The sequence below is a fragment of the Lactuca virosa genome, chromosome 3 (assembly GCF_052849685.1).
Source record: "Lactuca virosa cultivar CGN04683 chromosome 3, Lactuca_virosa_CGN04683_v6, whole genome shotgun sequence".
In the NCBI taxonomy this organism is placed as follows: Eukaryota; Viridiplantae; Streptophyta; class Magnoliopsida; order Asterales; family Asteraceae; genus Lactuca; species Lactuca virosa.
Genome location: NC_136428.1, coordinates 96,479,328 through 96,551,416, shown reverse-complemented (window position 1 = coordinate 96,551,416; position 72,089 = coordinate 96,479,328). Strand labels below are relative to the sequence as shown.

At 39.7% G+C, this 72,089-nt stretch overlaps 3 protein-coding genes and 1 long non-coding RNA gene across 4 annotated transcripts; 2 read left to right on the top strand and 2 right to left on the bottom strand.

The window, feature by feature from the left end:
* Positions 1–45,068: 45,068 nt before the first annotated feature.
* Positions 45,069–45,923, top strand: LOC145166234 (uncharacterized). Its single transcript, XR_013740461.1, has 2 exons — positions 45,069–45,366; positions 45,447–45,923. It is a non-coding gene; the product is annotated as an uncharacterized LOC145166234 (long non-coding RNA).
* Positions 45,924–45,949: 26 nt separating this feature from the next.
* LOC145166233 (putative amidase At4g34880) lies at positions 45,950–48,280 on the bottom strand. Its single transcript, XM_079085176.1, has 5 exons — positions 47,651–48,280; positions 47,248–47,462; positions 46,908–47,153; positions 46,627–46,822; positions 45,950–46,536 (listed from the first exon to the last, which is right to left on the bottom strand). Exons 1-5 carry the CDS (start codon positions 48,158–48,160, stop codon positions 46,189–46,191), a joined length of 1,515 nt encoding a protein of 504 aa, XP_078941302.1. The 5' UTR covers positions 48,161–48,280; the 3' UTR covers positions 45,950–46,188.
* A 661-nt stretch (positions 48,281–48,941) lies between these two features.
* LOC145162498 (dirigent protein 4-like) lies at positions 48,942–49,640 on the bottom strand. The gene has a single exon (XM_079081622.1). The coding sequence runs from the start codon at positions 49,591–49,593 to the stop codon at positions 49,027–49,029; it is 567 nt and encodes a 188-aa protein (XP_078937748.1). The 5' UTR covers positions 49,594–49,640; the 3' UTR covers positions 48,942–49,026.
* Positions 49,641–50,483: 843 nt separating this feature from the next.
* LOC145166232 (putative amidase At4g34880) lies at positions 50,484–52,860 on the top strand. Its single transcript, XM_079085175.1, has 5 exons — positions 50,484–51,214; positions 51,392–51,606; positions 51,693–51,938; positions 52,031–52,226; positions 52,314–52,860. The coding sequence occupies exons 1-5, from the start codon at positions 50,546–50,548 to the stop codon at positions 52,668–52,670; spliced, it is 1,683 nt and encodes a 560-aa protein (XP_078941301.1). The 5' UTR covers positions 50,484–50,545; the 3' UTR covers positions 52,671–52,860.
* Positions 52,861–72,089: the final 19,229 nt, after the last annotated feature.

Genomic DNA, 72,089 nt, shown 5'->3' with positions numbered 1-72,089 from the left:
AGTAACTTATAAAACAGTTTACTGAAAAACATCATCAATATCATATCAACTCCATAAACCCATAAGTCAAATGTCATAAAACATGTCATGGAATAATAATAATGTTAGATTACAATCCCAAGAACACCATAGTGCGGAAATCATGTGTGTGATGTGTTGCTACCGTGCCGACTCCTTTCCCTTTGAGGAGGAAGTACCTGAAACCAAAACTGTAAACCGTAAGCACAAAGCTTAGTGAGTTCCCTCATCATACCACATACCATACTATAACATACTGCCAGGCATATCTGGGTGCCTGACCTACCCTGCTAGGCATACCGGGGTTCCTAACATACCCCTGTCAAACATACCGGGGTGTCCGACCTACCCCCCCCCCCCCCGGTTTAGCTCAACCGGTTACGGGGACTATTTCACCCCTATTACTACCACATAATAACATCACATAATCATACTGTCAGACATACCGGGGTGCCCTACCTACCCATTCGGTCCTTACAACCGTAACATAGGGACTATTCCCCCTACTACCACTATCACCTAACATCGTATCATACTATCATATAAAACATATCAGATAGTGGCAAACCCAGGTAATTATCACGAAGACAATTACCTGACAAACAATCCCTACTAGTGGGCCGACATTGTGGCCGTAGACCCACTTCTATTGGAAGGTAACTCACCAAGATATCGTGCAGTAACTAAATTGTCCTCGGTGCTGGGATAAACTCTCCTCAAACTCCTACACATAACAGTCTCCTTTAGTTATTCCTTTCTATTCATAACCCCTTTAAGGGTCAATCTTGGATAATGGCCAAGTCAAAGTCAAAGTCAATGCTCTGGTCAAAGTCAACATCCTGGTTGACTCAACTCGCCGAGTTGGTACATCAACTCGTCGAGCTCCATAATTCAGAGAATCTCAACTTCGCGATCTGACTCGTCCAGTTACCCTTTAACTCGTCGAGTTTCTCTCTAAGACAAAATCGGGACTTTCCATTTGAACCCGTCGAGTCCTTCCTTGGACTTGTCGAGTTCCCCTTCATACAGTCGAGACGTTTGCTCACTGACTCGACGAGTTCATCCTTGGACTTGTCGAGTTATTGACCTTTAAGTCCAAAACACATCTAACTGGCTGAGTTATCTTCAAGACTCAACAAGTTTGCTACATAATAGAGAAGCTTAGGGAACCAAGACCCGACTCGCCGAGTCCTAAGAACGACTCGTCGAGTCCCCCATGATCCCAAAACTATACAGTCGATTTCATCCGGGCTTTATGCATCCAAAACATAGATCTGGCCTCCTAGGGTCGATATAACACGTAAAGTTACAAACTTTACGTTCATGCATGGGCTATTTAGCTCAAAAAGCCCTAAAAGGTGGTTCCTAGGATGCATGGGACTCCCATGGCCATAAAGTTGTCACCTTTATGCCATGAAGTCCATCAAAGGCTCTGGATTTGAAGTCAATGCCCCAAAACATGTTTGCATCATGAATGGTTCCAAAAATGGCTCCTTAAAGCCCTAAACTACTCCAAAAAGAGATCTAATAGATGAATGGTCAAGGTATAAACTTTATACCTCAAAAGAGCCGGAAATGGAGCACAAACTCTGGATCTACTTGCTTCCTCTTGAACTCCCAAGCTTCTTCTTCCTTCTCAAGCTTCAAAACCACCACAAATACACAAAAATGGCTCAAGAACACTCAAAATGGGTTAGGGTTTCGAGTTAGGGTTTTCTGGACTAAGGGAGGTGATGAGGGAGGCCATAGTGGGGGTGTTAAGGTGTTTAAATAGGGTGCAAACCTTGAAAATTAGGGTTTCACTATGGCAGGCCTACTCGTGGAGTCGAGGGTCCTCGACTCGTCGAGTAGACTTCAAGTTCCGCGTGTCCAAATTGTCGAGTCCTTTTGTAAAAGTGCATAATTTCTTATTTAAATACGTACCAGGAACCGGGCGCTACAAATCTCCCCCACTTATGTTAGACTTCGTCCTCGAAGTCTGCTGTTGCATCCGGAAAACGCTCGGGGTAGTGCTCCCTCATCTCGTCCTCTGGCTCCCAAGTCCATGCTGAGCCCTTGCAGTGCTGCTATTGCACGTTCATCAACTCGACCTTCTTGTTCCTCAGATCCTTCGTCTTCCAGTCGAGGATGGCTACTGGTCGCTCAATGTAGTTTAGGCTGTCGTTGTAACGCCCGCAGATTCGGGCTAGTCAATTTAGAGACAATAAACGTGAAAATATGACTTTTTTATGGAATATTATTTAGGATGAATAATCTTAACCAAGCTATAGTATATGTTTCAAGGGTTCCGTACATATAAAGAACGTCGAAATCTGAGCTATAACGAAGAAGTTATGGCTCGTCGAAGTTTTACGGCTAAACCGGCACGACACCGCGTAACGTAAAAAGTGAAGTTTTGATAAATTACTTTTTAGCCTTAGAGATCTAAATGAAAGTTGTATTATATGTTAAACCGAGAGTGTGCATAAAAAGAACGCCCAAATCTGACTTCGTATGAGGAAGTTATGATTTTTCTAAGATTTGGCATAACAGTGCACAACCCGGAATTCGAATTTTAGATCGATCCATTTTTGGCCAATGCAACCTAAATGAGAATTGAAGATCTCATTAATAGGAGCTCAACTATAAAAAGACAGATGAAAACGGAGTCCGTATGTAGAAGTTATGAATTTTACACGGTCATTTAACAGTGTAATCTTCTCATACTATTAAATTTAAAATCGGTCAAGAATTAGCCGACGGAGTCAAAAGGAGAGTTTTAGATCTTGTCAATACCTACGTGTGTATATAAACAACATTAAAAACGGAGCTCGTATGAAAAAGTTACGGATTTTAGAAGTCGGAAGTGTGTTGTGCGAAAATGGGTGACGTGGCACAATCCTAGCCATTGCTTTCTCCCCAAGGCTTGCTACCAGATGGTGACATGTGGCACCTACTCGATGAGTTGAGATATATTTCAGCCTATAAATACCATGCGAGTGTGCCTTCATCCTTCACACCTTTCCCTCCTTCTCTCTCTCTCTCTATCTCTCTCTCTCTCTCTCTCTCTCTCTCTCTCTCTCTCTCTTTCTCTCTCTCTCTCTCTCTCTCTCTCTCTCTCTCTACACTCTCTCTAAAGCCCCAAAATCCCTCCTAAAGCCCTAGTAGCCTCAAGTCACTAGAGGAAAGCCCCGGAGCGCCCGACGGCTCCGAGAAGAAGAGCTTCGGCTCTGAAACTCTGCTTCAGCGAAGCCTGGTTTTTAGCAAAACCCGCTGTAAGTGAGATACGCCTACCCTACTTTAATTATAGCTTATGTTTAAATATAATATCGTTATTATGACCCTATGAATAAGATTTATCAGTGATTCAAAGTCGTTATAATGCTTAATCTACTTACGAGAATGATGTCTAGGCTGTGATTTAGTGAGATGTTTAAAGTGGGATTTCCAAACAGTATACTTCATATACCAAACGGATCCTACCTCTGATATGATCCTACCTGGTTGTTCCTTACTTGATAGATCATGAAAGTAGACTTTGAGTTAATGATGAATCTAGACTAATAATTAGTCCCAATAAAGATTAGACTAAAACTTAGCGATAATAATGCTAGGTTTCATCGAAGGAAAATAGAATCGTTAGAAGCGAAGCGCTTCCCGAGTTTGGAATCGTCACTTTGACAAGTGAGTGCATAGTTACTTTCATCTTACACATAGATATGAAGTATTTTATATAAATTACATGCTATGTGTGCATATTATTTGAATATTTGTTGTTGATGCTGAATGAACGATTTTATACATGTTTTAAATGAGTTAAAGTATATATGTATTTTATATCTACGAATATGTTGGGTAAAACATGGGTAGATGAATGAGGAGGGATGAAAGAGGATATAAGTAAATACTGGCGACTATGGACTTAGTGCCTATTGTATTAAACCTGGCGACTATGGACTTAGTGCAAGAAAACCTCTTGCTGAGTGCAAGAAAGACAAACGATCGGGTAGCCCCCGAGTCGAATAACACATGAACCGGGATGACGTTCACATGGAACGATCCTAAATATAACACATAAACATAGCACATAAATATCATAACTGACATTAAATAAGAGTTAGGGAGAAGAAACATACCCGTCACCACATCAGGTGCGACACGCGCCTCCTCGATGGTCAGCTGGAAGGCTCGGCTCCTCACCACCGGAGCATCTGTCTTGCCATGTCGGACATCCGTAATCTGCAGGGTCGCTGGAGCTGGCGCCGCCACTGGCGCTGCTGCTTTTAATCTCAGGCAGTGGGCCTTTTTATGTCCCTTTTGATTGCAATGAAAGCAAATCAGGTCTGATGTCTGAAAGGTAGGTGTAGGAGCAGTACAATCCTTGTCCAAGTGCCCAGTCTTGCCGCACTTGTAGCAGCACGATGACCCTAGTCTATAAACCCCCTCATGTGGCTTGCCGCACTTCCCGCAGCGGCTCCGGCCCTGATGGTCCTTCGACCTAGAGTCGAACCCCTTGGGTTTCTTCCCCGAAATCCCAGTACCCTGCTCAGTCTCCGCCTTCCTCTTTCGGATGTGCTCAATGTCAATCTCCCTCTCCCTCTCCCTCGCAATCATGTCATCCAATGTCAGGCATGCTGAGTAGCTGACATGTTTCCGAATGTCAGCTCTCAACATGTCGTGATAGCGGGTCTTCCGCATCTCCTCATCCCCTGCATACTGAGGCACCAATAAGGCCTTTTCCCTGAACTTGGCGGTAATCTCCACCACTGACTCAATCGTCTGCCTCATATCCATAAACTCACTGGCCAGCTGCTGAAGCTCCACAGCCGGCGCAAACTCAGCCCTAAACCTGGTCACAAAGTCCGACCAAGTCATAGCCTCAATGGTTGGGGCTCGCAAAGAATCACTGACCGCCTCCCACCAATCTCGAGCTCGGTCCCTCAAACAACCTGCAGCATATTGGACCTTCGACCCCTCAGGGCAGAAGCTCGTCAACTGAGCAGACTCCATGTCTGCGATCCACCTCCTGGCAACAATGGGGTCCTTCACCCCCTAGAAGTATGGCGCACCACATCCCCTGAAATCCTTGAAGGAGAGTGTGCGTGTCCCAGACTGAGTGCCAGCCATGTCACTCCGAAATGCCCTGAGGCGATCCTCCATCAGCTCGATAATCCCTTCCTTGATCGACCCGAAAATCACCGGGGTCGACTCAAGGATGCCTCTCGTGATCTTCGAAGCAATGAACTCACGTAGTCCCTCATCAACTGGCTCGGCACCCAATCCTGAACCTGATCCTGACCCTGAACCTCCCCCTCCGTGTCGCGTAATCACCACCATTCTGAAACAAAACACATAACTGTCAGGGTCATACATAACCTCAAGAGGTCTCACATACTACAAGTTCCCTGGTTCTATCTCATCCCTCATTGATCAATACTAATTAAATAATATTAATATATTATACTTGTAATATATTAATAACCTTATTCTCAAAAATCCTTCCTATCAAATTGCACTGGTGAAGGCAACCCAAAAAGGGACCATGCTACAATCGGGTCAAGTACATACCAATAATAGTTATGGGCTTAGACACCAAATCCAACAGTCTCCCACTTGAATAAGTCTAATAACTATTACTAGTAATGCACTTCAGGATCCGACTTAGCAATCATAAGCTTTCAAAAGCCTTTTTCAACTCTGACCTAGTCAGGACGCATCCTTTAGATAAGTGATCATATATTCCTCTGTTCTCAAGATATCAGCTAGACAAATACATGGAACAATGTCATACTCATTGTCCAGCAGTTTGTTTCCTTATTTCTGATTCGTCTGACATAGAACATAACTGAACACATCAATTTAGTTCTGACCGGGTCCGGCACATAAGTCAAAACAGAATCATCGAGGGGCCCAAGATATCGCTTTTAATCCTCTTAGGATAAAAGAAACAGATAAACTTCGATATTATATGCTTGTACTAACTACTCATCAAATCATGCACAACGACATGTTTTATAACATCAAGTTACTGATGCGTTTTCGTGCCATCAATGCACAACCGACTCGTAGTCAACAACTCATATATCTTGGTTTGAAGATTATATGATATTATCGTCTCACAATTACTCGTGATAAATTCCATGAAGTAATTCAGGTGAACCGGGTTGAATCCAATACTCAAATCTTATTTCAAGAGCACTCATGAATGGTGTAGCAAACTGTTGCTATGCCTAACTCCTTAGACAATCTACAAGCCAACTCATGACAGTCTTCTTTCATACTTACATCCAACATATGATTGACTATGGATAGTTTGAATAATAATAATAATAATCACATTTTTATTATTCTTGAAGTCAAAACATGCAAAGTGAAACAATAATAAATAATTGGCACAAGATAGTAACTTTACTTATAAATAAAACTCCTTTTATTTAATCATCAAATGTCAATTACAATTTAGTGTTGGATTAATGTCTAAGTCCATAACTATAATTGGTAAGACTTGACCCGACCCGACATGGTCCATTTGGGTTGCATGGCATCATGCATTTGGATAGACTATAATGAGAGAAATAACACTTAAGGTTGGTTAATATATTATAAGTTCTAATATATTAATAAGGTTATTTAATTAGTATTGATCAAGAATTAATTTGGAATTAATTAAGTGATCAAAAGGAGACTAATTAAATATATGGGTTGATTGTGTAAATCATTCATTCTTATATATGTGGGCTTGTGATCCAAGATTCCTTATGTTGGACTAAGTCCATGGGGTGACCCATGGATACTCCATGGAGGTTAAAATCCATGGAGCATAAGGAATGGGTAAAGTTATGAGTTACATGGTGTAACCCTAATAGCCACCATATAAAAGAATCCCATGGCTCAAGAAATCGTGCACTAATGTGTGAGTGTGAGGGCTAGACGATTTCAAGGAGTGTTCAAGTTTATCTCAAGTTATTCCAAGTGTATTTGGTGTTGTGTGAACCATTTGAGGTGTCACACTTGGGGCACTAGGCACTCAAGCTTCATAAAGACATTCTACATCAAAGAGGTATGTATTCTATCTTGTTATATTTATTATTTTGTATGCTAGATTAGGATAATACCTTGGATGTTCATAATTGTATGTATAATAGAGAAAACATAGATCCAAGGTATTTAGGGTTGCATGTACACTTAGGAGTGTTAGAATGCTCATAACCCAACAGTGGTATCAGAGCCTAGGCTTGTTTTCTTGTTATACTTGCAAAAGTAGCTGAAAAATCGAGTTGGATGCATATATTCGATTGTTTTGGCTGGAATTGGACTAGGAACATTACCCTAAGATGTTTTTGGACTTATAAACTTGTTTTTGATGTGGTAATGTTCATGCTAATCCAATTTCTAAGATAATTGTCATAATTTCAAGATTTGTATTAGTTTGTATGTTCATGCTAATTTCTTGAAGATTGATGATTTGAATTATCTTGTTCTTATGAGGTTCTTAGATTAATAGAAAAGTTGTGTGAAATAGTTGTTTTCAATCCATTTTAATCTAAGAGTTGATTCCAAAGTGTGTTTTTGTAACTTGTCCTCAAGTTATATGAAAAGTCACATTTAAGAATCATAAAACTCATAAAAGTTGGCAAAGGTTACAAAATGAAGAGTCTAGTTCTAATTAAATGGTTTTATGACTCCATAACTTGTCCTCAAGTTATGGAGGTTCAAGAGTCTCTTCATTAAATTAAAAAAAAAAAGTGTAACCTTAATTAGTTCCATAAGTTACAATAAAAAAAAGTTATATTTTTTTTATTAATTAGTTTAAAGTCTTCCATAACTTGTCCTCAAGTTATGGAACTTGAAGAGTTTTTTTTTAATTAAAACTACTTTAAACTCATAAGTTATGGAATTAATTAGTTTTGAATAGTTTCAAAACTTGCCCTCAAGTTTTGGAATTTGAAAAGTTTTCACTTATGAATACTTTAATTCCAAGTTAGCCCTTAGAATTTTAAAAGTTAAAATTCAACCCTTATACTTTATAATATTATAAGTTAATAATATTTATATATATGTATAAGAGTAAAGTCAGTCTTACCGTTAGTAGACCTCATTCACGAAGCCGGTCTATAAGGGGGGTATAAGGTTACTGCCTATAAAATGGCAGTTTAATGGGTGTCCACTCTCACCCACCGCTTCCTTGACTGGTGGAGGGTCGTTAGCCGAACGGGTAGGACAAGGACTATAATTCTCCTTTCATTAAAAGTATTAATGATAAATACTAAGTAACTAAACTCTTATTAATACCCAATCTTAGTTACTTAGGAAAATGTGAATTTGGTGCTAACCCATGAAATTACACTTTGCACTTTGCTTAAGTCGTTAGTGGAGCGTGTGTGGTTAACCGGCACACTAACCTGGACTTAACAAGGTAGGCAAAGGGTAACTTAATATTTATCATAGTATCGGTGGAGCGTGTGTGGTTAACCGGCACACTGATTAAGGGGTAAATATTAAGGGTACCAAGTATATTTACATGGTTATTCACACCTTGTTTTGTGATCCTCGGCATCCCAGTCACAAAACCTGAAGGGCACACTCGAGATTGAAACATGCCTTTGAACAGTTCAATGAATCTCAAAGATCTTGGACTTTCAAATCCAATTAAAACCTAATAAATTATTTCGTTTTTCATGGTGGAAATTGGTGAATCGTCATTCACCTACCTTCAAATATTTTATAGCTTGGATTACGGCATCCCTCTTCTAAGTTATAAAACATTTTGTTGGGTCCTAGCCTTAATATTTCATATTGGGTGTCATATTAAGGACTTTAAATCAACTATCTTGAATATCTCCCAAAAAAAGATGTCTGGTCTAGACATTTATGATCTTCCCAAATCTCTTGAAACAAGCTTTCCTAAATGAAGATGATGTCCCATGGATATCATACTTCTTTCACCTCCTCCAGTTATTCTCCCTAACCCACAAGTTCCTAAAAAGTTTAAGGTCACTCAAGCCCTATTGGCAAGGCAAGGTCTAGGTGTGATCACATCTTGGAGATGTAGTCACATATTGACAAGCCGGGAGAGTTGGGTGTCAAAGTCTTGAGAAAGTTGGTGGCTCAACTACTTTCTAAGTCATATAGGGAGTTCTTTTGGGAATCCTATGAAACAGACTAAGACAAGACCCTTAATGATCTTATCTATTTGCTAAGATCAACTTCCTAAAACGCTATGGACATTGACAATGATGACATTGGATATCCAGTAAAGCTCTCTCTTCCCAATGGAAAGGGATCGGCCATAGTCAACTCGGTTGACCCAATGGTAAAGAGAGAGGCGAAGTCTGAGATAGTCACATTATCAAGGGTCCATAGGTAACTATTGCCAAAGGAAGGGGCATTGGTTACGAAGCTGCCAAATTTACCTAAGGATGTTAAAGTCAATAAGTTTGGCTCTACTTCAGGTAAAGTCCATTGTCTAACTCTATTAAGTACATGCTGATTCTAATCGCAAAGATGGATTTCAATCGCATGGTTCGGTGATCAGAATTTTGGGCTATTACTTAAGAGTTATGATATTTATATTGCTTAGGAATAGATAACAACAAGGTTTTCATATGGATTGTAAGGATAAGTTTTTCCGCAAAGTTTTAAAATAAAAGAAAAAGGTTTTGATTTTATTTATTTTAAGTATCCTTACAATGGCATTTGTGAAAAGTTGTTGCTTATAAGATTCCATTGATAGCAATATTGGAAAAATGGATTTGATTCTTTCGGTTGTGGTAGTGTCTAATATTACCAAATAAGGAAAGATTCTCATCACCCAAGGTTCAATTGGACCAAAACTTGGAATCATGCAAGTTGTATAGTATGATGAATTTTCAGCTTGGAAAATTAAGACTAATTCCTTATGTGAATAAGGAAAGGACTAAGGGATCGAGTACACATTCTTGTGCACTGGTCAAGTCCACCATAAAAGATCAAGAAGACTATTCGTCATGATTTACTTAAGTTCAGTAAATATGGTTATACTTATAAGTTTAAGTATAAGTCTGTAGCATTGGAGAAGTTTCAATGTGAGACAGAACGAATAAGAAGAATCAAAGAATGGCAGAAAGATAAAAGTTTCTCAAATCTGAAAAGATGGGAGAGTACTTTAGTATCATGTTTATGATCATCTTAATGATTAAGATACCATATCACAATTGGTCCTCTAAAGTCATCTTAGTGCATTCTTATGACTAAGAAGAGGAGTCATGAATTGTTGAAATGGTTAAATCAAAAAGATGAGTCATACTTCGTTCCAAAACAATTCTTAGAGTCATACTCCAAGATTGTAATTTGAGTGACATATCTTAAAGAGGGTTTGTTAACACTAGTCAAATGTAAGAGTAAAAGGTTATCTACTCTTGTACATTTGAAATTGGTAAGTTGTGATGTTTTAGATAAAACAGAGACCAACTTAGGCCAATTGTGTAAAGTGTTAGTCTTGATAAAGAATCCGCACTATCTCTTGAATATTTGACAAGGGAGTCTTATATGTCAAGAGGACAGTGGGAGTCTTAAAGCTCTTGAAAGTTTCAAGACTTAATCAAGAATAAAACCTAAAGTCCTTCACTAGCACACGACTTGAGGTTTATAACCTATCGTGTTGAAATTTTTGTGCCTATTCAAGTTGGCTTTGCATAGGAGTTCTGAGAGTTCTCAATTGGTTGCACAACTACATGGAAGCAATGGCAGGCACCTGAGCTGCCAAATGGCAAGAATTTAAGATTGCACAAGGTTAATCAATATGAGTTTGGATTTGTCACTAACCTTGTCTTGTGATTATGGTTTTGACAAATCCACATGGATAAGAACACATACACTATTAAATCTAAGTGTCATAAGGTTTCTCTCCGATTCATGAAAATGATGGTGAGGAAACACTTTCACTAAGTAGATTTTAGCTAGATAGCAATTGTGATATTTGCATTCTCAAAGTCGTTAGTGGAGCGTGTGTGGTTTACCGGCACACTAACATGGACTTGTGAGAAGTGGCAAAGGTCTAAACAATTGAGACTATGATTACGGCATCCCTTTTCATAGTTCTAAAATTGTTTAGACACACATGTGAGCTATCTAAGAGAGGTGTATGATTTTGATAAAGTTTTATCAAAACAATCTAGTATCAGAAATCTGAACTTTGGTAAGAAAGTCAGGTGATTTCTGAGTACATGTCAAAGCTAGTGGGAGCATAAGTGTTATGCTAATAATCATCATGTTAGTGGGAGCATGATAATTATGACAAAGGTTGCAAGTTAGCAATGTTAATTATAGAAAACAAAAGTTTCAATTCGTGAGTTTGCAGGGGTTGAAAAAGTTGTTTTGCTATAATTAAGGGAGAGGAAATTATACTTCATTTCAATTCTAAAAGCTTAGATTGAGATTTTAATCGTATTTAATCAAGGATATATATATGAATTTCATGTTGGAATGGCTCAACATAAGGAAATTCTATATATGGGTCCATTATTTGCGTTCTAAAATTCGATTATGATTACGGCATCCCTTTTCATAATCTGAATTTTGAGAACTTGGCAAATTGAAATGGAAACATTATAGCAAAAGACTGGTTTAGTCTTTATGTGAGACATCATGAATCGTGTCCCATATGCTTCGGATATAGGATCGATTACATGTGCTATATTCATCATTTCTAAAATTTTCCAAATGCCTGGGGCATTATGAAGGGAAAAGGTCTAGAATTGGATATGACTAAAATGATTAAGCAATTGTCGAGGACAATCTAAGGTTTACCAAAGATTGGTTGCTCAAGGACAGTTGGAAGTATAATGTTAATTCTGGAAGGACCATATTGACATAATCTGTAAGGAGGCAACTCTTGTTCAGAAGTGATAGTCAAAATGGAATATGGAAATGTTTCAAAGTTAGAAATTATTCAATCTGTGTAAGATTAGGAAACTTAATGAAAGAAGGATGTTTCCAAGGAGCTGATCTCCTTTGGAATGCTCTGTAATGATTGTTGTCAAGTCTTTCTGACTTCGTGCATAATCATTAAGAGGATCAATGCATATAAGTTTAGAATCTAACAGATTTCAGTAAATGGCATGAATTTGGAATTCTTGCATTTGCAGTAAGGATTTGGGACTGTGAAAAGAGGATCATTGGAGTGATGTTCAATTGATCTATTTTACAAAGTAAAGATCATAGACAAACATAGTATGCATACTTGGTGTATGGCATGACTAGTGTTTAGAAAACATAGTGTACATGCTTGGAGCATGAGACAACTATTGTTTTAAATTCAAGTATAAAGTTGATAAAACCGAAACAATGAATAATGAGTAATCAGTATGGTGATAAATAAAAGTGTTTATTTATATTCATAGGGTTTGATACCATATTTGATTCATTTATTCTTGTGTTTCACTTTGCATGTTTTGACTTCCAGAATAACTAAGTCGCTCTTCCTGAATGATTAAGTTATTCAAACCATCCACAGTCGGTCATATGTTGGAAGTAGATATGAATCAAGACTGTCATGGGTTGGTTTGTAGAGGTCCAAGTTGGTGGACAAAATGGTGCTACAACACTCATGAGTGCTCATAAGTTCTGAGTATTGGATTCAACCCGCGCTCATTTGAATCACTTCATGGATTTTATCACGAGTGATCATGAGACGATAATATCTTATATTCTTCAAACCTAGAGATATGAGTTGTTACTATGAGTTGGTTATACATTGATTGCACGAAAACGCATTGGTAACTCGATGTTATAAAACGTGCCTTTGTGTATGATTCAACAAGTAGTAGAACAAGCCATATGAGTCGAAGTTTATCCATTCCTTTTACCTTCGGGATAAAAGCGATATCTGTGGGCCCCTCGATGATTTAAATATGATACATGTGAGTGCTTGGCCAAGCCAGGACTGATTTGATTTGTTCAATCAGTCAGTCATCATGAATCGGAAATCGGGAAACAACAAATGGACAGAGAGAATGATTGATAATCCATGTCTCAGTCCATATGATATCTAGAATGGAGGAATATATGATCCCTTATCTAATGGACAAGTCATTGACAAAGGTCAGAGTTCATCGACAAGGTCAGAGTTCGACAGAAGCTTTTGAGAGCTACGATTGCTGATCGGTTCCTGAAGTCATACGCAATAATAGTTTTAGACTTATCCAAATGGGAGACTGTTGGATTAATGTCTAAGTCCATAACTATAATTGGTAAGACTTGACCCGACCCGGCATGATCCATTTGGGTTGCATGGCATCATGCATTTGGATAGACTATAATGAGAGAAATAACACTTAAGGTTGGTTAATATATTATAAGTTCTAATATATTAATAAGGTTATTTAATTAGTATTGATCAAGAATTAATTTGGAATTAATTAAGTGATCAAAAGGAGACTAATTAAATATATGGGTTGATTGTGTAAATCATTCATTCTTATATATGTGGGCTTGTGATCCAAGATTCCTTATGTTGGACTAAGTCCATGGGGTGACCCATGGATACTCCATGGAGGTTAAAATCCATGGAGCATAAGGAATGGGTAAAGTTATGAGTTACATGGTGTAACCCTAATAGCCACCATATAAAAGAATCCCATGGCTCAAGAAATCGTGCACTAATGTGTGAGTGTGAGGGCTAGACGATTTCAAGGAGTGTTCAAGTTTCTCTCAAGTTATTCCAAGTGTATTTGGTGTTGTGTGAACCATTTGAGGTGTCACACTTGGGGCACTAGGCACTCAAGCTTCATGAAGACATTCTACATCAAAGAGGTATGTATTCTATCTTGTTATATTTATTATTTTGTATGCTAGATTAGGATAATACCTTGGATGTTCATAATTGTATGTATAATAGAGAAAACATAGATCCAAGGTATTTAGGGTTGCATGTACACTTAGGAGTGTTAGAATGCTCATAACCCAACATTTAGCTATTACAACTAAAACTAATATAGTTTGTTAGCCCAATGCCCCTTGCATGCTGCAAGTGCTTAACCCAAGTCAGTCCCTTTTTAAGAGGATCTGTTGGGTTGTCCTCTGACGATATCCCCTTTACCACGAGGTGCCCTTTTTCTACTTGATGTCTTATGAAGTGGTACTTTCTGTCGATACGCCTGGATCTACCATGATCTCTCGGTTCCTTGGTTAAGGCAACCACACCTTCATTATCGCAGAAAATCTCCATAGGCTCCTTTATGGATGGAACGACTCCAAGGTCTCCAATGAAGTTTTTCAACCATATTGCCTCCTTCGATGCTTCGCTTGCTGCTATGTACTCTGATTCACATGTTGAGTCACCTACAGTTTCCTGCTTGGAACTTTTCCATGTCACTGCTCCTCCATTCAGGGTAAACACCCAGCCCGACTGAGAGCGGAAATTATCTCTATCGGTCTGAAAGTTGGCGTCGCTATACCCTGTCACTCTCAAGTCATCACTCCCACCGAGGGTAAGGATCCAGTCCTTAGTCCTCCGCAGGTACTTGAGAATATTCTTAACCGCAGTCCAATGAGCTTTACCAGGATTCCCTTGATATCTACTGACCATGCTCAAAGCGAAGGCCACATCAGGACGAGTACAAGTCATAGCATACATGATCGAGCCAACTGCAGAAAAATATGTTATTCGACTCATTTCTGCTATCTCAGCCTCTGTACTCGGAATCTGAGTCTTACTCAGTTTGGTATTTCTTAGGATAGGTAGGTTACCTTTCTTGGAGTTCTCCATGCTAAAACATTTCAACACCTTGTCCAAGTATGTACTTTGACTAAGTCCTATTAGTCTTTTACTCCTGTCTCTCAATATCCTTATCCCTAGGATATAAGCAGCTTCTCCAAGGTCCTTCATAGCGAAACATTTCCCAAGCCAGGACTTAACCTCCTGCAAGGTTGGGATGTCGTTTCCTATGAGCAGTATGTCATCTACATACAATACCAGAAAGCTAACTATACTCCCACTAGCTTTGACATACACACAGGACTCATCCTCGTTTCTCAAAAATCCAAACTCTTTGACTTTCTCATCAAAACAAATATTCCATCTACGAGATGCTTGTTTCAATCAATAAATGGACTTCTCAAGCTTACACACTCTATTGGGATACTCTGCATTGACAAAACCTTCTGGCTGACTCATGTAAACATCTTCAGCCAACTTTCCATTAAGGAAAGCGGTTTTGACATCCATTTGCCATATTTCATAATCATGAAATGCAGTTATGGCCAACATAACCCTTATAGATTTAATCTTCGCCACTGGTGAGAAGGTCTCATCATAGTCAACTCCCAGAGTTTGAGTAAAGCCCTTCGCAACCAGTCACGCCTTATATATGTGTACTTTCCCATCCATGTCGGTCCATTTGCTCCCGACTGTCTTTCGACCCGGTACATTGTCAACCAAGTTCCAAACTTGATTGTCATACATGGACTGAATCTCGTTGTCCATAGCCTCTTTCCATTTAGCAGACTCAGGGCCTGCCATGGCTTCCTTGTAGTTGTTAGGTTCATCCAAATTTATCGGTGTGATATCACTGATAAACGTATCACCTTCAATAGTAATATGGAAACCATAAAATTCAGGTGTGTTCCTAACTCTACTGGAACGCCTCAAAGGTAAGGACTCGTCAATTGGATCAAATGGAGTTTCCTCCTCAAGTTGATTGCTAGTGTTTGAGGTTCCTTCACCGCTTGACTCTTGAAGCTCTTCAAGGTCAATTTGCCTCCACTGTTTCCTTGGCATATGAGTTCTCTCTCGCAAAAGACTCCTCTTGTAACGACGTAATTTTTCAAACCAATTTTTCATTTTTAAATCACATAAACTCATATATTATATTTCATAAAAATCATAAGTGTCTCAAAGTCAACATAAATCCACAACAAAAGTCAAATCCCAGAATCCTCAACATAATCTCGAACATGTGTGTACAATCACGCTGGTGCCTTCCCACGATCCTCTGGGGTACCGGAAACACATAACACGTAACACGGTAATCATAAAGCTTAGTGAGTTCCCCAAAATACCACATACAACACATTAGCCACTCGAGGATATAACTCTGTAAGACCCTCCAGTCAATGTGTCTCAGTGGGACCCTCCAGTCCCACAACTCTGATGGACCCTCTGGTCCTAACTCTGTGGACCCTCCGGTCCTAACTCTGTAAACTCTGAATAACACATAGCATAAATCACACAGACATAATGCAATAATATCACAGTACTCAAATAAACACATAAGACCCTCTGGTCACACATAGATACCACTCTAGGTAAAGTATAGTGAGAAGACTCACCTCGTAAGCTAACTAGTAAAATCTCGTGCTCGAAATCCTCGACCTAGCCTCCGCCTAACATATTATATAAGTATCTCTAATCAATATCCCACTCTTACTCAAATACACCAAAACTTCTCTTACACTCTTTCTAACCCTTGGAATGGGTAAAAGACCATTTTACCCCTTCCTTGTCTCAAATGCTCATACTTGACCCAACCATAAAGTCAACAGAAGTCAATACGAGTCAACAGTCAGAGTTGACCTGACTCGTCGAGTGCACTCTTGTGACTCACCGAGTCCACTTGTATCCTCTGAGCTCTTCCTAGGGTTTCACTCAGCCCATCGAGTTGACCCCCAACTCGACGAGTTGTCACTGGGTTCAGAAGGCTGGGGCAACCTGCTCCGACTCGTCGAGTCATCTCATAGACTCGGCGAGTTGACTTATTCGGATTTCTCATTTGGGCACCTGAGGTCAGATCTGCAACTTCAACCTCTATATCTGGCCTCCTAATACCCAAAAGTCATGTAAAGGTTCGATATTGATGACCATGCATGACATATATTGCTCTATATGCCATCACTACTCCATTAATGCTTCCAAAACATAAAAATCCTTGCTCTAAACTTTTGGACTCTCTGGACCTCACAAGGTCCAGATCTGAAGTCTAAACTCGAAAAGGGGCTTGATGCATCCATAGCCCCATCAAGAAGGTGTTACAAGCCCTAAATCTCAATAACATGAGATCTAATCATCCTACAAGAAAGGTAAAAGCTTTTTACCTCGATCTGAAGCTTGGTATGAAGAAGAAACAGATCCACTGGCCCTCCCTTCTTGATCTGTGAAGAACCTTCCCTCCTCTTCAAGGAAATGAGCCAAGATGAACACAAGATTAGCTATCCTCACCACTCTAACTCACTATGGACTTTAGGGTTTCTCTCAAGGGTGTAAGGGTTCTGGTGAGACGAAATGGAGGCTATAAGTGCCCTTAAATAGGCCGCAAACCCGAGAATTTAGGGTTTCCTTCAGCAACGCTGACTCGGCGAGTCGCCTCACAGACTCGTCGAGTCCATTCATTAATCCACGTCACTAGTCGCGATTCTACTCGATGAGTTGAGGCACCAACTCGTCGAGTCACTCCACAAATCTCAAATTAAATAATAAAATATTATACCTGGGTATCTGGATGTTACACCTCTCCTCGCAACGAAGACAACATTGTCACTCGGTCTGTAGAAGATATATCCAAAGGATTTCTGTGGGTAGCCGATGAAAATACATCGCTCACTCCGAGGTTCGAGCTTGCCGTGAGTTTCTTTTCTCACAAAAGCCTCGCAACCCCAAACTTTGATGTGGTATAAAGTGGGAACTTTCCCTGTCCACATCTCGTGAGGTGTTTTGGAAACCTTTTTGGTAGGGAATAGATTAAGGATATGGGCGGCAGTCTCTAAGGCATACCCCCAGAACGAGATAGGTAACGAAGATCGACTCATCATGGAACGAACCATGTCTAGCAAGGTTCTATTATGCCTCTCAGCCACACCATTAAGCTGTGGTGTCCTAGGTGGCATCAATTGTGAAACAATTCCACATTCCTTACGATAGTCAAGGAACTCGATACTAAGATACTCTCCTCCACGATCGGATCGCAACATCTTTATCTTCCTGTCCAATTGATTCTCCACTTCTTGCTTAAACTCTTTGAACTTTTCAAAGGTTTCTAACTTATGCTTGATTAAGTAAATATACCCGTATCTACTATAATCATCAGTAAAAGTCACATAGAAGCGGTTAGCATCTCTTGTGGCGGTTCTGAATGGTCCACACACATCAGTGTGTATGAGATCAAACAGACTTTCACCCATTTCACAAGTACCAGTGAAGGGTGACTTGGTCATCTTTCCAAGTAAACAAGATTCGCAAGTGTCATTCGACTTTAAGTCGAATGACTCCAAAACTCCATCCTTTTGGAGTTGGGCTATGCGCTTCTTGTTGACATGTCCAAGACGGCAATGCCACAATCATGCTTTATCCAAATCATTGGAAGAATCAATATTCAACATATTATTTCCTAAGTTATCTACAACCATCACAGTTTCATATATACCATTTCAAGGTAATGCTTTAAAATAAAATACACCATTACAATAAGCATAAATACCACCATTTTCATTATTGAAGGAAAAGGTAAAACCTTGTTTATACAAATTGTGAAAGGAAATAACATTTCTTGCCATATCGGCCGAGTAACAACAATTATTCAAATATAAATTAAAACCATCACTAAGCAATAAAGAGTAAACTCCAATCTTGGTCACAGGCGACACTTTCCTATTTCCCATGATTAAGTTTATCTTCCCGTGCTCCACATCCCTACTTCCTTTTAGTCCCTGCAAATCAGAACAAATGTGAATACCACAACCTGTATCAAGGACCCAAGAATTAGCATGTGATGAGTTATTAGAATGAATAGTATAAATACCTGCAAAGGAGGGTTTGATCTTCCCATCCTTAATGTCCTGCAAGTACTTGGGGCAGCTTCGTTTCCAGTGACCTTTGTCATGACAGTGGAAGCACTCTGCTTCCTTCGGGTTGGAAGGGGGATTTAACAGAACCAGCTTTGGTCCCACTTGATGAGGATCCATCAAGAGACTTTCACTTGCGGCTCTTGTAAGGAGCCTTCCTCTTCTTGCCCTTCCCATGTCCGATTGCCAGAACAGGGGCAGAAGTAGTAGTAGGAGTAGACACAACCGACTTGCCTTTCAGGTTGCTTTCTGCAGTCCTAAGAAGGCCTTGAATCTTGCTAAGACTGACCTCCTCCTTGTTCATATGATAAGTCATACGAAACTGATCATAACAAGAAGGTAAAGAGTGTAGAATAATATCTATGGCCAACTCTTCATCAAAATTGACATTCAGTTTTAGCAAGCGGTCCACGAATCTCTACATTTTCTGCAAGTGGGCCGTGATGGGTTCACCATCCTTCATTTTGGTTGTGATCATGGAGGCAATGATCTCATACCTTTCCTGCCGAGCACTTTGATGGTATCTTTCCATCAAATCAAGATACATTTCATAAGGATAGTAGTCCTCATAGGACTTCTGCAGCTCAGCAGTCATGGTTGCAATCATTAGACATGACACCTTTGTCACATCCCTCTCATGAGTAGTGTGTTCAACGATTTGTTCAGGAGTAGCAGTGGTGATATCAATCTCCTTAAGCTCTTTATCAAGGACATATTCTTTGTCCTCATAGCGAATAGCCATCCTGATGTTTCGAATCCAGTCATTGAAATTCGAGCCATCGAAAATGACCCTCCCACATAGATTCATTAGGGAGAAAGAGCCTAAAGGGATTGGGTTGGAAACATTGTTTGGGATAGACATCTGTAAAAGAAGAAGAACAAAGTTTAGATTAGATGATAATCCTTAATATTACACCCAATATGAAATATTAAGGCTAGGACCCAACACAATATTCTACAATTGTGAAGAGGGATGCCGTAATCCAATTGTAAAATATTTAAAGGTAGGTAAATGACGATTTACCAATTTCCACCATAAAAAATGAAATAGATTATTAAGTTTTAATTGGATTTGAAATTCCTAGATCTTTGAGATTCATTGAACTTTTCAATGGCATGTTTAAATCTCGATTGTGCCCTTCAAGTTTGTGACCGGGATGCCGAGGATCACAAACAAGGAGTGAATAACCATGCAAATTAGCTTGGTACACCCAATGTTACAAATCGCCTAATCAATGTGCCGGTTAACCACACACGCTCCATTTATCTATGGTTAACACCAAGTTACCCTTTGCCACACATTGTCAGTCCTAGATTAGTGTGCCGGTTAACCACACACGCTCCACCAATGACTTAACAAGGTGCAAAGTGTAATTTCATGGATTAGCACCATTTCACATTTTTCCTAAAGTAACTAAGATTGGGAATTTAATAAAAGTTTAGTTACTTTATATTTATCATTATACTTTTTAATGAAGGAGTATTAATGTCCTATCCTACCCGTTCGGCTAACGACCCTCCACCAGTCAAGGAAGCGGTGGGTGAGAGTGGACACGCATTAAACTACCATTTTATAGGCAGTAACCTTATACCTCCCTTATAGACTGACTTCGTGAATGAGGCCTACTAACGGTAAGACCGACTTTATCTTATATATATATATATATATATATATATATTATTAAACTTATAATATTATAAAGTATAAGGGTTGAATTTTAACTTTTAAAACTCTAGGGTTTGGAATTAAAGTTTCATTTAATGAGACTTTGCAAATTCCAAAACTTGAGGGCAAGTTTTGAAACTTGTCAAAACTCTTCACATTCATAACCTATGAGTTTAATTGATTTTAATGTAAGAGACCTTTCATTTTCCATAACTTGAGGACAAGTTATGGAGGTCATTAAAATGCATTTAGATCATCTTTTCTAACAACTAAATTATCACATAATTCTTAATCTAACTAAACTCATATGCAAGACAATTTCAATCAACAATTTAAAAGCAATTTTGTTTATCATATAAAAACCAAAATTATTTAAAACTTTGACAATTATCTTGTGGTTGGATGAGTACAAGCACTACCATATCAAAAAAAACATTTACAATGATCCAAAACAGTTTGTGGTAGTGTTTCAAATCCAAACCAGGCCAAGAAACTTGAATTTCTGCACACAGAGCCTTCAACTCGTCGAGTACATGAACTGGACTCGGCGAGTTGCTCTGTTACTGAGTGGACTCGTCGAGTCTGTTCATGTACTCGGCGAGTTCACCAGTCAGGGGCAAAAAATTCGACTTTTCCAACTTTGAAAAACTAGTAAGCATCAAATATAATGGAAAACAATCCTAGGCTTTGATACCACTGTTGGGTTTTGAGCACTATAACACTCCTATGGTGCACATGCAACCCTAAATGCTTTGGATCTATGTTTTCTCTAATTATACATGCATTTTCTTTTTCCAAAGCATTCTCCCTAACTAGCATACAATTGAAGATATATAATATAAAACATAGTTTGGATGCTTACCTCTTGAGTAGAGTAGAGTTATTGACCTTTGAAAGCTTGAGCACCTCAAGTGTGATGCCTCTATTGGTTCACAAACACCAAAATGCAAGAGGAGGTTTTAGGAGAATAAGATGCTTGACTCCAAAGAGGGTGTAGCCGATTTTGGCTTATAGGGTCACTATTTATAATATGGCAAACACTAGGGTTACACTTGGTAAACCCTAATGCTCCATGACTTTTCACATTCTTATGCTCCATGGGTTAACCTCCATGGACTATCCATGGATTATCTTATTGTTTTAGCCCAACCATATAGTCATGGATCATTAGCCCACATTACAAGAATCATTAATTTACATAATCAATCCCCAAATATTTAATTAGTCTCTTTTGATCACAAAATTAATTCTAAATTAATTCTTGATCAATACTAATTAAATAATATTAATATATTATACTTGTAATATATTAATAACCTTATTCTCAAAAATCCTTCCTATCAAATTGCACTGGTGAAGGCAACCCAAAAAGGGACCATGCTGCAATCGGGTCAAGTACATACCAGTAATAGTTATGGGCTTAGACACCAAATCCAACATCAGCTGCATAAGGAATCCCTTCTACCTTTACCTAACTAGCTTGCGAATACCATTGCATATCACTAAGGCCAGATAATTCTTCGAATGAGAGGTACTACCCTACAACGGTTGGACTCAAACAAGAGCTACGAAATAGGGCTAGACCTAACCTTCTGAAATTATTTAGTCCCCGCAATATGTAACTTAACATATCCGTTTACTAGTTAGCTAAAGATAATTAGAGCTCCTAAAAGCACAAATCAAGCAGCATTCGAGCATTGAGTAACCATACCAAGCATATCCTATTCAGTCCATCATATTACTGACTAATCAGTTCTAGCATGAAATTCAGTAAGCACATATAGCAAGCACATAAGGCATCTTCCTAGATCCTTAGCCCTAATCTAGCATGCAGTTCTCATACATATACAATAGGAATATAAGGCATCACTCCTAGATCCTCAACCCTAATCTAGCATGCAGTTCTCATAATCATATCATATCATAACATAACATGTATGAGTATCTTGGGGAAAACTTACATGAGCTCGGTCGGTTGCATGCATCACACACCTTCTTCTTTCTCAAAACTCCTTATTTTAAATTTTAGAAAAACTATTTTCCTTGTAAAAATCTTTCAAACCCTCGATTTGAGTCCAGACACCCCCAAAGGTGTGTGCGAATCCTTCAAACCAAGGCTCTGATACCAACTTGTAACATCCCAAACATCATGACCAAAATTTTTATTTTAATTAAGTAACTTATAAAATAGTTTACTGAAAAACATCATCAATATCATATCAACTCCATAAACCCATAAGTCAAATGTCATAAAACATGTCATGGAATAATAATAATGCCAGAGTACAATCCGAAGAACATCATAGTGCGGAAATCATGTGTGTGATGCGCTGCTATCGTGCCGGCACCTTTCCCTTCGAGGAGGAAGTACCTGAAATCAAAACTGTAAACCGTAATCACAAAGCTTAGTGAGTTCCCCCATCATACCACATGCCATACTATAACATATTGCCAGGCATATTTGGGTGTCCGACCTATCCTGCTAGCAAGGTTGTAAAAATCGTTCGGCGGTAGCTCGGCGGTCGACTGGGGTCAAGCGATTAATCGGTTTGGCGGGGATTAATCGGAGGATTAATCGGGGACCATAAATTACTAATAAAACTATTTTAAAACTTAATATATCCTAAGAAAAAATAGTATTTGAAAATTTAAAATTTTTAATTTTTTAACTTTTGAAATATTTGGTATAATATTTGAAAATTTGAATATTTAAAAATTTAAAATTTTGAAGTTTTGTAAATTATGGTGTAATATTTGAAAATTTGAAAATTTGAATTTTTTAAAATTTTCCCGCCAAGGACCGCCGAGGACGGCCTAGCCCGAGTTTGACCAATATTGACCAATTTCCGCCAAACACCCCTAATCGTTATCAGTTGCAGACCGCCTAGCGCCTAGGCGCCGCCTAGTCGGCCGCCTAGGCCGATATTTACAACACTACCTGCTAGGCATACCGGGGTGCCTAACCTACCCCTGTCAGACATACCGGGGTGTCCGACCTACCCCTCCGGTTTATCTCAACCGGTTACGGGGACTATTTCACCCCTATTACTACCACATAATAACATAACATAATCATACTGTCAGACATACCGGGGTGCCCGACCTACCCCTTCGGTCCTTACAACCGTAACATGGGGACTATTCCCCCTACTACCACTATCACCTAACACCGTATCATACTAGCATATAAAACATATCAGATAGTGGCAAACCCAGGTAATTATCACGAAAACAATTACCTGACAAACAATCCCTACTAGTGGGCCGGCATTGTGGCCGTAGACCCACTTCTATTGGAAGGTAACTCACTTCGATGTTGTGCAGTAACTGAGCTGTCCTCGGTGCTGGGATCAACTCTCCTCAAACTCCTACACATAACAGTCTCCTTTAGATATTCCTTTCTATTCATAACCCCTTTAAGGGTCAATCTTGGATAATGGCCAAGTCAAAGTCAAATTCAATGCTCTGGTCAAAGTCAACATCCTGGTTGACTCAACTCGCCGAGTTGGTACATCAACTCGTCGAGCTCCATAATTCAGAGAATCTCAACTTCGTGATCTGACTCGTCGAGTTACCCTTTAACTCGCCGAGTTTCTCTTTAAGACAAAATTGGGACTTTCCATTTGAACTCGTCAAGTCCTTCCTTGGACTCGTCGAGTTCCCTTCATACAGTCGTGATGTTTGCTCACTGACTCAGTGAGTTCATCCTTGGACTCGTCGAGTTATTGACCTTTAAGTCCAAAACACATCTAACTAGCTGAGTTATCTTCAAGACTCAACAAGTTTGCTACATAATAGAGAAGGTTGGGGAACCAAGACCCGACTCGCTGAGTCCTAAGAACGACTCGTCGAGTCCCCCATGATCCCAAAACTATACAGTCGATTTCATCCGAGCTTAATGCATCCAAAACATAGATCTGGCCTCCTAGGGTCGATATAACACGTAAAGTTACAAACTTTACGTTCATGCATGGGCTATTTAGCTCAAAAAGCCCTAAAAAGTGGTTCCTAGGATGCATGGGACTCCCATGGCCATAAAGTTGGCACCTTTATGCCATGGAGTCCCTCAAAGGATCTGGATCTGAAGTCAATGCCCAAAACATGCTTGCATCATGAATGGTTCCAAAAATGGCTCCTTAAAGCCCTAAACTACTCCAAAAAGAGATCTAATAGATGAATGGTCAAGGTATAAACTTATACCTCAAAAGAGCTGGAAATGGAGCACAAACTCTAGATCTACTTGCTTCCTCTTGAACTCCCAAGCTTCTTCTTCCTTCTCAAGCTTGAAAACCACCACAAATACACAAAAATGGCTCAAGAACACTCAAAATGGGTTAGGGTTTCGAGTTAGGGTTTTCTGGACTAAGGGAGGCGATGAGGGAGGCCATAGTGGGGGTGTTAAGGTGTTTAAATAGGGTACAAACCCTGAAAATTAGGGTTTCACTCTGGCAGGCCTACTCGTCGAGTCGAGGCTCCTCGACTCGTCAAGTAGATTTCAAGTCTCGCGTCCATATATCAACTCTTACTCGACGAGTTTGGGGCCTCCAACTCGTCGAGTCCCTTTCTAAAAATGCATAATTTATTATTTAAATACGTACCAGGAATCGGGCGTTACACAAGGAACAAGAAATAAGACTAAATCAACTATTCTAGGGCTATAAGATCCTAACTGTATACAATTCTTAAAGCATACACTTAGCAATCACCGATTCCAATAGATATTCCCATCTCAGCATAGCATTCAATACTCCGGAGACTACACAACATCACATATCAGGCCAATATACCACTAACCAATCAACATTAGCATGCAAGTCTACCAACTCATACAATATAGATACAAAGGCACCACTCCTAGCATTCTATCATGCAACAACTGAGCAGATCCTTAGCCCTAACTAGCATGCGATTCACATATTCATAAATCAAGTCATAACAGATAACATGTATGGGTATCCTTGGGAAAACTTACTTGAGCTCGACTGATTGCATGCACCACACCCTTCTCTTATCTTAGAAAACTCTTTTCTTGAAAATACTTTTCTTTTGAAAACTTTACGAAATCCCCAGTTTGAGTTCAAACACACTCGAGAGTATATCCGAATCCCTCAAACCAAGGCTCTGATACCAACTTATAACGTCCCAAAAATCATGACATAATTTTTTTTGTTTTTAGATTAATAATTCGTTAAAACATATCTTTCCCATAAAACAATAGTAACTAAGTTTTAGCAAAACATCGACAAATCAGAGTAATTCACAGAAAGCAGAAACATGCGGTGTGTGCTCAACAATCATCCCGAGCCCTTCCATTTGAAAATCGGAGTACATGAAACATAAACTAAAAACCGTAAGCACAAAGCTTAGTGAGTTCCCCAAAATACCATACAACATACAACCACATATTATCATGCAACATACATATAGTTTCCATGGGCTCCCCCATGGTCTTTATCTAGTATGCCATGGGCTCCCCCCATGGTCTTTACCTGGAATGCCATGCCCCCCCATGGTCTGATATCCAATTGCCACGGGCTCCCCCCGGGGTCTTCCATGTAAGTATCACAGAGACAACTAGCATACCACATAACATGTAATAGGCTGACATTGGTGCCTTCGACCCATGGATATAGTGAGAAGACTCACCTCGCATACTCTCTGACTGCAGATCCGTTATAAACCCGCGCTATCAAACAAATAACACTCAATTAACAATTGGGTTCCAAACTTCTAAACCAATAATCCATATATGGGGTAAAAAGACCATTTTACCCCTCACCTATTTTGGTCCAAGACTAAGGCTCAAACTCTCAATCAAAAGGCCCGCCAACCAAATAATCACTCTAAGCCCACTTATGGCCCAATTTTCCAAATTGGGCCCCAAAACCCCTTTATGGGCCTAACATCCAAAAGGGCCCAAAAGATACCAACCAGAAGCCCAAAAAAAATCTAATGACCTAACAAGGCCCAAACTATGAAAACCCAATAATGGCCCAAACTTCAAAAGCCCAAAACGCCCTTCTGGGGAGTACGTCCAACATACTAAAGACGTACGCCCCACGTACTCGACCACAAAGCGCAATGTACAACACCCTGATACACCATCTTTGCATTACGTTGAGCGTACCTCCTCGTACGCACAACATACTAATCAGGAGTCCAAAAACCCTTTCTTTGCTCTTAATGGGTTAAGTCAAGATGTCCAACACCTAGATCTGGTCCCTAACCAAGGTCTTAACCAGTAAAGTTTCCAACTTTACTCACAAGCATAACTTAATGGGACTCAACACTTAAACAAAGGACTAAATAAGAGCTTAATACATGCATGGATCAAAACCTTTCATAAAGTTTCCATTTTTATGAACAAGGGACTTTGGTGGGGCTTAGATCTAACATCCACTACTTCTGGAGTAGATCAAAAGCCCACCTTTTCATCAAATGACTTAACAATGCCAAATAACACCGTGAAATAGATCCAAGCACAAAAATCATCAAGGTCAAAGCTTTATACTGTAACACCCAAATTTTCAAAACAATTTTTCACATTTTATAAAACACGTTTTCATTCATAATCGTTATAAAAACACCATTGTATCACATAACATCATCTCCCAAGATCATAATAAAATCTCCCCGCGTGTGTACTGATCAAGCCGGCGCCTTCCTGCGATCCTCGCTGGTACCTGAGACACATAACACAACACTGTAAGCATAAATGCCTAGTGAGTTCCCCAAAATACCACACATAACACATATTAGCCACTCGAGGCTATAACTCTGTTTGACACTCTGGTCAAAGTGTCTCTGTGGGACCCCCCAGTCCCATAACTCTGTGGGCCCTCTGGCCCTAACTCTATGGGTCCTCTGACCCTAACTCTGTGGACCTTCCGGTCCTAACTCTGAAAACTCTGTAACATACATAGCATATAACACATAGAAATCACATCATGCAAAAGCATACACAATACTCTGTCTCATAGCTCTAATTACCACTCTAGGTAAATTATAGTGAGAAGACTCACCTCGGGTAACTCGGTAAAGCTCGAACTCTGTAAAGTCGGGTCTAGCCTCCGCCTAATCATATGAAATAAACACTCTGAATCAATACATCTCTCAAGGCTAGACTATTCCTCCTCTTAGTACTCTCAGAAGGGTAAAAGACCATTTTACCCCTCTCATGGCTCAAAGACCCTAACGTTGACCAAACCCTAAAAGTCAATAAAAGTCAATGGTCCAACTTTTGACCCGACTCGCCGAGTGCACAAATGTGACTCGGCGAGTTCAGTCGTGAACTCGAGTCCTCTATTCCCCCTCTGACTCACTGAGTCATTCCCCCAACTCGGCAAGTCACTCACTGAGTGATTCACGGGAACCCTAACCCTACTCGCCGAGTCTGCCCTTGGACTCGGCGAGTTCATGTCATGCACCAACTCAAATGACCTCCTGAGGTCAGATCTGTTCCTCTAATCCATAGATCTGGCCTTCCCAACCACTATAATCACGTAAAGTCTCGATCTTGATGCACAAGCAACATTTATATGACCATATATGATGATTTAGCCCCAAATACCTTAACCCAAGGCCATGACCTCTATTGTTCTTCATAAAGCTTGATGAATAAGGCTCTCTGGACCTCTATGGATCCAGATCCAAAGCCTTATCACCAGAAGGGGCTATTTGGACATCAAATCTAACCAACAAAGGGTCTAAGAAACCCTAAATCCATATGATCATCATAAGAACAGAAGGAGAGTCGACTTACTACCTCAAATGTGAAGATCTTAGCTCCAAATCCACCGAATAGCAACCTCCTATGCTTCCTCTTGGCTAGTACCTCCTTCTTCTTGCTAAACAACACTTCCAAGGTCAAGAATGGCTTCCTTTCTCTCTCAAAACGCTCAAGCACTCTAGGGTTTCTCTCTATGACTGGTGACCTCAAATGGCGGCCATAAGGGCCTTTAAATAGTCCCCAAACCCGAGAAATTAGGGTTTCATTAAACAGCGTGGACTCGCCGAGTCCACGTATGGACTCGCCGAGTCCAGTCATTAACCCGGATGGAGATTCGCGACTCTACTCGGCGAGTCTGAGCGCCTACTCACCGAGTCTCTCTCCAAAACTCAATAAAATACATAATTTAAGATACCTGGGAATCCGGATGTTACAATTCTCCCCCACTAGAATCAGACTTCGCCCTCGAAGTCTCACTCCACAAATAACTCTGGATACTGCTCGCGCATCTCTAACTCCGGCTCCCAGGTCATTTCAGAACCCTTCCGATGTTGCCACTGGACTTGAACCAATGGAACCTCCTTGTTTCTCAAAGTCTTGATCCTTCGATCCACAATCGCAACCAGTCTCTCAACATAATTCAGGCTCGCATCCACCTGAATGTCCTCTAACGGAACCACTGCCGACTCATCAGCGATACACTTCCTCAACTGAGACACGTGGAAGGTATCGTGAATCTGGCTCAACTCCGTAGGTAGCTCCAAACGATACGCTACCCTGCCCACCCTGGCAGTCACCCTGAAAGGACCAATATACCGAGGTCCCAACTTACCCCTCTTCCTGAATCGGATCACCCCCTTCCAAGGAGATACCTTCAGGAGTACTAAATCACCAACCTGGAACTCAAGCCCCGAATGACGTCTGTCCGCATAACTCTTCTGGCGGCTCTGAGCGGTCAACAACCTCTGTCTGACCTGCTGAATCTGCTCAGTCGTCTGAAGTACTATCTCTGTACTACCCATCACACGCTGCCCGACCTCACCCCAGCAAATAGGAGTCCGACACCTCCTCCCATACAACAGCTCAAAGGGTGGCATACCGATGCTCGAATGATGGCTGTTGTTATAGGAAAACTCAGCCAAGGGCAAGTATGTGTCCCAACTCCCTCCGAAATCCAACACACATGCCCGAAGCATGTCCTCGAGCGTCTGAATCGTCCGCTCACTCTGCCCATCTGTCTGGAGGTGGTGTGCGGTACTAAAATGTAGCCTCGTACCCAACTCCTCATGAAACTTCTTCCAGAATCTGGAAGTGAAACGCACATCTCGATCTGAGACGATCGAGATCGGCACTCCATGCCGTGATACCACCTCCCTCACGTACAACTCTGCCAACCTCTCAGCGGAGGAGCTCTCACTGATAGCAAGGAAGTGAGCGCTCTTCGTCAACCTGTCCACAATCACCCAAATTGCATCGACGCCCCTCGCAGTCCTTGGCAATTTGGTGATAAAGTCCATGGTAATCTGTTCCCACTTCCACTCGGGAACCTCCAACGGCTGCAACTTACCATGCGGCCTCTGGTGCTCGGCCTTAACCCTACGACAGGTCAAGCACCTCTCAACAACCCATGCTACATCCCTCTTCATACAGGGCCACCAATAATCTCTTCTCAGGTCCAAATACATCTTAGTGGCCCCGGGATGGATCGAAAACCTCGATCGGTGTGCCTCCTCCATCAATATGGTACGTGCCCCGCCCACAAATGGCACCCAGATCCGACCCTGGAAGGTCATAAGCCCTCTGCTATCGGTAACAAACTCCGATACATATCCGATAACCCGCTCTCTCTTGCGGTTCTCCGGTCTCACGGCCTCAGCCTGGGCCCCTCGGATGGTGTCCAACACTGGAGTCATCACTGTCAATCTCATACAAACGTCCCGTATCGGGGCGCTCTCTGCCCTACGACTCAGGGCATCGGCTACAACGTTAGCCTTGCCCGGGTGGTACAGGATCTCACAATCGTAATCCTTTACCACGTCCAACCATCTCCTCTGGCGCATATTCAGGTTGGGTTGATCCATCAAGTACTTCAAGCTCTTGTGGTCCGTGTATATGGTACACCGAACCCCATACAAATAGTGACGCCAGATCTTGAGGGCGAACACTACAGCCCCCAACTCCAGATCGTGGGTGGGATACCTCGTCTCGTGAGGCTTCAGCTGCCTCGATGCGTATGCTATCACATGCCCTCTCTGCATCAGCACCGCTCCCAGCCCCGATATCGATGCGTCACAATACACCACAAAGTCCTCCATCCCCTCCGGAAGGGCTAACACTGGGGCTTCGCACAGTCTCTGGCGAAGTGTCTCGAAGGAGGCCTGCTGCTCTGGTCCCCATGAAAAAGCAACACCCTTCCGGGTCAACTTGGTGAGTGGCACGGCGACCTTGGAGAAATCCCTGATAAATCTCCGATAATAGCCAGCCAACCCTAAGAAACTCCTGATCTCGGTGGGGGATCTCGGCACCTCCCAACTCATAACCGCCTCAATCTTGGCCGGGTCGACCAATATCCCATTCTGGTTAACGAGGTGCCCTAGGAACTGGACCTCTCGTAACCAGAAATCACACTTGGAGAATTTGGCATAAAGCCTCTCCGATCTCAAAACTCCAAGTAACTCTCTCAAATGCTCCTCATGTTGCTCTTTGGATCTCGAATACACCAGTATATCATCGATGAACACGATCACCGAACGGTCCAACATCGGTCTGCATACTCTGTTCATGAGATCCATGAACGCCGTCGGTGCATTGGTGAGCCCGAAAGGCATCACCACGAACTCGTAATGCCCGTAACGAGTCCTGAACGCTGTCTTCTGGATATCCTCATCTCGTACTCTCATCTGATGATATCCAGACCTCAAGTCGATCTTGGAAAACCAAGACGCTCCATGCAACTGATCGAATAAATCGTCGATCCTCGGTAAGGGGTAACGGTTCTTGACCGTCAGTTTGTTCAGCTCCCGGTAATCAATGCACATCCGGTGTGAACCATCCTTTTTCTTGACAAAAAGGATCGGCGCTCCCCACGGCGAGCTACTCGGCCGTATAAACCCCTTCCCCAGCAGCTCCTGAAGCTGCGAGGATAACTCCTGCATCTCTGGTGGCGCAAGGCGATAGGGCGCCTTGGCGATAGGCGCTGCCCCCGGAACCAAATCAATACGGAACTCTACCTGCCTCTCGGGAGGCACACCCGGCAACTCCTCGGGGAAAACATCTGGGAACTCGCGCACTATCGGGACCTCATCGATCGACCTCGGTCTCTCTGCATCTACTCTCGTATCCACCACATAAGCCACAAACCCACTACAGCCCTGCTGTAAACTCTGCCTCGCTCTAGCGGCCGAACAAAATGCTGACCCATAACGGGAACCCTCCCCGTACACCGTAAGTACTCCCCCACTGGGGTCTCGTATCGTCATCAACTGTCGCTCACAGTCAATCACAGCTCCGAAACGGCTCAACCAATCCATGCCCACTATGACACATACGTCCCCCATAGCAATCGGGACCAGATCTATCGGAAACTCGACACCGAAGATCCCGAGTACACATCCTCGAATCACATCAGTAGCATACACCGCTCGCTCGTCAGCTATGGAAACTCGTAGAGGTCGACTCAACGCCTCACGCTGGGTACTGATGTGCTGACTAAACGCTAGTGACACAAAAGACCGACTCGCACCCGAGTCAAATAACACCAAGGCAGGTACAGAACACACAAGAAATGTACCAGCTATTACATCGGGTGCTGCGCGGACCTCCTCCGTTGTCAACTGGAAGGCTCTCCCGCGAGCCTTCGGTGCCTCAGCCTTCGTCGGCCGACTCTCTGTAGCTCGAACAGCAGCAGGAGCAGATCCCTGAGAAGCTCCCTGAGCTGACCCTCGTAACTGTGGACACTCGGCCTTCCGGTGTCCGGTCTGCTTGCAGTGAAAACAGACTGCAAACCCCTTGGGGCAATCCTTGGCCATATGCCCCTCCTTGCCATATTTGTAGCAAGACCCTGCTCTGCACACTCCATCATGACTCTTGCCGCACTTGCCACAAGTGCAGCCCCTCTGGCTCCCTGATCTCAAATCGGCAGGCTTGGCCCGCTTGGCTGCCGGCTGAGACTGTGCCGGTCGCCGATCCCTCCCCTGAGACTCCGCCTCCTCCCTTGCCTGAGTCTCCAGCTCTATCTCCCTCTTCCGGGCATTTTCCTGAAGCTAGGCAAATGTCTGGTACGTCGAGTTCGCCACGAACTCTCGTATATCCCTCCTCAAAATGCTCAGATATCGGCTCATACGTGCCTGCTCGGAGGACACGTGCTCTGGGCAGAACATCGCCCGCTCATGGAACATCCTGGTGATCACTGTAACAGACTCTGTACCCTGCTTGAGGGTCAAAAACTCCTGGGCCAAACGCTCCCTCTCCACCTGGGGAACGTACTCTTCTCGGAACATAGCAGTGAACCTCTCCCAGGTCACTGCAACAAGCTCAGTAGGCGAATAGTGCGCCGTCACAAACTTCCACCAGTCCTTCGCTCCCAAGCGAAGCTGGTTCAACGCGAACCAGACTCTCAAATGCTCTGGAGATGAGCAAGTAAAGAAACACCCCTCAATGTCTGGTATCCACCTCATCGTTGCAATCGGGTCCTGGGTCCCATCAAACTCCGGTGGTTTTGTGTTGCTGAACTCACGAAACAGCAACGCATCACCACCCTGCGGCCTAGTCGTAGCTATAGCTGCAGTGGCCGCAGCAACCGCAACCTCAGAAAGAGCAGCGTATCTCTCGTCAAATGTCTCTATCAGTGTGGTCTTGATAGACCCGAACATCTCTGGTATCTCTGCCCTGATGGCCGCAGCCACCTCCTCATGAATGATCCTACGGATCTCCTCATCACTAGTACCGCTGCTCTCTGGTGTGTGGCGTGTCCCAACCATGATGTCTCTGAAATACAACATAATAAATATCAGGGACTCGCTCGAGTATACTCGCACTCGATAACTCCACCCTACTTGCTCCTTAGTACCCAATGGATTCTTACTTAAGGTGCGCACTGCTCCGGTGTCTTCAGTAGTACGGGCCCTATACTACCGTCCACACCGCATCAACATCCACTCTAAGTCCTCCTCCTTGGATCCCAAGTCCCAAGTACTCTACTCTCTTTAACCATATGCTACTCACTAGCAGCTCTCTCATAAACTCCTCGCTGCTATCTAAACACTCTCAAGTATCCCTAGCAGCAAAACTCCTAGACTAAGGCATCACATATCAGGCCACTCTAGTCCTAATAAGAATACTAGTCTACTCTAGCATGCATAGCATAACTCATCATATATCATAACATAATATATCTCATAACACTAATTACAAGGGTATTTTGGGAAATCACCGTTCGGGCGCTGGCTGATCGTACACACGGCTCTGCTCTGTTTGTCTCAAAACTCTTTTTACTCTTTTAAAAAGTTTTTAGACATCAAAATTTCTCTCAAATCCTCAGTTTGAGTTCAGATACGCCCGAAGATGAATCCGAATCCCTCAAACCAAGGCTCTGATACCAACTTGTAACACCCAAATTTTCAAAACAATTTTTCACATTTTATAAAACACGTTTTCATTCATAATCGTTATAAAAACACCATTGTATCACATAACATCATCTCCCAAGATCATAATAAAATCTCCCCGCGTGTGTATTGATCAAGCCGGCGCCTTCCCGCGATCCTCGCTGGTACCTGAGACACATAACACAACACTGTAAGCATAAATGCCTAGTGAGTTCCCCAAAATACCACACATAACACATATTAGCCACTCGAGGCTATAACTCTGTTTGACACTCTGGTCAAAGTGTCTCTGTGGGACCCCCCAGTCCCATAACTCTGTGGGCCCTCTGGCCCTAACTCTATGGGTCCTCTGACCCTAACTCTGTGGACCTTCCGGTCCTAACTCTGAAAACTCTGTAACATACATAGCATATAACACATAGAAATCACATCATGCAAAAGCATACACAATACTCTGTCTCATAGCTCTAATTACCACTCTAGGTAAAGTATAGTGAGAAGACTCACCTCGGGTAACTCGGTAAAGCTCGAACTCTGTAAAGTCGGGTCTAGCTCCGCCTAATCATATGAAATAAACACTCTGAATCAATACATCTCTCAAGGCTAGACTATTCCTCCTCTTAGTACTCTCAGAAGGGTAAAAGACCATTTTACCCCTCTCATGGCTCAAAGTCCCTAACGTTGACCAAACCCTAAAAGTCAATAAAAGTCAACGGTCCAACTTTTGACCCGACTCGCCGAGTGCACAAATGTGACTCGGCGAGTTCAGTCGTGAACTCGAGTCCTCTATTCCCCCTCTGACTCACTGAGTCATTCCCCTAACTCGGCAAGTCACTCACTGAGTGATTCACGGGAACCCTAACCCTACTCGCCGAGTCTGCCCTTGGACTCGGCGAGTTCATGTCATGCACCAACTCAAATGACCTCCTGAGGTCAGATATGTTCCTCTAATCCATAGATCTGGCCTTCCCAACCACTATAATCATGTAAAGTCTCGATCTTGATGCACAAGCAACATTTATATGACCATATATGATGATTTAGCCCCAAATACCTTAACCCAAGGCCATGACCTCTATTGTTCTTCATAAAGCTTGATGAATAAGGCTCTCTGGACCTCTATGGATCCAGATCCAAAGCCTTATCACCAGAAGGGGCTATTTGGACATCAAATCTAACCAACAAAGGGTCTAAGAAACCCTAAATCCATATGATCATCATAAGAACAGAAGGAGAGTCGAATTACTACCTCAAATGTGAAGATCTTAGCTCCAAATCCACCGAATAGCAACCTCCTATGCTTCCTCTTGGCTAGTACCTCCTTCTTCTTGCTAAACAACACTTCCAAGGTCAAGAATGGCTTCCTTTCTCTCTCAAAACGCTCAAGCACTCTAGGGTTTCTCTCTATGACTGGTGACCTCAAATGGCGGCCATAAGGGCCTTTAAATAGTCCCCAAACCCGAGAAATTAGGGTTTCATTAAACAGCGTGGACTCGCCGAGTCCACGTATGGACTCGCCGAGTCCAGTCATTAACCCGGATGGAGATTCGCGACTCTACTCGGCGAGTCTGAGCGCCTACTCGCCGAGTCTCTCTCCAAAACTCAATAAAATACATAATTTAAGATACCTGGGAATCCGGATGTTACATATACCTTTAGAAGCTTGCAAATGGAAAGGTACTCCTGGATCTAGAAGCTGAAATCACAACTCCACATGATTCTCTTCTTCTTTTTCTTCTCAAGACATCCATCAAGCACATACCAAGCTCAAGAATCACATAAATGGGGCTAAGGGTCAATTTCTAGGGTTTAGAGGGATGGAGGCTGAAGATATTAGGGTTAGGGTATGAGAAAATGAGCTTAAATAGGGTCTAAAGCCCTAAAATAGGGTTTGCATGATTCTGGAGTACGCCCCACGTACTTCCAGTACGCTTAGCGTACTCCTCTTAATGCCCGCGATCCATCACCTACGTACGCCCAGCGTACTCACCATTTCCTTAGTACGCCCCATGCATGCCCTATGTACGCCCCGCGTACTAGGGTTTTGCCTTAAACCTTGCATACTTCCGAAGGCCATAACTCCGTCGTTATAAACCCGATTTCGACGATCCTTATATCCACAAAGAGGTTACGAGATGCTTTACACTATTATCAACTCATAATCTCTATAAGATATCCTGAACGAACCTACACTTTCCATAAAAGCCTGAGCTAACAAATTATCGATATACCCTTTGACCCCAAAACTCAAACAGAATACCCGAGCCTCCAAATTACATTATCAAACTCCAACTGGGTCCAAAACTCAATTCCTCAAGGATCCGAAGCCTGCTAATACGCAATCCCTGATCACCATCCCCAAAATGGGAACGATTCGAAACAAGGCGTTACACTTATACAACATTATCATCATCTAATAAGGTCTAAACCCCATTCCCCTGAAGTCCAAGGCCTTTACTTGATCCATTTATTGTCCACAATCCCGAAATAAGAAACTTCTCGAAACATGATGTTCTAATAACCAACTACTAAACATGTATTCATGCTAGAATATCAAAATTATCAGAAAAGTAATAAAGCTTAACCAGCTATTAAACATGTATTCGTCGAAGAATATAAATATTATTAGTAAAGTACATAAAAAATAATCAACAAGTAATCACTATTCATGTTACAATAACAACATAATCAACTACAATCATGTAACATGTTTCACTGATAACGTGTTGGTGGATTGTTTTGGGGAAATGGAACTTCCCTAACAAGGGTTCCAATCCAGCTTTCACGCACTGATTAATCCTTCACTACAAACATGAGGCTATGCTTCATGACCTGGAGTCACTGTAGATGAACCTACAAGGCCACAATGGTTGAGTAGCTCCAGGATTTGAACATGTGTGAATAGGTTATCCATCATATCTTCCACATGTCTTACCAATTCACAACAACTCAAGTGGTTATAAAAAAAATTATCAAAAAAAACATGCTTAAACTTTAAATCCATCTAATCAACTTTCCTTTTGAAAAACACGCTTCAAAAAACAACTTGAACCTAAAACTCATCTAGTCAACTTCATCTATTTGTTCATTATGTTTATTACCCTGCCAAATACTACACAAAAAGAGACATGACTTTGGGCAAGTGGTTTCAGACTAATTGGAGGTATATAAAGTATAGGCCTATAAACAAACTAAATTAACTCTAATCATAGGTTGGCAATCTTGATTTGGAAGTAATGGTTAATAGACAATGATAGGTTTGCAATGCTAAAGAGATAAGAGAGTCAAAATTTGAAAATTGAAAAGTAAAAGTGACCAAGAACCCTATCAAAATGGGTCACTATTGATCGAGAGATTTTCATGACACATAAGGGTTGCCTCCAGTTTTCGTTTCATTATCTTCACAATACCAATCAAATAATTGCAAGGTTTTCCTAGATAGACAAAAACATTTACTGGAAATTTTAAAAGACCACATACCTGATGTTGGACCAAGTGAAAATTGAAATTGAAATCAAACCCAAATGGAAGGCATTTCATGGAGCACTTGGTATGCATTACTGATTTAAGCATTGTTACAAACCAAACCAAACATAGAGTAGTACAAACTACAAAACCTATATGCATGAGCAACTTTAAAAATTCCAACAAAGGTAAAAGGGTGAAACAAATAACCTGTTGTTTTCGATTTCGAACTAAAGCCCAAATTTTAAGGCTCAGTTTTCGATATGAATGCGCACAGATGATCTTCCAACCTCTTTTATTTAGGGTGATGGTGTTCTAGGGGTTTCAGTTTGAATTAAATACGTGCGAAGCTAAGATAACTAAGGCAACGTGGGATTTTTGCCTACACCCCTAGAATCGGAAACCGTGGTGGAGGAGTAGATAGAACCTTCGTCGAACTGGATAGCTTTATGATCGATGATGGACTTTAGAGGGATTTAAGATACACGCTGGAAATGTAGGTTTTATCTTGGTCGGAAAAATGAGAATATCAGAGGCGTTGAAGTCATATGTATAGCGAGAGAAGAAATATAAGATGAAAGAGAGAAAGAGAGTGAGAGATAAAGAGAGAAGCCAAATCCCATAATTATAGATCATTTTGATTCAATATTTAATATTTATTGTATATCAGAATGCAACGTCCCAAAAATTCATAGTAAAATTTTTATTTTTAAATCAATAAATCATGCAAACGAGTTGTTCCAACCCCGATCAAAGCGAATATATTGTTTAAACATCAGATTAATATCATTAATTGCCAATGCAGAAAACTCTTGGGGATGCTGTGCAGTTACGCCGGGCCCTTCCCTTTGGAACTGGAAGTAACCATAAATATGAAACCGTAAGCACAAAGCTTAGTGAGTTCCCCAAAATACCGCATACTATACATATATGTCAGCTCAAGGCTGTACCGAGTCTATTTCACCCTCGGGTCTATTTCACCCCCAAGACTATTTCAACTTATATGTTAGCACAAGGCTGTACCGAGTCTATTTTACCCCCGAGTCTATTTCACCCCACATATATATAGAAAACAGGCACACATGCATACAACACATACAACATGAGTCACAAAGACTACAAGCACATATAATCCCTAACATCCTATAATATAGTGAGTAAACTCACCTGAATCACGATGTTGACTAAAACCAGAATACACACAAATCCACTCACACCTCATACTCAACTTTCACATCATAATTCACTAATTTATTTGAAAAAACAACACCAGTTGGCTTTTTTTATACATTGCAAGAGAGGAAAAGTAAAAAAACAAACACTTGTAAGGCTTATGAACACCATAAATAAAGAAGAAAACAATAGGGTGCCACATTGTACTTGATTTCTTAATTCTAGAGTGATATTCAATTATGCAGAAAAAAAATTCTCAATAGTAAAATTCGATCATAGCCAAAATATTCAAAAGAAATCGATTATAGATGTTAAGATAACCAGAAATCAGCTATACCGAACTTGAATTAAGAAATCGAGTGCAGAAAATTTGTAATATAAAACATTCCTAAGAATAGATGGCGGGAAGGGGGTCACCAACTGCACCAAAATATTTGATGTATACCTTTAAAATGCATAAAAATTCAGTTTTTATATTTATATGTATACCTTTAAAATGCATAAAAAATCGTTTTTTATATTTATATGTACATATACTAAAATTAATTAGTAAAAGAGTGAATTGAAGAGTTAATGGAAATGGACAAAATATTTCATTCAACCATTTTAGCGAACAGTTGGCGGGCAAGGTTTGCTACAAAAAGAATGAAAGAAAAAAAATGAAAATACCAATAATCTATCAGAATAAGAAAAGCGTATGGACTGTAATCAATGCTCTTGCAAAAATTGATAGTTAGATGAAGCTTACATGTTATTCGAAGGGGTGGGTCTTTGTTTATGTTTTTCTTTTTGCTATCGAATACAAACGTAGCCACACATCAATATTTCTTTCTCTGAATCATACACACAAAAGGGTCAGACTTTCGCGCCTTGGCTACGACATCATCGTTGTCGGTGATGATTGACAGCTCCAACCTTCCTTCTTCGATCACATGATGGTATAGGTTTCATTCGTTAGTAAGAAAATAGGAGGAGGCAGAATACATACTGATATGAGAGACTAGGAAGAAGGTTTGGTGATGGGGATTGACGAATGATTTGGTAGATGAGGGTTTACGTGTGTGTTTCTGTGTGTGAATACATAAATGACATATGGTGTCTGTAACTGATACCCATTAGTTCATGGATTATAATTTTGGAATATAATTACATAATGACTACACTACCTTTTATTATTTAATTAATATTTCTTTTTTCCTAAATTCTCATTGGTCAATTCATGCACACAATAATTGTTGGAAACATTTGAACCTATCTTTCTTTCTCTCTCTCTCTCTCTCTCTCTTTATATATATATATATATATATATATATATATATATATATATATATATATATATATACATATATATATATAATCTAATTACTAATGCTTTTATGATCGTTTTTAGTTATTATCTATGAACCAACAACAAATCGCTACAAATGCACCCGAACCCGACCCCGACCCCGAATTAGATTCATTTGTTGATCCTGGAAATAGGAAAAATACCGGGTATAGACATTTTTTGGGGTTGAATTCCAAAATATAGACACAAAAAATTGGATTTCCGGGTATAAACATGGATTCCGCGGAGGTAGCTCCGAGGGGCTCCACAGAATCCATTGTAGCTCCGTGGAATGGCAAAATCGTAAATAAATCAAGGTATTAAAAAAAAACTCAAGATCCATTCCGCGGAGCTACCTCCGAGGAATGAACTCATTCTGCGGAGGTAGCTCCGAGTAACGGATCTTCAAAATTTTTTTTTCACATCGATTCTTTGGGGTTTATATTCATTCCCCAACTAATTATTTTCAAGAAAAAGATTATGATAGTATGAATTTTTCTTGACAATGTTTGGAATGAATGTGAGGTGGAAAAAATTGGTCTTTTTGAAGATCTTTACATAAAAGAATCATTGGAGGTGATTTTTTTTGAAGATCCATTCCTCGGAGCTACCTCCGTGGAATGAGTTCATTCCTCGGAGGTAGCTCCGCGGAATGGATTTTTTTAATACCCTTATTTATTTACGATTTTTCCATTCCGCGAAGCTACAGTGGATTCCGTGGAGCCCCTCGGAGCTACCTTCCGCGGAATCCAAGTCTATACCCGAAAATCCATTTTTTTGTGCCTATATTTTGAAATTCAACCCCAAAAATATCTATACCCGGTATTTTCCCCTGGAAATAACCATTTCATTCGTATTTTTCACCCTAAAGGATGTATCCCTGGCTGGTTCCCCCAAATTCGATTCATTTCGTTTGCTATGTAAGAGGGTGTTTGACATTGCTTTTAGATTGACTTTTGAACTTTTAACTTTTTCAAAAAGTTAAAAAAAGCCAAAAGATGTTTGGATAATTGAAAAGTTCTTTTGAAATAACTTTTTGCAAAGAGTAAAAGAAGGGGTTTCAAAAAGTCACAAAAACCTGACTTTTTGTGACTTTACCTATAAAAGTTAATCAAAAGTCATTTTGCATAATCCAGACACTTTTTAAATAGCATTTTTTGCAAAAAGTCCTTCCACTAAAAGTCTTTCCACTAAAAGTCCTTCTACAAAAAGAACTTTTGATGCTCAAAAGCAATCCCGAACACCCCTAAGTTGTTATTTTAGTACAATAACATTTTTAGATATATTTTAAGTTACTAACTTTATCATATGAACTTAGGGGTGGCAAATCGAGCCATCGTGTCGTGTTTTTTTCTGACACGACACGACACGACAAGGTTTTATGTAACACGAACACGACATGACACGATCTCGGGTTTTTTCTAACTAACACGAAAACGAACCGATTAAAAAACGACAAACACGACACGACACGACAAATATAACATGAAATAACAATTAATGTATTTAATTAATATTTATTCATACATAACACGAAAAATACGACAAACACGAAAAACACGACAAAAAATGTTAAATCGTGTCAAATTTTGAACACGAACACGACACGACACGACGTCGTGTTTTTTACACTTGACACAAACACGAATTCGAATTTCAGTTTCGTCTCAATTTCGTTTTGTGTCGTGTATTTTTGTCGTGTCGTGTCATCAATTGTCATCCCTATATGAACTTATACATAGTTAGAAGTAGGGATGGGAATTTGGCCCGAAAACCCGAACCGAACCGAACCGAACCGAATTATACCCGAATAAGCAATTTGATTCGGTTTTCGGGTATCTATATAAGGCTTATTCGGTTTTCGGGTTATTAGGTTCGGGTTACCCGAATAAGGGCTTATTCGGTCCAAAAGGACCGGACCGAATATGAAAAGTCACATTTTTTTTTCCTAACACGATTGCTTATTCGGTCTTCTTTTCTATCAATCGTTACCCAACAAAACCCACGTAATACACCAAAAAAATCAACGAAATCGAATTCGATCATCCGTATTACACCAAATCGACGAGTCGACGACATTACTCTTTGAACGATTGAGGTTTTTCTCATCCTTGCGACATTACTCTTTGATCGACAGTTGCGGTTGCTGCCCTTGCGACTTGCGATAACCTGGACTCATTGATCGATCATCACTAGTTCAAAGTTCAAACTTCAAAGTCCATTCACGATAAGAAAAAGCCGGCCCTTGCGTCTGGAAAAAATAATCGTCTCCTCATCCTTGTTTTCTAGTTTCTAGTGTGATCAAACTCCATTCAAGTTATCGAAAATTGGGTTCCAAATCAAGAAACTCAAGTAATCTACTACTCAATCTTTCAATGTGTTATTATGTATGTTACGCATTGAAATTTGAATGTGTTAATCTACTACTCAATCTTTTAATTTGTTTCTTTAAAAGATTTGTTATGAAATCATAAGCTACAAAAGTCATACAAAATACAATATTTATAATCACATTCTAAATGTTATTTGGGTTATTCGGCTCCTTAATCATCTTGTACATGTTATTTGGGTTATTCGGGCCGGAACCGAACCGAACCGAATAATACCCGAACCGAACCGAACCGAACCCGTATTGCTTATTTGGTTCGGTTTTCGGTTCATACAATTACCCTTATTCGGTTTTCGGTTTATTCGGGTTCGGGTCGGTTCGGTTCGGTTCCGACCCGAATAACATCCCTAGTTAGAAGCCTCTTGAGCATAAAATGTCTTAAAATCTTAAAAATTTACAACCCTTAATGCATAGTATTCCGGACAGCCTACCAGCTCTTTGTTTAGCCCTCCAACCAACGTTTTAAAACCCGGGTCAACCCGGCCGGTCCAACCGGTTGAACCGGGAACCGGACACTAGAGCGGGTCAATATACACTGGGTTTTTGCCACTTTTTGACCCGTAGCAAACCAGCCGGTTTTCACCAATACGCGGTCGAACCGGTCATAATAAAACGGAAAAAACGTTGTTGAATCGGTAAGCCCAAATGTTTCTTTTATTTTAGCCCAAATGCCTTCTTTTCTTTTAGCCCATTGACGAGAAACCTAATTCTTTCCTTCAGAGTCTCTATTCTCTAATCTCAACCAAATATTCGACGCCCCCTTATCGGCTTCCACCCCTTTTTCCATTGTCGTTGTACCTGAACTTGTGGTTGCCTGGTTGCCCTGTGCCCTGTTCCAGAGACGCTCCCAACATCCACCATTTTCTCATAAATCGACGCCAATGTCCCTGTAACTTTGTCGACGTAGCTGTTGCTCCGGCTTGATGGGTTTCCAGTGACGGTATCATGTGGTAGTCGACTTTGTTGGTTTCAATTTAAGGTAAGAAATCTTCACAATACAAATTTCAACTTTGCTTATTTCGAAATTTTCACTGTACAATTTAAGGTTTCCGGAGATGTTTGAACTTGATTTCAATTTAAGGTAAGAAATTATGTTTGAAGTTTGAACTTGATTATGTTTAAACTTGATTTCAATTTAACGTAAGAAATTATGTAAAAACAGGGGTTTTACATATTACAATTCCTTTTGTATATTCCAATACAGTTGAAACAAATTACTACCAATTTTAAGATGTTTTGATTTCAATTCTTTTTGAACTCTAGAAATTTGATAGTTTGTGCTTTGTTTTTTTTTTGAAAAAACAGTTTCAACTTTGACCATAAATCAGATTTACAAGCAATGGTTACATCTAACGAGTTTAAGAAGATGCTAAATGTGGGAAATGCAGCTGATTGTAGAGACATTGTGATGAATAAAGAGTTTTGGAAGAACTGTTTGATTATTGTGAAAGTGATGACTCCTTTGTTGAAGCTTTTGCGGTTATGTGATTCAGATGAAAAACCGGCAATCAATTATGTTTATGAGGGAATGCGTCGAGCAAGGAAAGGGGTTAAGGAATTGTTTAAAAAGAAGAAGGAATTGTACAAGCCGTATACTAACATCATTGATAGTCGGTGGGATAGGATGTTAAGAAAAAGCATTCATTGTGCGGCTTATTGTTTGAATCCAGCAATTCAATATGATCGTGAAAATCTTTGTAAAAAGAATGAGGTGTTTCAAGGAGTTCTTGATATGGCTGAGAAGAATTTTAATGGTGATGAACTTGTAGATCTTACAATGAGTTTAGGTCACTTTCATGATGCTGCTGGTACATTCGCTAGACCTAGTGCTGTTGCTTCTCGTTCCATTTCACGTCCAGGTAAGATTTAACAACTTCACAACATAATATTTAGTTAAATTTTAAGTTAAAAACAGCATAATGTGTTATTAAATATTAAAAAATATTCTAACAATTTCTTTTGTAGATGAGTGGTGGAAGTTGTTTGGAGGAAATCTTCCAGTATTGCAAAAATTTGCTATTAGAATCTTAAGTCAAACAACATCTTCTTCCGATTGTGAACGTAATTGAAGTGTTTTTGAAAGGATTCACACGAAACGAAGGAATAGGTTGGAACATCAAAGACTAAACGATCTTGTATTTGTGCATTACAACTTGCGTTTGGAAAATAGGTACGGTATATTTTAGATTTTACAAATTATATTTTAGTTTATCATTTTACAAGTTATATTTTGGATTTTGTGAATGTATCTGTAGATTCAAGATTGATAAGAGGGTTTACGATCCTCTTGACTATGAAAATATTGACAAGACGGATTTTTGGGTGGTGGAAGAAGAACCGGAAGGAGAACTTGATTACAATGAGTTAGAAAATATGTTAGAGCATGAACCGGCTTCTCAAACAGAAGGTGGCATTTTCATTTCTATATATATATTATTACTCTGTTATGTAACATTGTATATAACATTTTTATATTGTAAAAACAGATGGTACAGGTGTTGGTGTTGGTGATGATGAAGTTGACACTGAATTTCAACTACTAAGTGATCGTGAGATCGATGCTTTTAACACTCCAATGTCTCAAGATCAATGATTTGGTTTGATTGAAACACATTTGGATTCGTCTAAAATTATCTTTTGTTTTGATATTATACTTTGCGACTTTTAAATGTATTTGGATTGATGTAATGTAGAAATGTTGGTATGTTTTTTAGTATTTGAAATTAGGACATCAAAGTCATGATTTTTCTATATATATGCAGAATTTTTTTATTTATTAAAATACCCTAAACCGATTGACCCGACGGTTGGACCGGTTGACCCGTGAACCGGTCGTCACACCGGGTCAACTAAAAAACCGGGTTTTAAAACATTGCCTCCAACCATCTATTTGAAAACTGTTACCCAGCCATCCTTCTCCTCTCTAACCTCAACGCCTGGCTACCAACCGCAACAGTCCCTCACTCTCGACTTCAAAAAAACCGGCATCAAAGAAATCCCACCCTCATCTCTTTCTCCAATTCGGTATCAGGTTGGAGATCCAACTCCTTGTCTCGCATTTGCTCTCTCCCTCTGTTTCTCTGCTCAAAACCACCATCGCGAAACCCTAACACGGATATGTGAATAAATGCATTTTTGGGGTTATTATTTCAGATTTGGCATGGTTTCATCTCTCACATACTCACAAATGGACCTCGTCAGGTATTCTTTTGCATTCATACTTGCTTTTCAAACACACAAATTCATATTGACGACTGTTACTTTTGGGTTTATTATTTCAGAACTAACCATGGTTTCTCTCTGTCTCTCACATACACCCTCCGTGGGTAGATCCGGAACCGAATCTCCTCTCTCTCACTCTCTCTACTACAGGTGCTTAAATTATGAACCAATTTATAAGTCTAGCTCCATGTTTGTTTGTTTGTGTTTTGTGCAGTGAGATTATCAGCAGTAACTGGTATATATATATGGTCATTATGTTAGACATGCTGCCTCCCATTATGAAGATCCACAAGAATTATTCAAGTATTATGCATATATAATGATTTTTCTCAAATAAGATTATTCTTCATAAGTCGGAAGTAAACAAAATGCAGTTGCAAATGATGATGTTTAGGAATTTTATATCATCATTTGTCCCACTAGCACTTATATGTAATTTGGTTATCCTTAATTGCAGGCATAGCCATTTGTCTCTTGTGTAGATTATTAGTTTGTCACAAAGATGAAAGCTATTGATGTTGGTAACTTCTTCCTGATAGCTGCATGTCAATAATGGTCAAGATAACCTTAACAAAAATATCTTATTAATAGTATGAACCAAATATTGCACAAACTTTTTGTTAAGAATTTTTTTTGTTTACTATTCACTTGATCCGTTATTTCCATACACAACTAGGAGTTCCTGAATGGAAAGAGACAATAAGATAAGATAGCTCTGTATAGACCATATTTGTGAACTCGTTTAAGTTTTCAACAGCAGAATAATGCCATATTATTTAAACAAAGAGATATTGATCACAACTAATCCTTGATTGGTGGAGGCTTTCTGACCTTAGTAGCATGTTCAAACCCATAAGCAATCTCTATCAATGTTGGCTCTGAACCTTTTAACCCTCCAAAACAGATACCATAAGGTGCCCCATTTTTATCGTACCCAGCTGGAACACTAATTCCCGGATATCCCCCAATCGCAAGAACCGTAGAAACATCTGAATATGGTGTTACAAGTGCATCCAATTTGTTTTCTTCCATCAACTTCTCAAACCCTAATTTTGATGCTCTTTTCAAGTTCTTCAATGCCTCCTCCTCTATCCCATTTGTCTTCTCAGCTTCCAAAAACAAGTCCTGTGGGTATTCTTTGAGCTTTTCCTGAAATATATAATACAAATAAAGAAAGAAAAACTCTATTAGAGGATCATCCCATGAATCCATGATGATGAAGGTATGATCTGAACTTGCCACATTCGCATATTTCTTGTTGAAGGCTATCACGTCTGCTAAAGATCTCACAGGAGAAGCCACTAGCTCCTCTAGATACGCATTCAGTGATATCTTGAATTCTGCAGAGAGTGCTATACCCTCACCAAGGAACATTGGCATGATATAATTGTAGTTGGGGACTTCCACATTGTCAACCAGAGTAGCACCGTTTTGTCTTGTTTAACACAAATTTGCAGAGTAACATTGTTAGATGTAGATTTAAAAGTACAATAAAAAAAAAAAGATGTTGAAATGCTTACCTTAATGTTATGAAATGTTTTTTAAACTTATTCAAAGTTTCAGTATCATTACCAAATCCAAAGTTGGGATAAGCCCTCACTATCCCTAACCTCTTTCCTTTAAGCCCACCAGATTTTAGGTGCTTTAGATAACCACCATGGGGAATATACTTTGAAGCTTTTCTGGTTTCAACTTCATCGTTTTTATCATAACCCACAATCGCATCAAGGACATACACAGCATCCGTTACTGTCCTACACATCGGTCTGTTTTTGCCAAGACGAGGGACAAAAAAGGTAAGCAAAATAATCATTAAAGGACGGGTATAAATAGACAAATTGATTGATATTATAGGCTTACCCAACTGTGTCTTGCCTTGGGGAAATTGGAATGACTCCTGCTCGACTTGTGAGACCTAAAGTGGGTTTGATCCCAACAACTGAGTTAGCACTTGAAGGACATAGGATTGATCCATCTGTTTCTGTGCCAAGTGATACAGTTACCATGTTTGTTGCAACTGATATAGCTGATCCAGTGCTTGAACCACATGGATCAGCAGTTTCTACATATGGGTTCTGCACAAATTCAGAAAATCCTTCAATATAATACAAGTAATTAGATACATACTTAACTTTGTACAATATCCATTCATTTTGTTACGTTCAGTGACACAAGAAAGTATCATCTATGTAGTAAAATTAATCAAACAATAATTTTGTATGTTGAATCAACTTAGTTTGCCGAATTTTCAGTGGGAACTTACAACTGCTTGTTTAGCTCTAGCATTCCAGCCACTAGGTGCATTGGAACTTCTGAAATGGGCCCACTCACTCAAGCTTGCTTTCCCAAGTATAATGGCCCCTGATTCTCTCAACTTCTTCACTACACCAGCATCCCGGGGTACCACTGACTTAAGAAGCGCGTAAGATCCTGCAGTCGTGTTAAGCTTATCTTTGGTTGCAATGTTATCCTTGACTAAAATAGGAATACCATGTAGACCTAAACGGGACTTTGAGGCATTAGTTTTACGTTCTTCATCAGCTTTCTGAGCTTCATGAAGTGCATCTGGGTTCACTTCGATGACTGCTCTGTAGATGGGATTGAGTTTTTGTATCTCGTGAATGTAAAACTCAACTAAATCCTTGGACGTAAGTTTGTTCTGCTTAAACGCTGTTTGAATCTCTGGTATGGTAGCCTCTCTTATGGTAAATTCAGAGCCTTGAATGGCGTCAATGCTCAGAAGCAGGAGAATCAGCGTTAAAATCTGCGTCATCGTCTTCAATTAATGGTGGAGGATCGATTGTGCTCTCTTGGTTTGTATCCGTTAAAGGATTTAAAGGAGTTTAAACTATTTATCACATGAAAGAATTTAAGAAACCTGTTGGCCCCAACACTGTCTCATCGTGCTTTCATGGCGCATATATAATTAATTATTATTGAATGTAAAAAGCATGCAGAATCTTTCTTGCTTACAAATGTATGGTAATACACTGTTACTGCCCCACAGGCACTCCATAGTGATCGAGAACTTTTTTGAATTAATAGACAATTCGATCCACGTTTTCCACGATGGAATAATATTTTTAATTTATCCGAAACACAACCAAACAATTGCGGAACATTAATATTTTTACTTTGTGTGAATCGCTTAGAAGGCAATTAAATAATAATAATAATAATAATAATAATAATAATAATAATAATAATAATAATAAATCAATCAACCATGTAAACTAGAAACAAATTTTATTTTATACGAAATTACATAGGAATGATCTTCCAAGTACCTAGCTAGTAAAAACTTTGTTAACTTATATTTTTGTAATATTGTATGAATTAAAACTTTAATTACCAATATAAACAATCTATTAATTAATCCAAATTCTTTCATAATTATTAATTAATTAAATGATTTGACTTATTTTGATGTAAAGGATCGTTATCACCGTGATATGTACATGACAACTCTCATACAATTTTATTTTATATGAACAAATTAACATGACCCAATTTTTTTTTTTCTTACCAAAAACCCAAACCAGACCTCAGAAACATATATATAATTTTAACTTTATCACAACATCATCACTAGGGTTTTCATAACCTGGCTTACTAGCTCTTATTTCTTTCTTTAATTTGTTAATGAAAAATGGTGGCATGGCATTCAAGAATGGCATCCCCATTTGTAGTGTTAAAGTAAACGGCATTAAGCAAGATAAACCCTTTAGCCATCCTGAACTTTCCTCGGCCACCGACCACCGCCACCTCCTTTGCCACCACCAGCGGATCCCTTGAAAACACACTTACAGAACTCCCATTAAATACACCACTCGTAAACTCAAAATCAGCACTTATCAACAAGGTCAAGTCTGACCCACGGCTGGTTGAAGCGTACATTCCACGTGCATTTCCAATAATCTTGGATTTCGGGTCTGGTCCCACAGTGAGCCAGTCATCGATTACATAAACCGCCCCAAATGGGAGGAGATTACCTTCTTGGACCACCGTGCCGTTAGGTTTTGCTACAAGAACGGCGGAAGGATTGTTGCCTGAAAGGATGTCATGCATGAAGAAGTGGAGATGGGTTTTCTTTATGGTGGCCGGCACATCAACTGTGTGGCTGTTGGAGTAATATTTATCCCTCACCGCCGGCGAGGTGGCGGTGAAGAGCACAAGCAAACATGCGAAGACAAACACTTTTGACATTTATGAACCTTTTGTGTGTGGGTGTGTGTGTCTGGAATACTCTCTTATCTCTCTATCTATATATAACATCTGATGAGCACCAGATTGTTATTATTATTATTATTTTTGAGTCGTCTTTGATGATGCCATATGCGCTATTTAGCTATAGTTACAGAAAAAACCATAAAAAGTTTAAACTATATCTGTTTTATAAAGCCATTAATTGAAGAAAAAAAAGAACTTGATACAAGAATACCGACATACCAATATTCAGAAAAGGACTAAAATACTTAAATAAACACTTTTCTTTTCTCTTCTATCTATCCTCAATGTCAACTTGTAGCTTGTCACTTTGGCCCCCGTGCAAATAAATTACATAATTTATATTACTCGTTTAAGTTTACATGGTATATATGCGAATTTTTAAACTTAATTAGAATTTGTCAATTTTAATTTTAATCATGACAGGGGTTGACATATGGAAACGTGAAAGATGCACAACAATTAACTACAAGAGTTGACAAATAAAATCAAAGGGAATTTCTTTCAAAATAAATATAATTTTTATTTTAAAAAATTGGTTTTTAGGATCAACATATTTAAAATTACAATTTCATTATTCAATATTCAATCGCCGGGTTGGATGCTGACACGCACAACTCAACTAGCTAGTTAAATCTTAGTTAAATCCTGCGTTTAAAGCATATACATTATAGTAAATATCCCAAAAGAAAGAAAATGTATCAATACTACTATTATTTAAAAAAAAAAGATATATAATAACTTTACAAATCTATCAATATTTCAAAGGTTGAAATAAATACGTATAATACTAACCAAACCATAAACCATTTCTGTAATTAACTCTATTAAATAAAAAAACAATTTATATGTCGAGATATCGTATTGTGTGTTTGAACATCGGTCAATCTTGAGATTCCCTCCCATCAACGGGGGCAGTAGGCAGTAGCAGATGCCTAACAATTCCCTATCCATGCGCCATGAGAGCATGATGTCGTCTTTCGCAGTAGATATTATATTTTATCAGATATTTAGGTCCATCATCATCATATATAAATACCAAATACCTTTTAATCCTTTGATGCCTAGACAGAAAAGAGAGTTGTCAATGTTTACGCAGATTTATTTGTTAATCCTCCTGCTTCTGAGCATTAACGCCATTGAAGGCTCTGAATTTACCATAAAGGAAGCCACCATCCAAGAGATTCGAACAGCTTTTAAGCAGAACAAACTTACGTCCAAGGTGTTAGTTGAGTTGTACATCCAGGAGATACGTAAACTCAATCCCATCTACAGAGCAGTCATCGAAGTGAACCCAGATGCTCTTCATCAAGCTCAGAAAGCTGATGAAGAGCGAAAAGCTAATGCCCCCAAGTCGCGCTCTGGGTTGCATGGTATCCCTATTTTAGTCAAAGATAACATTGCAACCAAAGATAAGCTTAACACGACTGCAGGATCTTACGCACTTCTTAAGTCAGTGGTGCCTCGGGATGCTGGTGTAGTGAAAAAGTTGAGAGAATCAGGGGCAATTATACTCGGAAAAGCAAGCTTGAGTGAGTGGGCTTTTTTCAGAAGCTCCACTGCACCCAGTGGCTGGAATGCTAGAACTAAGCAAGCAGTTGTAAGTTCCCACCTTCATAGCTTAAGAAAAACAATACATTAACTTGATTCAGCTTTATTACTTGTAGTTGTTTGATTGTTTTACTTCATTTACGATAACTTCTTGCTACCAAATCAGTAGAGCACGCCAGGTGTTTGTGTATATGCGTCTTTGAAAAAGTTGTTGAATTTTGTGCAGAATCCATATGTAGCAAACCACGATCCATGTGGTTCAAGCACTGGATCAGCTATAGCAGTTGCAACAAGCATGGTAACTGTATCACTGGGTACAGAAACAGATGGATCAATCCTATGTCCTTCATGTGCTAACTCAGTTGTTGGGATTAAACCCACATTAGGCCTCACAAGTCGAGCAGGAGTCATTCCAATTTCCCCTAGACAAGACACAGTTGGGTAACCTTAATATATCTATTAATTTTTCCATTCATATTTCCTGGTGATTTGATGATTTTGCTAACAGTTTTTGTCCCTCTTAACAGACCAATATGTAGGACTGTAACTGATGCTGTTTATGTCCTTGATGCGATTGTGGGTTTTGATAAAAATGATGCAGTTGCAACAAGAAAAGCTTCAAAGTATATTCTACATGGTGGATATCTGAAGCACCTAAAACTTGGAGGACTTAAAGGAAAGAGGTTAGGGATAGTGAGGGCTTATCCTAATTTTGGATTTGGTAATGATACTGAAATTTTGAATAAGTTCAAGAAACACTTCATGATATTAAGGTATGCATTTTATGTTTTTAACATCAGGGGTTTTCTTTAATTCGTAAAATATAAATCTAAGATTCTTACTTTTGCAATTTGTTAAAAACAAGACAAAGTGGTGCTACTCTGATAGACAATCTTGAAGTCACCAACTACAATGATATCGTTCCAATGTTCCTTGGTGAGTATATAGCACTATTTGCAGAATTCAAGATATCACTGAATGCATATCTGAAGGAGCTAGTGGATTCACCTGTGAGATCTTTAGCAGATGTGATAGCCTTCAACAAGAAATTTGCTAATGTGGTAAGTACAAATCATGTGATCATGTTCATCTAATCAAATTTTTATTTATGAAAAAAAACACCATTTAATTTGTTATATATATTTCAGGAAAAGCTGAAAGACTACCCACAAGATATATTTTTGGAAGCTGAGAAGACGAATGGGATTGGAGAGTTAGAGAAGGAAGCATTGGGGAACTTGACAAGAGCATCAAAATTAGGGTTTGAGAAGTTTATGAAAGAAAACAAATTGGATGCACTTGTAACACCGTATTCATATGGTTCTACGGTTCTTGCAATTGGTGGATATCCAGGAATTAGTGTTCCAGGTGGATATGACAAAAATGGGGCTCCGTATGGTATTTGTTTTGGGGGTTTAAAGGGTTCAGAGCCTACATTGATAGAGATTGCTTATGGGTTTGAACAAGCTTCTAAGTTGAGAAAGCCTCCTCCAATCAAGAATTAGTTGTGATCAACATATCTATCTATATATGGTTCTTTTCTAAGTCTGACTTTTTTAATTTGCTTCGATAATTGTGGGATTTTTGATTATTTGAATCCGTAGCTGAAGCTAGCTAGTTGTTCGATGAACACCAGAGAATTAAACAATCTAAGATTATTTGAATGGGAAGCTGAAGCATGCCTTTGTAATTGTTTGTACTTCATGTCATTGTTGGATAATCATTGCTTAGTAGTTTAAATGTTTATGAAGAGCGGCTCATCTAACATTCACCCCAAAGATGGAATAAGCATAAAAGCATGGCATCTTTTTTTCTTTTTTCTGTTCGGGTTTATACATAGTTTGTTTATGATTTATGAAGAAGGTTTAACAAAAAATTCATGGATGTTCTTTTTCCCCAAATCCAAACATCTCCCTAAACTAGAATTTTATCTGGTTCGAAGGATAGGGCCTTTTCTAGTGGTTAGTTTTTACTTACATATATAGGAGCCAATGATTTATGGATTTTTGAAATTGACATATATATATATATATATATATATATATATATATATATATATATATATATATATATATATATATATATTCAGGTTCATTTGAGACCATGCTAATTTTATGAGACACTGAGACCAAATCTAAAAATAATTTTAAAATACAAAATAAAAGGAAAAATCCAAAAATTCTTTTTTTATTTATTATTTTCGGAACTTTAATGACCTAAAAAAAAATTAAAAAAAAAATTACCGTTTTTTGAAAAATACGTGAAATGAAATATTCTAATAGAATATTACATGGTAAAAATTCTGATGTGATTTTAAGAATGTTAGAATATTCTACTAGATTTGTCAGATATGTAGAATATTTTAATTTTCTACTAGAATATGTAAAAAAATGTATTTTATTTATTTATTTTATTTTTTTGGTACTTTTTTTATTTCTTTTTTGGAAATTATATATTCCGAAAATAATATTTGAAAATTTTCAAATGCAAAACTACTAAATGAGTGGCTAGGATTGCGTCTCACGGTCTCACAAAATTAGGCCGTCTCACATGAACCCAACCCTATATATATATATATATATATATATATATATATATATATATATATATATATATATATATATATATATATATATATATATATATATATATATAGGGTGAGATCCGTTGAGAACTCATAGTTTCCCGACCACCCGAGAACTAAAGGTGGAGCGTTAGATCAAAATTAACTCTGACATGATAGTCATCTTACCAATCTCATTTAATGTTTATTTTTTTGTGTTATTGAAACATTAATAAAAATGTCTAAAAATTAACATAATAAATCAAGTTTTCAGATTTTTTTTAAATATTATTTTTTGATTTTTTTAAAAAATGCAGTTTTTTCAAATTTTTTAGAAAGCATGATTTTTTTAAAAAAAACGAACAAAAAAAATACTTTTTTTAAAAAATCTGCAATTTTATATAAAAACAGTAAATTTTTAAAAATCTGTAAACTTAAAAAAAAAAAAAAGAACTGGAGCATTTAAAAAAAAACTATAATTTTTTTAACCAAAAAAATCGACGTTTTAGGTGCATATATGTATATTTTTTCAAGTGCATATATCATAATTTTTATACTCTAATATTCGTAAGTAATTTATAAAAAAAAATATAAACCATTTTTATTTTACTAATCTATAAACATAATAGTACAAGTATTTTGTTTGATACAAAATAAAATATAAAAAACAAAAAATACTACAAAATTTCTAAGAATTTTCATGTCTTCGTGTCAAGATTTCCATATTTTTCTTCAAGATTTCAATATTTTTCTTCAATTGATCACTTTTCACATCTTTAATATTTTCCACAAATTCTTCCAAATCTACAAGAAAATTTAAAAAAGTTTGATTATCAAGAACACTCGTAAAAATGCATATGTGTATATATCATGCAAGATTCACATGTGATTATATAATGTGATATTTACATGTGATTGTATCTTTTAAGATTCAAATGTCAAATTCACAAAAAAATTTAAAAAATAAAAAATAATAAATAACGAAGAACATTCACACAAAATGCATGTTTCCATATAGACTTTATTCATATATGATTCACTTGTGATTTACATGTAATTCATATGTGATTCACTTGTGATTTACATGTGAATCACATGTAATTCATTTGTAATTTACATGTGAATCACATTTAATTCATATGTTATTCACTTGTGATTTACTTGTGAATCGCATGTAATTCATTTGTAATTTACATGTGAATCACATGTAATTCATATATGATTCACTTGTGATTTACATGTGAATCATATATAATTCACATGTAATCTACATGTGAATCACATGTAATTCACATGTAATTCATATGTGAATCACATGTAATTCATATATGAATTACAAAAGAATTACATGTGATTCACATGTAAATTACAAATGAATCACATATGAATTACATGTGATTCACATGTAAATCATAAGTGAATCACATATAAATTAAATGTGATTCATATGTGAAGTACATGTGAATCATATGTTATTCACTTGTGATTTACATGTAAATCTTTATACACTTATAGTCTTGCTTCCAATTAATTACTAAAATATTATGTCAATTCACACAAATCACATATGATTTGTAATTGATTATTGTCATTGGCTAATTAATCAAATGAACGAACCTTTTAAAAGTTTGAAAATATTTCGTATGGCGGCAGCGACACTGGCCATTGCAAAATAAGAGATCTTTGCAAAATAAGAGATCTTTGCTGCATCATTCTAAATACATGGAGGCGAAGACGTGAGCATGATTTTGATAATTTGTATTTAGGATTAAATAATCGAATTTAGAAAAGCAAAGAAATGTTGAAAGAAAACTTATAATGGAGAATGGAGTTAATTGTGAAATTACGTAATTATCACTTTTAACTTAATTTACTAACAAAATACATTTTTTAGCTAGTTATATAATTAAAAATAAAGTAGATTACAAATTTAGTCATTGATGGCTCTTCCACTTATGATTCCAGCTCACTCTAAACAGTAACTGATGAGAATATTGCGCTATTAGATCGACAGATTCTTAACAGATAAACAACTATAAAGTAAGAAAAGAACACAAGAATGAATCAAACGAGTGCCGAATGTTTAAAATATGCTCCACCTTAGAAGAGCTCGATGAAGAACTTCGATTATAGAGGTGTGCTAGGGTTACAGTGCAATAATAGCAAAACAATCAATGAGAAGCGTAACAATAACTATGCATGCATGCACTATATATACTAACCCTAAAGACAAAACACGGCTGGACAGGCCCAAACTGTGAGTACATGATGGACTATAACACGAGCCCAAAGACGCAACACCCTAGACCCAACAATCTCCCCCTTTGCGTCAATTGAGGCGAGAGATCAAATGGGTTGAGCAAGAGTGGCCTTCTTCACAGTCTTGAATATCTTCGGTATGATGGCAAGAAGAGCATGACGGAAATCTATGTACCACCGAAGCATATCTGTGAAATTCTTCTTATCTGCTGCTTCGTTATGTTTACACCTATGAATGATGTCTAGAATATGCTCCAAGCAAGCTGTAGAGAACAGATGCTTGTCATCAAGTGCGAACACGAACTTCTGTCCTTCGTTTCGAGTGAACATCACAGCACGATATTTTGAATCAATCTTACCCATCTTCATATTTGTAGCATCAGACGGAGTCCCAAGGGGTTTGATTGTTGTCCTTTTTCTCAAAACATGAGCAATCTCCTGATCCATCTTAGCAACCTCGTGAATGTAGGAAGCTAGCATTCTCTTGATATGATCAATAATCGGCTCATACTGCTGTGGATTGGAAAACAGAATGTTGTACAGCAGAATCCAATCATGGGGATTCAGTTTCGGTAGATCAGCCAGTGAAATCATATGAACCGAATCATCTGACCCTCGGGTCACCCTGAAACTCACATTAATGAACGCCCCTTGTAACACCCAAATTTTTCAAACAAATTTTTCACATTTTAAAACATACTTTCATTCACCATATTATAAAAGTCTCAATGTATCACACAACACTCCATAAAACATGTCCCAAGATCATATATATATATATATATATATATATATATATATATATATATATATATATATATATATATATATATATATATATATATATATATATATATAAAGCTCCTCATGTGTGTACTGATCATGCCGGCGCCTTCCCGCGATCCTCACTGGTACCTGAAACACATAACACAACACTGTAAGCATAAATGCTTAGTGAGTTCCCCAAAATACCACATATAACACATATTAGCCACTCGAGGCTATAACTTTGTGGACCCACTGGCCCTAACTCTGTGGACCCTTTGGTCCTAACTCTGTGGACCTTCCGGTCCTAACTCTGTAACTCTGATATACACACAGCATAAATCACATAGAAATAATGCAGTGCAACACATCACATAAATAACATATAATAACTCTGTCATATAACTCTAATTACCACTCATGGTAAAGTATAGTGAGAAGGCTCACCTCGGGTGACTCGGTAAATCTCGAACTCTGAATTACTGCGCTAGCCTTCGCCTAATCACATAAATAAGTTCTCCAATTAATACAACTTCTAAAGGCTAGGTTAACCCCTCTCTATAAGTTCTCTAAGAAGGACAAAAGACCAATCTGCCCCTCTAATGCCTCATAAGTCCAACTACTGACTAAACTCTAAAAGTCAACAAAAGTCAACGGTCAACATTGACCGGACTCGCCGAGTGCAATATAGTGACTCGGCGAGTACATGCCTGTACTCTTCGTCCCTGGTCCTCCCTTGACTCGCAGGTCAACCCGGTGCTCCATGGGTCGTCACAGGTCGTGAGTCGCGGGGCAACCCGACTCAACTCGTCGAGTCCCCTAATGGACTCGGCGAGTTCCTCCCATGAAAACCCTCAAAAGATCTCTTGAGGTCAGATCTGCTTCACCAAACAGTAGATCCATCCTTTTAACACTCAAAAGTCACGTAAAGGTGCAACCTTTACGTGCATGCAACCCATAACAAGCCTCAAATGGAGAAATAACACTAGAAATGGCAACCTAGTCTCTAATCCTCCATGAATCAGCATAAAGCAGAGTGGGAAAGGTTCTCTGGACCTCTATGGGTCCAGATCTGATGTCATAATCCCAAAATGGACCTCATACTCCCTAGATCTTCCATATAATGAGGGTAAAAACCCTAAAAGCAAGAAATCCATCAATATAACACGAAATGGGAAAGGTTTATACCTCCAAAGATGATACCACAAGATGATTAGCTCAGATCCGGCCCCCTTCACGTTCTAGATGAGTGCTCCTATCTTCCTTCAAGCCAAACCACACAAAAAGGTGAAGGAATAGCCTCCTTTTGCTCTCAACTCTCTTACTGCTCTCTCTAGGGTTCCTCTGGGGTGCATTGGCCGCAAATGGAGGCCATAAAGGCCTTTAAATAGGGCTCAAGCCCCGAGGGTTAGGGTTTCACTTAACAGCACGGACTCGCCGAGTCCACGCATGGACTCACCGAGTCCATTCATTAATCACAGTCAGCAAACGTCGTTCCTACTCGGCGAGTTTAAGCGTCTACTCGCCGAGTTCCTCTCTAATACTCAAAATAAAAATGCATAAAATAAGATACCTGGGAATCCGGATGTTACAATTCTCCCCCTCTAGAATCAGACTTCGCCCTCGAAGTTCCGCTCGACAAACAACTCCGGATGCTGCTCCCGCATTTCCTTCTCCGGCTCCCAGGTCAGCTCGGACCCCTTCCGATGTTGCCACTGGACTTGCACCAGTGACACCTCCTTGTTCCTCAGAACCTTGATCTTCCGATCCCGGATTGCGATTGGCCTCTCCGCATAATTCAGGCTCGCATCCACCTGAATATCCTCCAGTGGTACCACCGCCGACTCGTCGGCTATACACCTGCTCAACTGGGACACGTGGAAGGTATCATGAATCTGACTCAACTCCGCAGGTAGCTCTAACCGATATGCTACCTTGCCCACTCTCGCGGTCACCCTGAATGGACCGATGTACCGGGCCCCCAGCTTGCCCCTCTTCCTGAATCGGATGACTCCTTTCCAAGGAGATACCTTTAGGAGTACAAAGTCCCCCACCTGGAATTCCAGCTCAGATCGTCGCCGATCCGCATAACTCTTCTGACGACTCTGAGCCGTCAGTAATCTCTATCTAACCTGCTGTATCTGCTATGTCGTCTGCAGCACTATCTCAGTGCTCCCCATCACACGCTGCCCTACCTCTCCCCAGCAAATGGGAGTCCGACACCTCCTACCATACAACAACTCAAAGGGAGGCATCCCAATACTCGCATGATGGCTGTTGTTGTAGGAAAACTCAGCCAATGGCAAGTACGTGTCCCAACTTCCCCCGAAGTCCAATACACATGCTCGAAGCATGTCCTCGAGCGTCTGAATCGTCCGCTCACTCTGTCCATCCGTCTGGGGGTGGTAGGCGGTACTGAAATGCAATCTTGTGCCCAACTCCTCGTGAAACTTCTTCCAGAACCTGGAAGTGAAACGTACATCTCGATCTGACACAATCGAGATCGGCACCCCATGTCGCGATACCACCTCCCTCACATACAACTCTGCCAGCCTCTCAGCAGAAGAGCTCTCACTGATAGCAAGAAAATGCGCGCTCTTCGTCAGCCGGTCGACGATCACCCAAATTGCATCAACACCCCTCGCGGTCCTCGGCAATTTGGTGATGAAATCCATGGAAATTTGTTCCCACTTCCACTGGGGAACCTCGAGCGGCTGTAACTTGCCATGCGGATGCTGGTGCCCGGCCTTAACCCTGCGACAGGTCAAGCACCTCTCCACAAACCACGCAACATCCCTCTTCATACAGGGCCACCAATAGTCTCTCTTCAGGTCCAAATACATCTTAGTGGCCCCAGGATGGATCGAAAACCTCGACCTGTGCGCCTCCTCCATCAAAGTGGTACGTGCCCCACCTGCATACGGCACCCAAATCCGACCTTGAAAGGTCATCATCCCTCGGCTATCTGTCACGAACTCGAACACCTGCCCGATCACCCGCTCCCTCTTGCGGTTCTCCGGCATCACGACCTCTGCCTGGGCCTCTCAAATGGTGTCCAACACCGGAGTCATCACTGTCAATCTCAAACAAACATCTCATATAGGGGCACTTTCCGCCCTGCGACTTAGGGCATCAGCTACAACATTAGCTTTGCCCGGGTGGTACAGGATCTCGCAATCGTAATCCTTTACCACATCCAACCATCGCCTCTGACGCATGTTCAGATTGGGCTGATCCATCAGATACTTCAAACTCTTGTGATCCGTGTATATGGTACACCGAACCCCATACAAATAGTGACGCCATATCTTGAGGGCAAACACCACTGCCCCCAACTCCAGATCGTGGGTGGGATACCTCGTCTCATGAGGCTTCAGCTGCCTCGATACGTACGCTATCACATGCCCTCTCTGCATAAGTACTGCACCTAACCCTGATATCGACGCGTCACAATACACCACAAAATCCTCCATCCCTTTCGGAAGGGCTAACACCGGGGCTTCGCATAATCTCTGGCGAAGCGTCTCAAACGAGGTCTGCTGCTCCGGACCCCATGAAAAAGCAACACCCTTCCGGGTCAACCTGGTGAGAGGCACGACAATCTTGGAGAAATCTCGGATAAATCTCCGGTAGTAGCCGGCCAATCCCAGAAAACTCCTGATCTCGTTGGGAGATCTCGACACCTCCCAACTCATAACCGCCTCAATCTTGGCCGGATCGACCAAAATCCCATCCTGGTTGACGAGATGCCCCAAGAACTGAACCTCTCGTAACCAAAACTCGCACTTGGAGAATTTGGCATAAAGCCTCTCCATCCTCAATACCCCGAGAATCTCTCTCAGATGCTCCTCGTGCTGCTCTCTAGATCTCGAATACACCAGTATGTCATCGATGAACACGATCACCGATCGATCCAACATCGGCCTACACACCCTGTTCATGAGATCCATGAACGCCGCCGGTACATTGGTGAGCCCAAAAGGCATCACCACGAACTCGTAATGCCCATAACGAGTCCTGAACGCCGTCTTCTGGATATCCTCATCCCGCACTCTCATCTGATGATATCCAGACCTCAGATCAATCTTGGAGAACCAAGACGATCTCTGCAACTGATCGAACAAGTCGTCGATCCTCGGTAATGGATAACGGTTCTTGACCGTCAACTTGTTCAGCTCCCGGTAATCAATACACATCCGGTGTGAACCATCCTTTTTCTTGACAAAAAGGATCGGTGCTCCCCACGGTGAGCTACTCGGTCGAATAAACCCCTTTCCCAGCAGCTCCTGAAGCTGCGAGGATAACTCCTGCATCTCTGGTGGCACAAGGCGATAAGGCGCCTTGGCGATAGGCGCTACCCCCGAAACCAAATCGATGCGAAACTCTACCTGCCTCTCGGGAGGCACACCCGACAACTCCTCGGGAAAAACGTTCGGGAATTCACGCACTATCGCAACGTCATCCAGCGAACTCGGCCTCCCAGCGGCCTCTCGCGTGTCCATGACATAGGCTATAAACCCGCTGCAGCCCTGTTGTAAACTCTGTCTCGCTCTGGCAGCCGAACAGAACGCTGACCCTGAACGGGTACCCTCACCGTACACCGTAAGAACTCCCCCACTAGGGTCTCGTATATACACCAACTGTCGCTCGCAGTCTATGACTGCCCCAAATCGGCTCAACCAATCCATCCCCACGATGACAAAAACATCTCCCATAGCAATCGGGACCAAATCAATTGGAAACTCAACGCCGAAGATCTCGAATACACATCCTCGTATCACATCAGTGGCATACACTGCTCTCTCGTCAGCTATGGAAACTCGCAAAGGTCGACTCAACGCCTCTCGATGAATACTGATGTGCTGACTAAAGGCTAACGACACAAAGGACCGACTCGCACCCGAGTCAAATAACACCAAAGCAGGTACAGAACACACAAGAAATGTACCTAGGCATATCACAATATAAGCATAACACCATAAACTCAAAATAAACAGGTGAAAGAATACATACCAGCCACAACATCGGGTGCTGCGCGGACCTCCTCCGCTGTCAACTGGAAGGCTCTCCCGCGAGCCTTCGGCACCTCGGCCTTCACCGGTCGACTCTCCGTAGCTCGAACAGCAGCAGGGACAGATCCCTGAGAAGCTCCCTGAGCTGATCCTCGTAACTGCGGACACTCGGCCTTCCGGTGTCCGGTCTGGTTGCAGTGAAAACAAACTGCAAACCCCTTGGGGCAATCCTTGGCCATGTGCCCCTCCTTGCCACACTTGTAGCAAGACCCTGCTCTGCACACCCCCTCATGACTCTTGCCGCACTTGCCACAAGTGCGACCCTTCTGGTTCCCTGATCTCGAATCGGCGGGCTTAGCCCGCTTGGCAGCCGGCTGGGACTGTGCCGGTCGCCAATCCCTCCCCTGAGACTCCGCCTCCTCCCTGGCCTGAGTCTCTAGCTCAATCTCCCTCTTCCGGGCATTTGCCTGAAGCTCGGCAAATGTCCGGTATGTCGAGTTCGCCACGAACTCGCGGATGTCTCTCCTCAAAATACTCAAATATCTGCTCATGCGTGCCTGCTCGGTAGACACGTGCTCAGGGCAGAACATCGCCCTCTAATGAAACATCCTGGTGATCACTGTAACAGACTCAGTACCCTGCTTGAGGGTCAGAAACTCCTGGGCCAAACGTTCCCTCTCCACCGGGGGAACGTACTCATCTCGAAACATAGTGGTGAACCTCTCCCAGGTCACCGCAGCGTGCTCTGCAGAAGTGAAGTGTGCTGTCACAAACTTCCACCAGTCCTTCGCCCCCAAGCGAAGCTGGTTCAAAGCGAACCGTACCCTCAGATGCTCCGGACATGAACATGCATAGAAGCACTCCTCAATGTCAGAGATCCACCTCATCGCGGATATCGGATCCTGAGTCCCATCAAACTCTGGTGGCTTCGTGTTGCTGAACTCCCGGTACAGCAACGCGTCACCCCCTTGCGGCCGGGCAGCAGCAACGGCTGCAGTGGCTGCAACAACAGCAACATCAGTAAGAGCAGCATACCACTCATCAAAAGTCTCAATCAGTGTGGTCTTGATAGACCTGAACATCTCTGGAATCTCAGCGCGGATGGCAGCAGCCACCTCATCATGAATCATCTGGCGGAGCTCCTCATCGCTCACACTCCCCTCGCTAGTCCCTGGCCTGTGGCGTGTCCCAACCATGATGTCTCTCTGAAATACAACACAAGATATCAGAGACTCGCTCGAGTATACTCGCACTCGATAACTCAACCCTACTTGTTCCTTAGTACCCAATGGATTCTTACTTAGGGTGCGCACTGCTCCGGTGTCTTCAGTAGTACGTGTTGGATATAGTGTCTAAGTCCATAACTTTATTTGGTATGTACTTGACCCGACCCGGCATGGTCCATTTGGGTTGCATGGCATTGCAATACTTGGATAGACAAAATGAGAGAAAGTACACTTGTGATTATTAATATATTATAAGTTCTAATATATTAATAATAGTATTATTTAATTAGTATTGATCAAGTATTAATCTAGTATTAATTTGGTGATCAAAGTGAGACTAATTAAATATATAGGCTTGATTATGACAATCATCAATTCTTTTATGGTGGATTAATGATCCATGGTTTATGGGTTTGGTTATAACCATATGGAGCTCCATGGATAGTCCATGGGAGTTACAAACCCATGGGTCATGAGGAATGAAGAGTCATGACAATTAGGGTTTACATTTGTAACTCCTAATTATGACACACTATAAAAGAAACCCTATAGCATGCAAAATGGGCACTAGAGTGTTTCTAGAGAGGGCATAACCGATTTTCAAGTGTAAGAATTATTCTCTCAAGTTATTCCAAGTTTTGTGGTGTTGTGTGAAGCATTTGAGGCACAACATTTGGGGTGCTAGGCTCACAAAGTCTTGAAGGAATCCAAACAACAACAAGGTATGTATTTCTACTAGTATTATGCTTTATGTAATCCCCATGCCATGCTAGTTAGCAAATAACCTTGAAAACGAAATTTGCATGTATAAAGAGAAAACATAGATTCAAGGTTATTAGGGTTGCATGTACACTTAGGAAGTGTTAGAATGCTCAAAACCCATCAGTGGTATCAGAGCCTAGGATTGTTTTTTGTATACTTGATGCAAAACTGCTTAAAAAATCGAAAATTCTGCACTCTGACGATTGGACTCGCCGAGTTCATGGGGAGGACTCGCCGAGTCCATGAACAAATTCATCCTACTCGACGAGTAGAATCATGCACTCGACGAGTAGGAGCGTGCTGGGCAGTTTTTTTTTCGAGTTTTGTTGCTGGAAATGGATTAAAATCATTATCCCAATCTGTTTTGGACTTGTAAAATCTGTTTTTCAAAAGGATAATGATTATGTTAACCCATTTTACATGACTTTTATCAATTTTCAAGTATTGTATATGTTTATATGATTTCTTGAAATTGCTTGACATGAATTTGTGTTCTTATGAGTTTTAGAAGATCATAGGAATTATGTGTAACCTCCATGTGTGTTTAATTCATGATCTTAATGGCAATGATGGTGTCCATAACTTGTCCTCAAGTTATGGATAACCAAAAGTCACTTCTTTAAATTGTGATTAAAGAACTAAAGAGGTTTCATAAAATGAAGAGTCTTCATTTTATGAACCATTAAAAACTCATAAGTTACAAATTGAAGAGACTTGGAATAGTTTCAAATCTTGCCCTCAAGTTTTGGAATTTGAAAAGTCTTACACTTTAATACTTTAATTCCAAATTGAACCTTAGATTTTTAAAAAGTTTAAAAATCAACACTTATACTATTATTATAATTTTATTATATAGATATGTATAAGAATATGTCATTCTTACCGTTAGTAGGCCTCATTCACGAAGCCGGTCTATAAGGGGGGGTATAAGGTTGTTGCCTATAAAATGGTGACTTAATGGGTGTCCACTCTCACCCACCGCTTCCTTGATCGGTGGAGGGTCGTTAGCCGAACGGGTAGGATACGACTTTAAATACTCATTAAAAGTATAATGAATTATAAAGTAACTATACATTATAAATTCCCAATCTTAGTTACTTTAGGAAAATGTGAAATTGGTGCTAGCCCATAAAATTACACTTTGTACCTTACCAAGTCGTTAGTGGAGCGTGTGTGGTTAACCGGCACACTAAGATGGACTAGTAAGTGTGGCAAAGGGTAACTTGACTTTATTATAGATCGGTGGAGCGTGTGTGGTTAACCGGCACATCGATTAGGTAATATTGTTGAGGGTCCCAAGTCAATTTGTATGGTTATTCACACCTTGTTTGTGATCCTCAGCATCCCAGTCACAAACTTGAGAGGGCACAATCGAGATTCAAACATGCCATTGAAAGTTCAATGTATCTCAAAAGATCTAGGAGTTTCAAATCCAATTAAAAACTTAATTATATTTCGTTTTTATGGTGGAGATTGGTAAATCGTCATTTACCTACCTTCAACTATTTTATAATTTGGATTACGGCATCCCTCTTCCAGTTATAAATAGGTTGTTGGGTCCTAGCCTTAATATTTCATATTGGGTGTTATATTAAGGACTTTAAATCAACTAACTTGAATTTCTCCCATTATAGATGTCTAGTTTAGACAGCTATGGGCTTCCCAAATCTTTAGGAACAAGCTTCCTAATGAAGATGATATCCCAAATGGCAACCAAGGTGAAAGATCAATCCCTTTGTTGTGCATTAGTGGGACTGGAAATCATACTTCACTTCCTCCACCTCCTCCAATAAATCTCCTTATCCCACAAGTTTCAAGACCTGATAAGTTCTAAGTCACTCAATCCCTATTGGCAAACAAAGTCTATATGTGCTTAGGTCTTGGAGATTAAGTCCCATATTGACAAGCCGGGAGAGCCGGGTGTCGAAGTATCGAGGTAGCTGGCTATTGACTTGGTTCTTCAGTCACTCCCTGATGACAGATCACGACATGACCCTTAATGATCTTACCTATTTGCTTGATGATACTGAATCAGCAATGATTTGGAGCATTGGTAAAGCAAAATTTAATTGGAAGATCAACTTCCCAAACTTCCATGGACATTGACAATGGTAACATTGGAGGTCCAGAAAAACTTTTTCTTCCCAATTGAAAGGGATTGGCCATAGTCAACTCGGTTGACCAAATGGTAAAGAGAAAGGCTAAGTCTGTGTACCGTTTCCAAAGAGTCCATATGTTTCTGTTCCCAAAGGAAGGGCATTGGTTGCGAAGTTGCCAAATTTACCTAAAAGTCCATAAGGATAGTAAAGTCAAATGTTTGACTCTGCTTTAGGTAAAGTCCATTATCTAACTTTATTAAGTTTCTATTCTGAGATTCTTATTGCATGATGTGACTGGGTCACATATTGATGTTTTAAGAATCAAAGAAGAGTGAAGAAACTTAAAGGAAGTATATGCTGATTCTGATCGTGAAGATGGATTTCGATCGCATGGTTCGGTGATCAGAATTTTGAGTTGTTACTTAAAAGTTATGATATATTTCTTAGGAATAGATAACAAGAAGTTTTCCATATGGATTGTAAGGATAAGTTTTCCGCAAAGTTTTAAAAATAAAAGAAAATGGTTTTGATTTTATTTTAAGTATCCTTACAATGGCATTTGTGAAAAAGGTTGTTGCTTATATGTTTCCATTGATAAGCAATATGGGTAAATGGATTTGATTCTTTCATTAGTGGTAGTGTCATAATTTACCAAATAAGGAAAGATTCTCATCACCCAAGTTTCAATTGGATAGAAACTTGGAATCATGCAAGTTGTATTGTGTGATGAATGAGAATTTTCATCTTTGGTAAATTAAGACTAATTCCTTGTTCACATTCACATGTGAGTCAAGCGAAGGACTAAAGGATCGGGTACATTAAGTTGTGCACCAGTTAGGTCCACCACAAAGGTAGATAAGATTATTCGTTATGATTTACTAAGGTTTAGTAAATATGGTTATGCTTACGAGTTTAAGTGTAATTCTGAAACATTGGAAAAGTTTCAATGTATGGCAGAATGAATAAGAAGAATCAAATAAGGCAGAAAGATAAAAGTTTCTCCAATCTGAAAGAGATGGGAGAGTACTTGTGTATTTTTTTATGATTATCTTAGTGATTATGGAACCATATCACAATTGATCCTCTAAGGACACCTTAGTGTGTTTGTTGCCTGAGGAGAGGAATCGTGAATTGTTGAAATGGTTAAATCAAAAGATAATTCATACTTCGTTCCAAAAACAAATCCTGGAGTAATACTCCAAGATTGTAACTTGAGTGACATAGTCTTTAGAAGGTTCATAACACTTGTCAAATGTAGAGTAAGATGTTTCCTATTCTTGTACATTTGAGATTGGTAAGTTGTGATGTTTTGGATAAAACAAAGACCAGCTAAGACCAATAGTGAGAAGTGTTGAACTTGATAAGAATCCGCACTAGCTTTTGAATATTTGTATTGTCAAGAAATGGTTCTTGACAAAGAGAAGTCTTATATGTCAAGAGGACAGTGGGAGTCTAAAAGATTCTGAAATAGTTTCAAAAACTAATCAAGAGTTTTGTTAATCACTATCCCACGACTTGAGGTTTGTAACCTATCGTGTTGACATATTCTTATTTCTGTGTCTATTCCAGTTAAAAGTTTATTATGCTTGTGAGTTCTATGAGTTCTCAATTGTTTGCATAACAACCCGGAAGCAATGGTGGGCATTGTGCTACCAGGTGGCAAGAAATTAAGATTGAACAAGTTCAGTCTATATGAGTTTGGATTTGTCACTAACCTTGTCTTGTGATTATGGTTATGACAAATTCACATGGATAGGAACACATACACCATAAAAATCTAAGTGTCATAAGGTTTCTCTTCGATTCATGAAAATGATGGTAAGGAAACTCTTTCACTAAGTAGATTTTGAGTAGATAGCAATTGTGAGAATGACAAAAGGTCTAAACATTATGATTACGGCATCCCTCTTCATAATTGTTTAGACACATAAGTGAGTTATCTAAGGAAAGGTGTATGGTTTTGATAAAGTCTTATCAAAGAAATTGCATATCAGAAATCTGAACTTTGGTAGAAAAGTCAATAAAGTGTTGGTTTCTAAAAGTCCAGCTGATCTCTGGATACATGTCAAAGCTAGTGGGAGCATAAGTGTTATGCTAGTAAGATAATAATCATTATGCTAGTGGGAGGATGATGTTAATTATAGAAAACAAAAGTTTCAATTCGCCTTGAAAAAGTTGTTTTGCTATAATTAAGGGAGATGATTTTGTACTTCACTCCAATTCTACAAGCTTAGATTGAGAATTTAATCTACTTTAGTCAAGAATATATATGAATGTTATGCTGGAATGGTTCAACATAAGGAAATTCTATATATGTTGCGTTCTCAAAATTCGATTATGATTACGGCATCCCTCTTCATAGTTCGAATTATGAAAACATGGCAAATAAAAAAAAATTATAGCATAAATCATGTCCCATATGCTTTGGGTATAGGTTTGATTACATGTGCTATAATATTCATCCATTCTAAATTTTCCAAATGCCTAGGGCATTAAGATGGAAAAAGGAATAGAACTGGAAATGACTAAAATGATTAAGCAAAGTTGTCGAGGACAATCTGAGGTTTACCAAAGATTGGTTGCTCATGGACAATTAGAAGTATAGAGTAAGGACCATATTGACATATTTTGAAAAGAGGCAACTCTTGTTCATAAGTGATGGTCAAAATGGTAATATGGAATTGTCTCCATAGGTGGAAGTTATTCTTTGAATCTGTGTAAGATTAAAGAACTTAATGCTAAGAAGGATGTTCAAAGGAATATACTTTGAATTTGAGACTTCATTTCCGTGGAATTGTTTTCCATTGGAATACTTTGTAATGTCTGTTGCCAAGTCTTTGTGACTTCTGTGTATAGTCATTACAAGGGGATCATTGCATATAAGTTTAGAATCTAACAGATTACAGTAAATGGCAAGAGTTTGGTATTCTTGCATTTACAACGAGGATTGGAATTGTGAAATGAGCATCATTGGAATATTATCAATTGATCTATATGTAAACATAGTATGCATACTTGGAGTATGGCATAATTGTTGTTTGGAAAAACATAGTGTACATGCTTGGAGCATGGGACAACTAATGTTTTAATTCAAGCATAAAGTTGATTAATCGAAACATAAATAATGAGTAATCAATATGGTGCTTAAATAAAAGGTGTTTTTATTTACACTCAAAGTGTTGGGGCCATATAAGATTAGTATTATTCTTGTGTTTCACTTTGCATGTTTTGACTTCCAGAATAATTATGTTATGGTATATATCATATTATTCAAACCATCCATAGTCAGTCATATGTTGGAAGTAGATATGAATCAAGACTGTCATGAATTTGGCTTGTATGATTTGTCTAAAGTGCTTTAGACAATGCAATGGTTGCTACAACATTCATGAGTACTCATAAGGGCTGAGTATTGGATACAACCCACGCTCACTTGCATCACTTCATGGAATTTATCTCGAGTGATCGTGAGACGGTAATATCATATAAATCTTCAAACCTAGAGATATGAGTTGTTGACTATGAATTGGTTATTCATTGATTGTACGAAAACGCATTGGTAACTCGATGTTATAAAACGTGCCTTTGTGAATAATTCAACAAGTAGTTAGTACAAGCATATCAGTCGAAGTTTATCTGTTCCTTCTAGAAATAGAAGCGATATCTGGGCCCCTCGATGATTTGGTTTTGACTTATGTACCGGGCCCGGTCAGAACCTAATTGATGTGTTCAATTTAGTTCTATGTCGAAACAAATCAGAGATCGAGAAACAAATGCTGGACAATAAGTAAGACCATGTTCCATGTGTTTGTCCGGCTGATATCATGAGAGCAGTGGATTATATGATCACTTATCTTAAATGGCATATCATCATCATCTCAGTTCCGAGAGACTTTGAAAGAGCTATGATTGCTAGTCGGATTTTGAAGTCATATTTGCAAATATAGTTATTAGACTTATCCAAGTGGGAGACTGTTGGATATAGTGTCTAAGTCCATAACTTTATTTGGTATGTACTTGACCCGACCCGACATGGTCCATTTGGGTTGCATGGCATTGCAATACTTGGATAGACAAAATGAGAAAAAGTACACTTGTGATTATTAATATATTATAAGTTCTAATATATTAATAATAGTATTATTTAATTAGTATTGATCAAGTATTAATCTAGTATTAATTTGGTGATCAAAGTGAGACTAATTAAATATATAGGGTTGATTATGACAATCATCAATTCTTTTATGGTGGATTAATGATCCATGGTTTATGGGTTTGGTTATAACCATATGGATCTCCATGGATAGTCCATGGGAGTTACAAACCCATGGGTCATGAGGAATGAAGAGTCATGACAATTAGGGTTTACATTTGTAACTCCTAATTATGACACACTATAAAAGAAACCCTATAGCATGCAAAATGGGCACTAGAGTGTTTCTAGAGAGGGCATAACCGATTTTCAAGTGTAAGAATTATTCTCTCAAGTTATTCCAAGTTTTGTGGTGTTGTGTGAAGCATTTGAGGCACAACATTTGGGGTGCTAGGCTCACAAAGTCTTGAAGGAATCCAAACAAAAACAAGGTATGTATTTCTACTAGTATTATGCTTTATGTAATCCCCATGCCATGCTAGTTAGGAAATAACCTTGAAAACGAAATTTGCATGTATAAAGAGAAAACATAGATTCAAGGTTATTAGGGTTGCATGTACACTTAGGAAGTGTTAGAATGCTCAAAACCCATCAGTACGGGCCCTATACTACCGTCCACACCGCATCAGCATTCACTCTAAGTCCTCCTCCTTGGATCCCAGGTCACAAGTACTCTATATCTCACTGGCCTAGGCTGCCCTCTAGCAGATCTCTCATAAGCTCCTCGCTGCTACCTATTCACTCTCGAGAATCTCCTAGCAGCAAACTCCCTAGGCTAAGGCATCACAAATCAGGCCACTCTAGTCCTAATAAGAATACCTAGCCTACTCTAGCATGCATATCATATCATAACATATCTCATAACTCATAATATAGGGGTATTTTGGGAAATCACCGTTCGGGCGCTGGCTGATCGTACACACTGCTCTGCTCTGCTCTTTCAAAAACTTTTTACTCTTGTGAAAAATTTTGCTAATTTTATTTTGAAAATCTCTCAAATCCTCAGTTTGAGTTCAGATACGCCCGGAGGTGCACCCGAATCCCTCAAACCAAGGCTCTGATACCAACTTGTAACACCCAAATTTTTCAAACAAAATTTTCACATTTTAAAACATACTTTCATTCACCATATTATAAAAGTCTCAATGTATCACACAACACTCCATAAAACATGTCCCAAGATCATATATATAAAAAGCTCCTCATGTGTGTACTGATCATGCCGGCGCCTTCCCGCGATCCTCGCTGGTACCTGAAACACATAACACAACACTGTAAGCATAAATGCTTAGTGAGTTCCCCAAAATACCACATATAACACACATTAGCCACTCGAGGCTATAACTCTGTGGACCTACTGGCCCTAACTCTGTGGACCCTCTGGTCCTAACTCTGTGGACCTTCCGGTCCTAACTCTGTAACTCTGATATACACACAGCATAAATCACATAGAAATAATGCAGTGCAACACATCACATAAATAGCATATAATAACTCTGTCATATAACTCTAATTACCACTCATGGTAAAGTATAGTGAGAAGGCTCACCTCGGGTGACTCGGTAAATCTCGAACTCTGAATTACTGCGCTAGCCTTCGCCTAATCACATAAATAAGTTCTCCAATTAATAAAACTTCTAAAGGCTAGGTCAACCCCTCTCTATAAGTTCTCTAAGAAGGACAAAAGACCAATCTGCCCCTCTAATGGCTCATAAGTCCAACTACTGACTAAACTCTAAAAGTCAACAAAAGTCAACGTTCAACATTGACCGGACTCGCCGAGTGCAATATAGTGACTCGGCGAGTACATGCCTGTACTCTTCGTCCCTGGTCCTCCCTTGACTCACGGGTCAACCCGGTGCTCCATGGGTCGTCACAGGTCGCGAGTCGCGGGGCAACCCGACTCAACTCGTCGAGTCCCCTAATGGACTCGGCGAGTTCCTCCCATGAGAACCCTCAAAAGATCTCTTGAGGTCAGATCTGCTTCACCAAACAGTAGATCCATCCTTTTAACACTCAAAAGTCACGTAAAGGTGCAACCTTTACGTGCATGCAACCCATAACAAGCCTCAAATGGAGAAATAA

Bases quoted from the DNA above. Each gene is read 5' to 3' on its own strand.
- LOC145166232 (XM_079085175.1), top strand. From the start codon at position 50,546: ATGCCTAACAATTCCCTATCCATGCGCCATGAGAGCATGATGTCGTCT. The intron at 51,215-51,391 runs GTAAGTTCCCAC...AATTTTGTGCAG, and splicing joins CTAGAACTAAGCAAGCAGTT to AATCCATATGTAGCAAACCA. The intron at 51,939-52,030 runs GTATGCATTTTA...GTTAAAAACAAG, and splicing joins AAACACTTCATGATATTAAG to ACAAAGTGGTGCTACTCTGA.
- LOC145166233 (XM_079085176.1), bottom strand. From the start codon at position 48,160: ATGACGCAGATTTTAACGCTGATTCTCCTGCTTCTGAGCATTGACGCC. The intron at 47,154-47,247 runs GTAAGCCTATAA...TGGCAAAAACAG, and splicing joins CCAAGGCAAGACACAGTTGG to ACCGATGTGTAGGACAGTAA. The intron at 46,537-46,626 runs GCAAGTTCAGAT...TATATATTTCAG, and splicing joins ACAAGAAATATGCGAATGTG to GAAAAGCTCAAAGAATACCC.
- LOC145162498 (XM_079081622.1), bottom strand. From the start codon at position 49,593: ATGTCAAAAGTGTTTGTCTTCGCATGTTTGCTTGTGCTCTTCACCGCC.